Below are 72,089 nucleotides of genomic sequence, written 5' to 3'. Positions count from 1 at the left end.
TAGATACCCTTATTCTATAGTATAGTAACATTTTGTTTAAGGGTATTTTAAGTAATTAGTCAAAGGTAAACTAGAAATTTTTAATAGAAACAAAATCATTTATTAACATTAGTGGACAATAACATCACTGATATGGTGTGTGACATCACCCACAAGATGCATTAATTGTTTTTAACTACTAATAGAATGCCACAATTTTTTTATAAGAATATCCATTATACCTTTCTAAATGACCAAAAATGCTTCTACTTGAAAAATTGTGTACTACAATTCAAGGGTATTGTAGTGTCCAAAAATGTTGAATACTTTAAGGGTTTGCACCACCAAGTGGTGTAGCCTAACAAAACCCTATATATATATATATATATATATATATATATATATATATATATATATATATATATATATATATATATATATATATATATAGTGTCATTTGTTTATGTTAGTAGTTTTGGTTTGAAAAATACTTTAGTATATTTCAAAACAACAATATAGTTTTATAATTTTTTCTTAAATTGTTTTGTATAGAGAGAAAGATGTAGGTTTGAGTCATACCTTGAAGAGGTGAGAGTTTATTGAGTTGTATTTAAGAGCACGCATTCACATGCAATATACTCTTAGTAGAAAGGTGAGAGAGATGGTGCATATGTAGAGCACGCGAAACGTGTGCTGCGCATGCACGTGTGCGTGTGCGTGTGCGTGTGCGTGTGAGACAACATGGGCACAAGGGTGCTTGATGGCGCACTGTCATTCTTATGCACATCAAATACTATATTGAAGGGGGGGTAAATATCATTTAGAGATAGCGCTGAGTTCGAGCTTCCAATTTTTGAAATCATACCATTTTCTACCCCCATTTCATGCAAACAAACTCCAACAATTTGACCTAAATTTTAAAATATACACTCTTTTTATTCTAATGAACAATCACAAAAATGAAAATTTTGAAAACATAACTTTGGACAGTGTTTTTTAGCTCAATTAACATAAGCTATCCTTTTTGGTGAGATGCTTAGATCTAAGCCTTAGAAGGACCAATTTTCTTTCTAAAATTTTTAGATAACGTTATTATTGTTAGATTAAAAATATAAAAAAAATTGATTTTAAATTCATAAAGGCCTAGATTTTGAAATTCAGCAAATTGATGGTCTAGATTCATTGTTTGAGAAGACTCCTTTTGATCATATATAGGATAAAAACTTTTTTTTTTCTTAAGATTGATTATTGAGATGAAGAGAGTATGTGTGTAAAATTTTGGGTCATACAAATACCACAACCATAGTTTTCTAGAAGTATGATTTCATTATATTATAATGACATGTATTATAATGACATGGTGACATGATATCATTTATATATATATATATATATATATATATATATATGAAGATACTACAAAATGCCTATTAACGAAAATGAACAGTGATTTCAACTACCCTCATCCCTATCCAAACTTCATCCAATGATCATAGTTGTCCGATAGTGTTTCCATTTTCATATTGTTTTTCTAATTGAAATGATTTGAAATTTGGAATGCGTGTACTTTTTAGTGAGGCGCACCTAATAAAAATATGAAAAAAATAATTTGTAAAATATAAATTGATAAAAATACCCCCATAAAATTTTGGAGATATTTTGGTCAATTTATATTTTACGAATTATTTTTTTATATATTTTTATTAGGTACGCTTTACTAAGATGTACATAAGTTCCAAATTTCAACTAATTTGGATTTGTAGAAAAAAATTTAAAATTGAAATACTACCAGACAACAGTGACCATGCGATGAAGTTTGGATGGTGATTAGGGTAGGCAAAATCACTGTTCATTTTTCGCCTATGGGTATTGGGAAGATTTTTCTATATATAGGAACCCACTAGTTTATATGAACATATGAGCCTAATGGCCCATATTGAATTTGGGCCGATCTGACAATCACGAATGTGTGGTAGTGTTTGAATTTTATTTTTTATTTTAAATCCAAATCACTTAAAATCTTAGGCGTTTTTTCATCAAAAATAGGTGAATTTTTGAAAAATATCAAAAATATATTTGACATGAAATAAATTGACCAAAATACCCTCGAAAAATTTTGGGGGGTGTTTTGGTCATTTTATTTTCACAAATAATTTTTTTATATTTTTATTAGGTGCGCATTGATGAAAAAAACACACACCTAAAATTTCAAGCACTATCAGACATCGGTGATCGTCATATCGGCCCATATTCAATCTGGGCCATTGAGCTAATACGAGCTAGTGGGCTAACCGCAGTTTTTTCCATATATATATATATATATATATATATATATATATATATGGAAAAGTTTTTATACTTCCCCTACAACATAAAAGAACTATCCTCCCCCTATTATCTAGTCGTCCAATTTTGATCAAGAGAGTCACTCACCGTTTGATCTTAGATCCGACATCTCAAAGTAATTTATTTTTAGTTTTTTTTATACAAATTGTATGAATATGGAATTTAGTATGTGCCATCTTCTCATTAGGGCGCAACTATAAAAAATATTAAAAATAATTTTTTGATAAAATATAATGATCAAAATACCCCTTGAAACTTTCAAGGGTATTTTGGATATTTTATTTTATTGGAAATAATTTTTTTATATTTTTCGCTAGTACGATATAAATAGAGGATTGGACATCCAAAAATTGGTGTCAAAATAGTTTATAGAAAAAAAATTAAAAATTAAATAGTGTAGAGACGTTACATTGTGATTGGGGCAAACTTAACCTTCTATTCAGAATGGACGGTTGGATAGGGGGAAGTATATAAGTTATGTTGTAGGGGAAACATAGGAATCTTTTCCATATATATATATATATATATATATATATATATATATATGAAAAATGCTTCTGTGAACCAATGGGCTCACAAGAAAAAATGAGCTCAATGGCTCAGATTGAATCTCGGTCGATCTAACGATCACGGATGCCTGATAATGTTTGAATTTTAATTTTTTTTACAAATTAAATTCACTTGAAATTTTAGAATTGTATTGATAAAAAATAGGTGAATATTCGAAAAATATTAAAACAATATTTTACATGAAAACAAATGACCAAAATACCCCCGTAAATTTTTGGGGGTATTTGTTCATTTTTAATTTTGTAGATTATTTTTTTAAAATATTTTTATTAGGTGAGAATTGATGAGAAGAATATTCACCTAAAAGTTTAAGTGATTTAGATTTATAGAAAAAAAAATTAAAATTCAAATACTCTCGACTGTCAGATGGGCCTAGATTCAATCTAAGCAATTGGGCTTATTCTGTGAGCTAGTGGGCTCACCCTAGCATCTTGCATATGGAAAATGCTTTTGTGAACCAATGGGCTCACAAGAAAAAATGGGCCATGTATGAGCAATGATCCAATGCAACAGTTGTATCATAGTATAATGAAACAACACTTCTAGAAAACTATGTTTGTGGTATTTGTATGACCCCAAATTTTACACACACACTCTCTTCATATCAATAATCAATCATCGCAAAAAAAAAAAGTTCAATTTGAACCCTAGATATGGTCAAAATGACTCCCATCCAAAAACGAATCTGGACCATTCATTTTGTGAATTTCAATATCTTGGCCTTTATAAACTCAAAATCATTTTTTTCTCTCTTAACACTGTTCATCTAATGGTAATAAAGCTATCCAAAAAAATTAGAAATGAAAAAATCCTTCTAAGGCCTAAACCTAAGCATCTCACCAAAATGAAGGACCTATGTTAATTAGGCTAAAAAAATCCTTTCTAGGTTATGCTTTCATTTTTATTTTTTTTTTGTAATTGTTCATTAGAATGAAAAGAGTGTATATTTAAAAATTTTGATCAAACAAATAACCATAAGATGGTTTTTTAAGCTTGTTGTATCATATTACTATACAACGGTTGCATGAAATCATTGCCCTATGCATATACATACGTACATACATACGTACATACATACATATTTTTGGTATTATTTGAAGGTATGCTCTAATTTGATTGTTTAGAGCCTCGGCTCTATACAAACCCCACCCTATATATATATATATATATATATATATATATATATATATATATATATATATATATATATATGGAAAACACTACGCAACGCCTATAGGTGAAAATGAACAGTGATTTCGCCCACCCCCATCACCGTCTAAAGTTCATCGCGCGATCACCATTGTCTGATAGTGTTTTATTTTTTATTTTTTTTACAAATCGGAATGACTTGAAATTTGAAGTGTGTATTCATAAAAAATAGGGGAATCTTTGAAAAATATAAAAAAAAATATTTTACATAAAAAAATTGACAAAAATACCCCCAAAAAATTTTAGGGGTATTTTGGTCAATTTATTGAGGATAATTGTTTTTATATTTTTATTAGATGCGTCTCAATAATATGTACATACCCTCCAAATTTCAGGTCATTCCAATTTGTAGAAATAAAAATAAAAAATAAAATACTACCAAACAATTGTGACCACACGATAAAATTTGGACGGTGATGAGGGTCGACGAAATCATTATTGATTTTCACCTATAGGCGTTGGAAAGACTTTTCCATAGAAATATATATATATATATATATATATATATATATATATCTATGGGTGCAGTTTGTATAGAGCTTAGGCTCTAAACAATGAAATTAGAACCTGCCTTCAAATAGTATCAAGAAATGTGGTTTCAATATTGGAAATCTTTGTGACAGCCTTAAAATATATTTTTATATTTATTTATAAAGTTTAAAGCTTCAAAAATAGTGTAGATCGACATATTTATGAAAATTTAAAAATCTTGAAAATTGATGGTCCAAAAATACGTTACAAAATACACTATTTCCAAAACTTGAAATCCATTTTTTTCTTATGTCCATGCTTCTTGATGTCGAGATGATCAATTTGAAGATATTTGGGCATCAAGACAACCTCTTCTAATGAAATTTTTGAGGTAGGCTCAAATTTGATTGTTTAGAGCCTAGGCTCTATATATATATATATATATATATATATATTCTAAACTTCACAACCCTTCAAATAACAAACGTTCAAGATAGAGAGGGTTGTGAAGGGTGGATTTATTAATTTTGTTGTTTATTTTTAAAAAACGTTACTTTTGTGGGGTTTATAAATATTACTACAAGACAAAGGATATTTTTGTCATCTCCATAAAGGGTAAAATTAAAATTTTAACTAAAGGACAAATGCAATTTACAAATAAAGTTTCGGGATACTGGCTTCCAAAATGTCTTTGTACTTTTTTGAAAATTTCAATTTGCCCTTGCTTGATGGTAAAGTTACCTATTTAAATAATTTTTTAATAAAAAAATAATGATTGTTTTGACAAATACACCCATCACAACTCCTTCTAACCTTTTTAAATTTGAAATTTAGGTTTGGAAGGATTTCAAAAAGAGAAAATGACTTCCTAAAATACATGAATACTTTATATTCAAAAGTGAATTTTAAACCGATAGTGGCATTTTAGAGGCAAGTTTTTGTAGTATTAAATTCTAAGTTGACCATTAATGTAGCATATCCTAATCAAAACCCATTTAGATTACATCAAAGTAATTTTGTAACGAGATTTCACAGAAAAATATTAGGTTTGGTAATAGTCAAAATCACAATATCTATGTTTTCATTAAAAGATTAAGGGTCTTATCATAAAAAAAAAAAAAAGACTTTCTTGAGTGACCTCTATGTAAAAGTTAAAAAAAGCATAATAATAATCATTTTGAGGGTCACCCCTTTGAAGTTATGGGAATGGATCTCCAAGACGGAGATATAGCTCCAAGAGAGAGAAATATGACCTTCAAGAGAGAGGCAGTATTCCCATAGGATTTGGATTGGTAAGACTTCCACTTCTAGAGAGAGAAAAACTCTCAGTTTCTCTCAAGGTGCTCTTTCCGATAGTGGTGTAGCAGTGGGAAAGAGATTGATCGCCAGTGTTGATTGGCAGGGCAATTAATTTAGAAGGGAAGATCGATAATGGTCTTTTATCGATGTTTGAAGAGAGATATATCTCTTGTCACCTGAAACTGTAATTTTTATTGTGATAGTGGATTTCTAGTTGCCGAGGCTATAGATGTAGCCCTACGAGGTAAACCGTGTAAATCATGTATTGTTGTGGTGTGCTTTTTTATGTTTGATTTATTTCTTACATTCGATTTATAGTTGTTTTCATTTACTTCTCACTTAGCCAATCATGTATAGGATCTTGGATGGGATCCCAGTAATTGGGATTTCCAGTTCCTCAAACTAAGGGTTACTAAGAACCCTATAATTTGTATCAGAGCATAAGATATGTACGGAGCTAAGACTTGAATCAAGAAAAAAATAAATAAATAAGTTATATAGGTACATGCTTCGAGGTGGATAAATATGCAGGCAAAGTGTTTGTAAAAATTCAACAAAGGAGGCAAGTGAGAAGAAATCATGAAATCTATCCAATGCAGGTCAGCAAGATGAACTTGGTGATTTTTCCATCAAGGCGGAGATTGTTAGGTTTGGTGATAGTCAAAATCATCATATCTATGTTTCATTAAAAAATTAAGGGTATTATCGTATAAAGGAAAATGACTTCTTGAGAAGCAAGAAAGTGATCTCTATATAAAAGAGTTAAAGTAAGCATAATACTCATCTTTTTTAGGATCATCACTTTGGGGCTTATGGGAATGGATCTCCAAGATGGAGATATGCCTCCAAGAGAGAGAAACATGGCCTCCGAGAGAGAGGTGGTATTCCCATTGGTTTTGGGTTGGTAAGATGTTTACTTCTAAAGAAAAAAAACTCTCAGTTGCTCTCAAAGTGCTATTTTCGACAGCGATAAGTAGTGGGAAATACGTTGATCGCGGTATTGATTGGTGAGGAGAGCGGGTTCAAAAGGGAAGATCGGTGATAGTCTTTTACCAATGTTTAGAGATAGGTATATCTCTTGTAGCCCTACATAGTGAACCACGTAAATCGTGTATTGTTGTGATGTGTTTTTTTATTTTTACTTTATGTCTTACATTCGATTTATAATTATTTTCATCTATTTTGGATTTAGCCAATCATGTAGACGATCTTGGGTGAGATTCCGGTATTTGAGATTCTCAATTACGTAAGTTAAAATTTATCGAGAACCTTACAAAAAAGACAAAATATTTGGATTTGCATAGCATAGATCCACATAGTATCGTTATCTCTTAAATCGACACGCATGTCTATATTACATAGCTAGGATGTTGTTGATATTCACTCAGAAAATAGTTGATATTCATTCAAGAAATAAACAAATGCAATCAACCACTTGCCTTTCCTTTCCTCGAACTTTAATCTATCAAAAAAGGTAGGTTTAATGTTGAAAAACCTTTTGATTGATAACATCGAGATGTATGACCATGAAAAGTAAAAAGATTTTAAGTCTAACAAAGAGTGTATTTTATAATATATTATCTACACCGTCTATTTATAAGATTTTCATGGGTTTATAGATCTACATGATTTTAACTAATTTTAAAATTTAAAATTTTATAATTAAATATAAAAATAAACTTTAAGATAATTCTAAAAACATTTTACATCAAAAGCATATACCATGCACATTACCTCTACAACTTCGGATGCATCCATATGCGTATTGCACCCAATGCATAATTTACCTTGGCTCAATCTTTTCCTCTCCCCCGTATATGCACCACCTCTCTCTCTCTCTACACCATATGCAACCTCCTCTTTCTCTCTCTCCATCTATCAATCAAATCAATCTTTCTTATCAATGAGAATCGTATAAGAATTAAACTCTTTGGTGTTTGAGTTCTCAATTCACGCCACCACCACCCAACCCATCTGCATTCAAGGCCAAGCATGGTTGTGGGTCCCACATCACAATACAACCTTTCTTCCTAGCACACTCAACATGCCAAAAGATATGCTATTCTTTCGGGAAGTAATACCGTCTATTTATTCCCGCACTTGCACTCAAATCTAGAATTAGTTTTAGGATCCCCAATTTTAGGTATACAATTTCTTTAACACAAAGAAAAAGGACATCCAAGTTTTAGAGGGTGAAATTTAGGTATTAGAAAAATCATATTTTAAATTTTTTTTTTTTTTTTTTGACAATTACTATCCGGTGATTCTTAATTGGTTACGAAGATTTCATATTAAATAAAAGTCTTCCCTGATAAGTCAAATGACCGAGGGAGTAGAAATAAACTATTCTCCCAAGGGAGCATAGTATACATGCTCAATTATTATTCAAAACTCAGAAGTATAAAAATGCGGCTTGTGATGGGCACCCACAAAAATGGACTTTATGCGCTCCTTTGGTGACTTGGGACTCTCCAATTACGAGAAAAAGACACCCATTTCTTACTTTACTTTTATCGAACGACCCACTTGTAACAATGCACATAGAGGCCATAAGGGGGCCCCCTTTTTAGCTTTTATTATGTTGCTTCCTTATTTAATCCAAGGTCTATTATCAAGCCTTAATTTTTCATGGGGTAATTGATGAAAGTAATTCCTTATTAGGTTTGTTTGGTAACATGTATATGGAAATCTCTATGGAAACTGGAATATGTAAATTAGGAACATGGGAAATGTTCTTTCTTGTATAATAACTTGTTTGGATCCCTGTTGATTCCAATTTCTTTCTTTCTTTTTTTTTTATGAAAATGTACAAATACCCCCCTCATAATGCTGGCTAAGAAAATCTCTAGAAACTCTGATTCTGAGTCTGAAGGACCGCATTAACTTTAGTGAGCCATATTGAATCTAGACCGGTTAGAATTATCCTAATAGTATCCAAAACCTATCCTAATACCTCCAAACAGTCACTTTAGACATCCATGAGCCTTATGAACCTAGAAAACTGACCCAAACATTAATCTAACACTCGAAAAGCTATAATCGAGACCCCGAAGTCCTAGCTTTATTGACCCTTCAAAAGTAACTCAAATTTTACCTAATTTGGTTCCAAATTATAGAATAAGTCGCAAGCTTTCAAAGGCCCAAGAATCACATATATTAAGCTTACAGTTAGAAAGTTATGGCATGTGGAAAATTGTTCAAGGAAATGATGTTTCAGTCCACTGCACGACCCGACACATTTTGTGTGAGGGCTACACAACATGAGGATCGTCGGGCCGCAAGACAGGTTGCCTGTCTCACAGGCCGATGGACATAGAGCGGTTTGGGATCCTAAATCCTCTTTTGATTACGATTTCTAGGTCATTTTTAATTTAGTATATTCAAGAAAAAATCTAAATTAATTCTTAATCAAATTAGAACTAGGAGATTAAACTCTAGTCTAATCGTATAAATACCCCCTCAAATTCCTTAGAAAAATATCCAAAAATAATCCCAAAATCCTTAGGAAAATCCCTAAAAATATTAAAAAATTCTTAGAATATTCTAGAAATTAGAAAAAGATCCTAAAAATGAGGAAAAAAAACCTAGGAAATTAATCAAAAAATCCCTAGGAAAATAGAAAAAATCCTAAAAAACCTACAAAATTAGGAAAAATATCAAGAAAATTATGAAAAATCCCTAGAAAACCTCAGGCTAGAGACCCTAAATATAGATCCTCTCCAAATTTCTCTACAAATCAAAACCCTAGGAACAAGTTCTCCTTGATCCAAATCAAAACCTTAGAGCCATTCTTCAAGAAAGCAAGAGAAAGCATTTAAAGGTGTAAATTAACCGGCAGTGCTGATACAAGCCCCAACTTCAAATTTATTAATATTTATTTATTTATATTATTTTTTATTCTTATTTTATGGTTATTTTTTATTTCTTTTATTTAGTTAGAATTTAAGCTTTTTTAGGCCTAGTAAATGGATTCTGGAGCTGGCACTACTAGTAGGTTTAGCCAAAAAACACTTGAAATCCACTGAAAATGACCCTAGAATCCGATCTGGGGCCTTATGGATAGCATAACTAGAACAGAGTCACGCGACACGACTTGATTCAAGTCGCGCATAACCGTCATGAGTCGAACAGAGACACACAAGACAACTCGAACCGAGTCACGCTGTAGCAAAAATGTCGAAAAGTTTTTCGCAATCCCGTTTTGTACCTTGTTTCGCCTCCATGTGATTTCTAAGTTTTCTATTTCCGGTTTCCGATCTAAAATTCCATAAAAATTAAAAAATAATAATAAATAAAAAAATAAAAAAAGATATGACCTAGGGTTAGATTAGGCTTTCTTTGGCTTATCTAGGTTAGATTTAATTTTCAATCTTATCTACTTAGTTTAGAATTCTTGATTTCAAAATCCTTATCTTTTTGTTCTATTTCTATCTTTTACATTAGCTGTCCGCTTGATCACACCACTTGCGCACACCACTAGAGTGTTGATTTTACACACATTTACCACACACGTTCAAACGTATCCAACAAAGTTTTCAAAGTTTCTAAAACCCCCTATACCGACACTAAGTCGTGTGGGCACCTAGTTTTCAAATTTGTTGGCTAGCTTCTACATAGTCATAACTAAGTGCTTGGGTAGGTTAGTAGAGGAAGACAAATACTGATAAGAATATTTGTGTTCAAGAATGTATTAGTTCAAGAAAAGCTGAATGAGCCTGGGGTTATATAAAAAATGGATTTGAGAAAAGCATATGATACGGTAGATTGGGAGATGCTAAACAAAATTTTAAAGGTGCCCATTTCTGGGTTCTAATTAATGGCAAGCCGAGAGGTTTTTCAAAGCTACTAGGTGGTATAGACAAGGTGTTTTTTCCCATTATTCTTTACCTTTATAGCAGAAACATGCAGTTTAATGTTGAAGGTTGTGGAGGATGAAGGTATGCTTAATGGGTTTAAGGTGAATAGATGGCACACCATGGTGTACCATCTGTAATATGCAAATCACATCCTTATATTTTGTATTGCAAGAGAAAAGAATGTGCTGGTACTGAAACGGTTCCTCAAATGCTTTAAAATAGTAACAACCCTCAGAGTTAATGTTGAAAAGACAAGCTTAATTGGTGTGGCATGTGGGGATGAGGAGGTGCAGAGGTAAGAGGGTATGCTAGTTTGTGGAGTCGATGGGTTTCCTATGAAGTATATAGGATTACGACTTACTGATACAAGACTGACTAGATCTCTATAGGATTTGACAGTACAAAGAAAACAATATAAATTGGATATGTGGAAGTCAAAATTTTATAGCTGGGGGGAGGTTAACTTTGGTTCAATTTACCAAATACATTTTTTGTCATTATGTAAAATGTCAAATATGGCATTGAAGCAACTAGAAGGTTTAATGAGAAAGATCTTGTGAGGAAGTAATGAGGGGTTGTCTGGTGGCTTGGTGTAACGTGTAAAACCCTGTTAAAGATGGTGGGATGGTGGTGAAAAGGTTAAGGTGATCAACAACACACTTCTAATCAAATGGCAGTGGAGATCTGCAAATGAAGACACTCAGTTATGAAGGGTTTTTCTTAGTGAGAGAATGGTATAGATATAGATAATAGGTTGTAGCGAAAGAAGTAAGAATGTGGAAGGAATTGTAGCGTGTCGAGAGATTTTCACGAGAAACATGAGAATACTAGTGGGTGATGGAGGAAAAGGCTAGATTTGGCAGCAGAAGTGGATAGGAGATCAACCTCTTATAATTCAATTTCCCGAGTTATTTAGAAAAGTAACCTCTAAAAGCTTAAAGATTAAAGAGATGATGAATGGAAGTGATGAAAATACGATTCGGGATATTCAATGACAATGAGGTTAACATTTGGTAAAATCTTATGTTAGTGCCTTTAGGACTAACAATGAGGTGTGCATGTGTCGCTGTCCATGTGTGTCATGGCACACTCTATATATGCCTAGAAAGTAATAATGTACTAATATTGAAAAGAAAAATAAGAGAAAAAGCTATCCCTTATAGTTTTGCATATTTAGATTGGAAATCTTAAATTTCTAACTCTTTTGTAATTGAATAGCATATCTTTCTAAACCATTTTGTAATAAAAAATCTCTAATCTTTATCACCCTAAACATAGTAAAACTTAGTAGGCTAGCTACCACAATCTTTGTCATTTATTCGAATGAAAGCTACATATTATACCCTCAATTTTGATTTTTATTACATAGAAAAAAATATCAAATTATTTTAGAACAAAATTTTTAAATATTTTCCACTCATAAATAATGGTTTTAAAAATTATTTTCTATAATTCATAAATTATTTCATCATCATCATTTTAGCCTTTTTCCAATTAATTGAGGTCGATTACATGAATACTGGTTCTTCATTCTGCTCTATTAAAGGTCATATCCTCAGTGAGGTCATAAGTCCCCAACCACGTCCTTTTCGAACTACTCCCAACCATGTTCTTTTGGGCCTACCCCTTGCCCTTTTCAGTCTTTCCACTTGAACTAATTTTCACCTCCTAACAGGTATTGTAATTGGTAGGCCCACACATGGCCAACACATAAGTCTACTCTCTCTCATTTTATCACCTATTGGTGCCACATCTAAATTCTCTCGAATAGATACATTATGCATTCTATACTTTCTGGCCGTACCACTCATCCATCTCAACATACTCATCTCCGCTACACTAATTCTATGAGTATATTGTTTTATCTGCCGAACATTCCGCCCTATAGAGTAAAGCTAATTTCACCGTTGTCTTATATAACTAGCCCTTCAGCCTCATTGGTATGCAGCGATCATATAAAATTCTAGTTGCACATCTCCACTTCGTCACCCAACTCTAATTCTATGTACGACATCTTCCTCGATTTCTCTATTTTGCTAGTTTATCGACCCAAGATATCGAAAGAGCGATCTTTTTTGTACTTTTTGGCCTCTACTCCTATTATTAATAAATTTGTGCTCCATATACTCTGTCTTAGTTCGACTAATTTTAAAACCTTTGGATTCTAGCGTATCCCTTCAAAGTTTAACTTTGCGTTGATGGCGATTCGGATCTCATCGATCAAATTATCATCTGCGAACAACATGCACAACGGTACCTCATCTTGTAGGTGCTTAGTGAAGTCATCCGAAACTAAGACAAAAGGGTACGGGTTCAATGCTGACCCTTAATGTAGACATATTGTGACTGAAAACTCACTCGTCTCTCCACTAGTTGTTCGTACACCATTCATAAATTATTTACATTTGTGAAATTTGAGAAATATTTTTATTGAAGATAGGAAAATACAATATCAATATAAAATTATAAATTTAATGGGGTTTGCATTTTGATTTAAAATTTAGATTTTTGGATTTTGAATCATTTTAACTTATACAGGAAGAAGTTAATTTAGGATAACAATAATAATGCCCAAGTTAAATGCGATCTTTGTAATTGGAACAATTATTAAAAATTAAAATAATAATTTTATAATTCCACTTATGTGGTGATAATATAATTAATTATAAATAGTTAATAAGATTCATAGTGTAATATTTTATGAAAAAGTATAGAATAAGAACATTTATCTTTGATACAAGATGGTCACATTAATTTTGACTATTGCATGTTAAATTAGGTGGGTACAATTATTCCATTGATCAAGCTCAAACTTCAAAAAAAAAATTCTTGAACTTTGTGATACATCCAAACTATCAAATTTCTCAACAAATGGTTGTAAGGAATTGTGACCACCTTGTATCAAAAGTAAATGGTCTCAATGTATACAATCCCATATTTTATTGACAATAGTACTTTTAATTGTGAATCAACAACTGTGACCACAGTTCCCATTGTGTAGAATCCCATATTTTATCCCATTGTGTAGAATCCCATATTTTATTGACAAGACTACTTGTACTTGTGAATCAACAACTGTGACCACAGATCTCTCCCTCAACTTTCCCTACTTCTTCATAATATTTACGTGCACGCAACATGGGGATTGGTGATTCAGGTGATGGCGAGAGCGAGGAAGTTGGTGGCTTGATGCCTGCAGTTTCAGTATGGTATGACCTATTAGGTGGTCTACTCCTGGAAGCTCATTTCCCTATGGTAGGTTCATTCTCCTCTCTCTCGAATGATATTTTTGGTCTTAATGACTAGGGAAAAAAAGGATGGGTCTATCATTTGCTCCAAAGGTTAAAGTCTTGGGAGATAACAAGACTGTTTTCCTACTCGTGGTAAAGGAGATGCCAGTAAGGCTTTGGAAAATAGGTTTGTTAGAATTCGGGATAAGCTTTTATCCTTAGATCTATGGAATGCCTGTCAATGTAATCCATTGACCGTTATTGGCATCCATCTTTAAGATGGATGCTTTAAACTTTTTGGACCACATACGTAGAAATGCGATCCAGCCCTCATGAAACAATTTTCCTTTGTCTGACAGCTATATGCATAATTTCAACATTAAATAAAAAATTATATACAATGAGACCATTTGCTTTTGGTGCGAGGACGTCACAATTTCTTGCAACCATCTGATGTGAAATCTAATAGCTTGGATGTGTCACAAAGTTCGAAAAAAATTCCCAAAAAAACATTTGGACCGTTATTGGCATCCATCTTTAAAATGGATGCTTTAAACTTTTTGGACCACATATGTAGAAATGCGATTCAGCCCTCATGAAACAATTTTCCTTTGTCTGACAGCTATACGCATAATTTCAACATTAAATAAAGAATTATATACAATGAGACCATTTACTTTTGGTGCGAGGACGTTACAATTACTTGCAACCATCTGATGTGAAATCTAATAGCTTAGATGTGTCACAAAGTTCGAAAAAAATTCTTTTGAACTTTGAGCTTGATCAATGAAAAAAATACAGTGACCTAATTTTACATCCAATGATCAAGATTAAGTATGACCACCTTGTATCAAAAGTAAATAGTCTCATTATATACTTTCCCTTAAATAAATATATCTAAAACCCTTTTTTTTATTATTATTCGTATAATGTTGAAATTTTATCTTCATTGGACAGGCAACAACATGTCATCAACAAAAAATGTCGTGGATGGTTAAATAGACCTACTCATTCCATATTCTCAAAAAACTGTTCACCAAATAGATTACAAACATAAGAAAATGATCACACTTGTTTTCAGAAAGCCCTATTTCCTATGAAAGTATTTTCACTCAGAACCAAATGTAGACATCCCTTGTCCATAAGGGAGGTCCATGAGGGAGGTGAAGGGAGTGTAGGAAACCACGACTTGGGCATGGTTCCCGTTGCCTGAGCAACTGGGACTGGATAAGGCAAGTACCAACCAGGCTAAAAATCGTTAAAAAGCAATAAAAAAATTCTCAAAATATAAAAATATGTTTGAAATAAAATTATACAAATCACATCTAAAGGAGGTTAAAAAAGTAGTGAAAAAATAGATTTTCAAAAATCAATTTGTAACTGAGAATATTTTAAAAATAATTCAAAAAAAAGGAAAAAAAATGTTAAAAAGAGCATTCATGGCCAAAATACTTTCCCATCTTTATCAAGATGACAGAAAACATAATAATAATAATAATAAAACATTACAAATAAATTTTTTATTTTTAACAATTTTTTTATTTATTATTTTCTTTTTAAAATCCTAAGCGGGTTGACTCGGCACATGCCCGAGTGCATGCAGAGAGAAAGAGAGAGCACTCAAAAAAGCATGTTCTTTATTCATTTCAGCACTATACATAAGCCAGAGATCATTTACTAAAAAGCTTTTAGTTCACCTCAGCCCTAGACGGGAGAGGGGGAGAGGGACCACTCAATAAAACATGTTATTATTCACCTCAGCACTATACATGAGACGGATAATTTACTCAAAAACCTTAGTTCACCTCAGCCCTTTGTCATGATTGAATGGGAGAGAAGATTTACTTAAAAAACCTGTGGTTCACCTCAGCCCTATACATATGCAACTCATCATGAGCAGTTAATCTAAGCTCACTCTCACAGGACACAAAGAAAACATCACCCTTAACCAAATCTTCAGTCACAGCATCCAATTCTACCAGACCCTTTCCAGAGAGAACAATAAGAATCGCAGGGCCCAGGCTTGCTGGAAGAACCACTTGTGCACCCAAAGGAATAATGCATCGGTCCACTTCAAACTCGTCGAACGGTGGCGAGTATCTCATAGTGTACGGATCCAAAGGAATGCCGCTTAATATTTCAGGCAAACCCTGCATTGAGGAAAAGAAAAGGAGAACCATGTTAAATGCAACAAGACATGAGAAAGAAATAAAATCTCTTCAAACAATGACTCCACATACAAAATTCATATCAAATACTCTCTCTCTCTCATTCACACTTGACAATGTAGCTATGTATCACTTCTGGGTCGTGGAAGAGCTCCAATTGGGTATGTGAGAAACGTATAAGCACGGGTAGATGATAAAGGATTTTCGAGTTTGGCAAAACTGAATGTAGAACTCGCAAAAATAGAGTTTTCCCCAAACAATCTAAACACTTGAACCTTGAAACAATGTTCTCATCTTGGAGGGGTCATGTTACGAGCATGTCTCCCCTCTTTGCTTGTCGAAATATCCTCTCATCCAATGGTTTAAAAAAAGGATCGGTGACCCGGATTGGGCTTCCAAAAAACCGATCCAAATAGGCGAATCGACAATCCGGATCGAGAATCGGGTGAATCGGTTAGAATAAAGTTTAAAAAAAATTCGAAAAAATTATTAAAATTCATTATAAATATTGTTTTTTAGGAATTCAATAAGAAATGAGGGTACTCCATTAAGAATTTTCATGTTTTTGAATGAATATGCGAATATTGATATGTTCTTTCCCTGCATGAACCGCCATTCAGCATTTAATTTACATCACACAAAAGGATAAACATAAAATTATCATGGAATAAGTATATCAACATACATGGACTACAATAAAGCATAAAATTAGTAACATATGATCTAAAAATAAAATGATAGACGATGTTATTATTCTTCTTGGTCACGCTGGTGCCATTGATTGAATTCGTTTAACAATTCATTGATTCGATCTAAAAACGAATCATCGATATTAGCAGGCGTCTGACTATTCCCAAATCCCTGAGTGTTAGTGTTTTGTTGTGTTCCCAATCTAAAATCCCCGAAGATTGTCCATCTTTCATGCTCACCTGCACTGTCGTGCTCATCCCTACACTGTTGCTGTTGGGACTCGATATGTGAATAATATGGCTGGGATAGGGTGGCCTCAGAATCATCATCTCTCTCATTTTCTCTTTGAATAATATAGATTAAAAAAAAAAATAACAAATTTTCAAAAAAATCGACCATGGATTAAAAAAAAAAAATCACAAATTTTCAAAAAATTCTATCATGGATTACAAAAAAAAAATCGATCATGGATTAAAAAAAAAATCGATCATGAATTAAAAAAAAAAAATCACAAATTTTCAAAAAATTCTATCATGGATTACAAAAAAAAATTCAATCATGGATTAAAAAAAAAAAATCACAAATTTTCAAAAAATTCAATCATGGATTACAAAAAATTCGATCATGGATTACATAAAATTCGATCATGAATTACATAAAATTCGATCATGGATTACAAAAAAAAACAAAAAATTCAATCGTGGATTACAAAAAAACAAAAAAACAATTCGATCATGGATTACAAAAAATTCAATCATGGATTACAAAAAACTCTATCATGGGTTACAAAAAAAACAAAAAACAAAAAATCCGATCATGGATTACAAAAAAAAAAACAAACATTTCGATCATGGATTACAAAAAAAAAAAAAACATTTCGATCATGTATTACAAAACATTCGATCGTGGATAACAAAAAATTCTATCATGGGTTACAAAAATAAAAAAATAAATAAAAATTCGATCATGGATTACAAGAAAAAAAAACAAACATTTCGATCATGGATTACAAAAAATTCGATCATGGATTACAAAAAATTCTATCATGGGTTACAAAAAAAAAAAAAAACAAAAAATTTGATCATGGATTACAAAAAAAAAAAAAAAACCATTCGATCATGGATTACAAAAAAATCGATCAAGTAATACAAAAAAATCTATCATGGATTACCACAAAAAAAAAAAAAAAAAAAATCCGTACAGGACTCGCCGATTCACTGTACGGACTCGCGATTCCGTACAGTGAATCGGCGAGTCACTATACATAATCATCCGTTTCTCTCTAGAACCGGACGATTCCCGTTTTTTTCGCCGATTCGATCCGTCCATGACGATTCCCGAATCGAACCGGATGAGTCCGATTCGACTCGGCGTTTTTTTAGACGCTGCTCTCATCAATTATAGCACAAACTACTAAACATTCACCAGTTTGGGTTCAAGGTCGTAGCTCAACAGACTTGCGATTGTATGCTTAAGGAAACACAACACTACCCCTTGGTCTATTTGAATCTGTAGTTCAAAGATTCTAAGAAATCTCTCTCTGTCTATCCCTCCCTCCCTCCTTTCCTACCTCCCTCTCTCACAACTCTTCCAGGTTCTAAATAACTGAGGTGAAAGCACAAATCCCACACTTACTTTGTTCACAAAACCAAATGCTTTACCAGTTCAAGTATTTGCCAACTTCAATAAAGAGTAAATGTATTTTGTTCTCTATCCCAAAATCTTGAGGCATTTCATCTTCCCTTGAACCTCATGCAAGCACCCAAAGTCGGTTCTCATATATATGCAATATATACAACAATGTAGATTAAATATACCATGATGAGTGCCCCAGTAGGCCCTACTATTTTTAATCTCCATTGCCCATCATCAGGAACGGACAATTACTCTAGATTATGGTAAATATTTCCCAAATCAGTAAAGAAACAAAAAAAAAGCATAGAAAACGCACCCTTTTGTAAGTCAACATGGAACAGAGGGTTTGAACGTCACGATACTTTGGGGTGAGTCCCGCACGTACAACATTGTCAGAGGTGGCCATGCATTCAATGCACTCCCCATGAATGTAAGCATGGGGCTCATTGGCATCTAGATAGAGGGCTTCCCCAGGCTGAAGTTTCAGGTAGTTCAAGAAAAAGGCCGATATGACCCCGACATCCACAGGGTATTGCTTTTCTAGCCTCAGTACGAGATGTTCTTTTGTTGTTAGCTTCCTTTCCTGGTGCAATTTGGCCACAATGTGAGAGAACTTAGAGGAAAAATTGGGAGTTGTTAAGATTTTAATGTGATAGGTAGGGTGTAAATTGAAAATGAGAGAGAGAGATGCCATTATGAATAAAGTCTCTCTCTAACATTGCACGATGAAACTTTATCTCTCTCATACGCATGTCCCAACCAACTAGGCACACGGACACATAGGGAGGAGTTGCCTCAATGAATGAGCATATTGCTCTTTGATGGATAATAATCTCTCTCTCTCTCTCTCTCTCTCATGCAGACACCAGACGCACACCCCTGGAAGAGTCCTTGGCAAACTCCATTTAAAATCCACATCTGGGACACAACATGCTGACTGCTAATGATGAATCTTCCTCTTTAGCAATACTATCTCCTAATGTTTATCTCTCTCTCCCTCTCTATTTCTCTCTCTCTCTCTCTCTCTCTCTCTCTCTCTCTCTCACACTCACACACACACCTCACACACAAATGCACATAGACCAACATACCTTAACTTCCATCTCTAGACGACTCTTCATCTTTGATACCGCTTCTGAGACCACAACATTGTCTGCTGACATCAGTTTGGTGAAGATTGACTGCAAAGTAGCTTTCACAGTCTCCTCCCCATCCCCTTCTTCTATATTCAAAAGTTGGAGAGCAGCTTCATCACCTACCAGATCAAGGATCTCTGGGACACTACTGAGGACACCCTTCAGCTCCTGATAAAATCAAGCCAATTAAGTAAGCAAAACAAAAGCCACTCAAAATTATGACTAAATAAAAATATATATAAAACCTGCGCGTAAAAATTTGGCCATTTGTTCTATTAAGATAACCATGAATGTAATTGTTTTATTATTAAAAAAACCTTCAGCTTATCGACAGCAGTCTGGTCAACGGTTCTTCCATTATATCCCTTCAAGATTAGTTCACTTAGCAACATATTTCCTATCATTATCATGGCAGAATGCAGCTCTTTCATGCATTCCTCATGTTCCTTTGATTTACAAGGCTCTAAATCTAGAGAACCTCTCCACTCACACAAATTTTAGAGGTATACTCCCTCATAAAAGCTTGTTCAACCATATGTGGCCCAGCTAGGCTCAAAAACTCTTACATCCCACTCAAGAGGATTAGAGATATGGAGATCCTTCCAGAACTATGAGTTTTTGCCTACAGAGATGGTGAGAATGTCTCTCTCCCAACCCCCCCTGGTGTAGAGCTTTTTGCTTGCAGGGTAGAGAGGATAATCTAATGGAGGGTATGTGAGATAGGGCTTTGGTAATGGCTCTCAGTCTGAGCATGTGGACAAAAGTGGTCTGGGGTTTTGCTTGTCACTTTTTAATGGAGGGAATCCCATGTTATTACATTGGACCATGGGATGGGTTTTGAGAAGAGTTTCGGCTAGAGATAGGCAATCATGATGGAAGGGTTTCTGAGGGCTTGTTGGTATAGCTGTGGAAGTTGGTTGAATATCTTTTTTGATGGTTTCCTTGGATGAGGCATAAGAGTCTGCAAGTTATGGAATAGACATTGGGAAGAGGTGGCATAAGGGCATATGGCTATCCAGGGACTGATGGGCTGGGTCACTGTGGAGCTGCTTCATTATAAGACATTCACACTGCTCATAACCTGGCCCAAGAACCCTAGTTACATGAGCACCATTACCTCACTACCTACATTAGTTTCTTGATTTCAATAGGATGACAACGTTGTTTTTGTTATCAATACTCAAAAAACTGAAATGGTTTTTTATGCATATTGCTAACTGTAGAGAGTATATATTTTTTAATATGTAGTTCTAAGGACCCATGTGGGATTTTCTCTTTCTTCAGTATTTTTGTCGCATTCTTAAGGACTGGTTAGTACTATTGAAAATTTTGTAGAACAAAGTTGTTCTTTGTAACTTATTATGCGGATAGATACATAAAACACAAGCCCTAGGCCCATCTTTTGCCCTCCAATGTGCCACTTTTGCCCCTTCCCTTACACCCTCTCCTCTCTTTCCTTCCTCTTACTGCGAACATGTCCTCTCATTCTTCTCTCTTGCTTTCCCTTCTCTCCTAGAACTCCAAACCAAAACACTTTGCATGCTATTAAAACAAGGTTTGCACTAAACAATACTTCATCATCATCATCCGAGACTTATCCCAACTATTTGGGGTCAGCTACATGAGTCTTGTTATGCCATTTTGCTCTGTCAAAGACCATACCCTTAGTTTGACAATAACTCACCATATCTCTTCTCACTACTTCTATCCATGTCCTCTTGAGCCTTCCCTTTGCCTTTTAGAGCCTTCCACTAAACAGATCGCCCCTCCTAACTTATGTTATTCTACATCGCCACTGCGTATGGCCAGCCCACCCGAGTCTACTTTCCCTCATTACAGTAAATAATACTTGCACCCCTAATTTTCAAAAGTTTGGAAGGATCTTTAGGATTTGCAGCCCTTTTGCAGTGATCAAACACCTCCATGGATCCACCTTTTGCCCGAAATAATCAAGACTATATTTTAGATATTACATATTATACAAGCCTACAATATTATCTTCTGTACAGCTTTTGTTATAATATTTTTTGCTAGGAAGTTATCCACTAAATGGCAGATCAAAGGAATCCATCCTCAGCGGATCCAATGGTCATGCAAATTGCTACTATCAAGGTCCAACGCTCATGGAATATCCAAATGCCCTGATCCTTCAAACTCTAAGTATGAAGAGTGGATGTTATTGGATTCACTTTTTTTGGGATGGATTCTCACTTCTATAGATGATATTGTTTAACATGGATTTATTTCCTTGATTCGGCCCAAGAAATCTAGGAGACCATAAAAGGGCTATTTTCTCAAAAAGACAATATTGCTTGAGTGTACCAGCTTTATAGAGACATAAACTTGAGCCCTCAAGTTGAGCAATCTTTATCACAATATTATGTAGCAGTCAAAAGGCATGTGGAAGAATCTAAATTTTATAGGCCCTCAATGTGTTAGTGTTTGACTGCCATTTTGGAATGGCCAAAGCAAGTTCAGAAGAGGCATATTTTCAAACCCCTATCTGGCCTTAATGACGGTTACGAGATGGTTAGACTCATGTATTATCTGCTGAAAAATTACCGTCGCTGGATGTTGTCTATGCTCTTCTTCAAATAGAAAAAAAATGTACAGATTTAATGAGGGTTAATTTGAAGGTCCCTAATCCAGCATTTGTTGCTTATTTTCAAGTAGAACCTAATCAGGATATAGCCACTAGACCTAAATGTGAACACTGCAATCGATTGGCCCATACAAACGAAAGGTGATGGGCCTCCCACGGGTGGCTAGCACCGCCACCAACAACTCAAGCCAAAAGGTCGCAACCCACCACCTGACAGACTTATCTGATCGCATCTCAGATGAAAAGATCAATCACCTCATTGCACTCCTTCAGAGAAAGGAATCCACTAACCTCTACCAGTACAAGTGTATTTCAAGAGATAGGTAATCATCAGTCTCTCCTTGTGCATCTTCAAATTGAGTTACTAACCCTGGAACAACAAAGCATATCTCTGGTAAGCTCCCTTTATTTTCCCTCACTCAAGAAAACATTGCTGATTTCAAGACGGTTACTCTTGCCGATGGCTCTCTTAGACCTTCTGCGGGTGCATGATCCGTCAACCTCACTCCTACTCTTTAAGTCTTTCATGAGTCCTCCATGTTCCTTCTTTCCCGTGTAACTTGCTACCAGTAAGCAGCATTACTAAAAATTTAAATTGTACAGGAACTTCTTCTCCATCACCCTGTGGATCGGGACAACGATTTAGGCGGGGTACAAGGATAATGGTCCCTACATCTTTGGGAAGGCGCCAATGGATTTGTTATCAGATAATAAAGAGGAAAATTTTGGCCCACCGCTTGTTTAGGGCATCCCTCAAGTCCAGTCCTTAAGAATCACTTGCCTTTTGCTCCTTTTTCAGACCATGTTATTTCCTCATGTGAAGCCTATCAGCTTTAGAAACTTGTTGTTTGCCCTTCATTAGCAATAAAGTTCCCTGGTTCAGAATTGTTCTCTTATTCACTATAATACGTGGGGTCCTGCACCTGTGAAATCTATCACTAGTGCACAATATTTTGTTTCCTTCTTAGATTATCGTTCTCATACAATTTAGGTCTATTACATTAAACCAAAGCAAATGTTTTTAAAATTTTCAAGGTTTTTGATAAAATGTTCATTACTCCATTCAATGCCAAAGTCAAAATCTTTAGAAAATCCAAAATGATGGGAGTGTGTACGATAGCTCCCTAGTACAAAGTCTTGCCACCTGCGGGGGCTGTGCTGTCGACGACCTCCCACCAACTTATTTGGGTCTCGCTCTATGTCTTGGCCTACCAAGACTCAATCAGTGGAGCTCAATAATCGACAAGGTTGATAGTAGGCTAGCTGGTTAGAAAGGGAGATTCCTCTCTCCAGATGGTAGATTGACCCTCATCAAGGCCACGTTAGTAACCCTAACTTCCTCATGTCTCTCTTTTACATGCCTACCTCTGTTCAAGCTAGATTGGAAAATCTTATGAGAGACTGCTTATAGTCGGGTGTGGGCAGCCATAAATTCCATCTCATATCTTGGGCCAAGGAATGCACTCTCAAATCACAAGGGGTCTTGGCATCAGAAATCTTAAAGCCACAAACTTAGCACTGCTCGGCAAATGGTGGAGGCACTTTTCGACCCAGCCTAATCACGTTTGGAGGGAGGTCACATCCAGCAAATATTGTCGTGAAGACCATGCATGGCTACAATCGTGTAGAATTAGCGGATACTTATCAGGCTTTTGGAGGTCCCTTCTACACTATCGTGACCTTTTCTTAGACAAGGTGCACTTTCGCCCAAGAATGGGGGATAGAATCCTCTTTTGGTTAGACACTTGGGTAGGCGCCACCTTGCTGAAGGACCAGTTCCCCTATCTTTACAGAATTGTTGTTGAACCCCTCGCCACGGTAGCAGTTTTGCTAGTTCTGGGCCCTCTAGAACTTGGAACCCCAACTTCAGGAGGCCCCTCACCGATAACGAGATTCATGCTTTCTCGGCTTTGTCATCCACCCTAGCTCAGATTTTAATCCCTCCTTCTGGGGAGGACAAGATCATTTGGACTCCAGACGTTTCAGGGGCCTTCTCAGTAGCTTATTTTTATCGAGCCATCAAACCACCACCCAACTCCTCCACTGCTCCTCCCTCCATTGCAGCCAAAGCATTGTTCCCTGCTATGCCTCCCAAGATCTAATTCTTCAGCTGGGTCACCCTCCACAAACGACCCCGTACTCTTGACCATCGCCAGAGGACAGGACTCTCCCTACCCAATAGATGTGCCATGTGCTTGAAGGCCGAAGAGACAAATGCTCATCTCTTCATTCATTGTGAAGCAGCATCTGCAATGTGGTCACATGTACTCCACCTGTTTAATTGGCATTGGGTTACTCTTCAGTCCATTCCCCAACTTATTTCAACCTGCCTCTACACCCATTGGACTAGCACTGGTTACTTCCTATGGAGAGCATCGATTGCGGCCATTTTGTGGACAATATGGCTCAAAAGGAACAGCCAAATTTTCAAGGGGGAGATGGCCCCTATTCCTACCTTGTTAGACAAATATCCACCCTAGTTTCCTTTAGAACCAAGAACCACAATATTTTCAGAATTTTTTGTTTTGCCAACCTCTTCGACAACTGGCATAACCTCTTGAACCTTAGGGCCCAAAGGATATCTCGCTCTTCTTTGTGGAGGCTGCTTGAAGAAGGGCAAATTAAGCTCAATTTAGATGGTTGCTCCCTTGGCAACCCAGGCCCCTCCAGCATTGGAGGCATCTTTAGAAATTCTGAAGGTTCTATCCTCTTTTCATTCTCTTTACTCATTAGTACATCAGATTCTACCACAGCAGTGGCCTTGGCCTTGCTAGAAGGGCTTCAAAGCTTCGACCCTAGTTGGAACATGGACTTGGTTGCTGAAGGTGACTCTATATACATCATTACTTGGGCTGGCGATGCTGCTCGCTGCCCTTGGAGACTTCATCACATCTTTGAGGAAATATCTCTCATCACAAGTACCTTAAGAGTTACCTGGAGACACACTTTAGGGAAGCTAATGATGCTGCCGACACTCTAGCTATGGAAGGAGCAAGCCTCAACAGTCATTGGGCACAGTAGACAATTTAAGCTTGCACCCCCTCTTTTCTTTTTTGATGTAGTGCATTTTTTTGGGCCCCTAGTGGTTTTTTCTACAGGGCACCGGCGAATCGGGCTTTGTATATACTCTATTTGTACACGCTCTTCTCTGCACTCCTTTTATCTTATTAATATAATAGTCAACTTACTCAAAAAAAGGGTACTCCAGCAAGCATACTAGTGTAATTTCATCTTTCTTCTGCACAGGTTGTTTACAAAGGGGGCAACCTACACATGCGAATGATGTACAGGTTTGCTATAACATCAATTGTCCTTTGGATCCCATAACAAATTCATAGATTTCTCATAGGCTGTGGTTCAAGGATTGTTAAAGAGGTGGCCATGGACATTGGAAGAAAGACACTCTGACCACGCCGGTGGTCATAATGGGGATCAAGATAGTTTTGGCATGACACACGGTATTCTAGCATAGGCAAAATCTATTTCACTACATGGTAAGTGTATCCACAAAGAAGGGTCTATGCCAATGGAGTGCATTTCCCTTTAGTTTTTAAGTGGCATCTCTCAATCCCTTCAAGAGAGTAATGCAATGAGAGAACTATTAAACACTTTTTAATCTGGTGATATTATGTGAGGAAGTAGGCTTATCCTTTCGAGGCCTTTCAGTGAGTCCTACAATGGATAGAGATCTTCTATATGTGAGAGATTTGGATGCAATGGGGAGGGGACATGACAAATATGCCCTTTTATAATGTTTCAGGAGGTCTAGAAGGAAAAACAATTAAAAATTGCAAATGGGATAGTTAATGGTGGTTGGATTGATTCAAGCAAGAGGAAAGATCCTCTGAGAAATTACTGCTTTTCTTCATTGCAAGAGCCACAAAGGAAGAGACATAACTAGAAGGTAACTAAGATGAGATACAGAATCCAAGTCAATGGTCAGAAATGATATTAAAAGCTGCATTTCAATGACATCTTGATAATTAGCAGGAAGTGGTGGGGAGATGAATGGATCCACCAAGTAGAATGCTACACATACCCAACCAAGGTTTGAGGGCAGAGTTGAGGCTGCCTCTGGCTGGGAACACAACTTGAATTAGCCATTGTGCCTATGAAATCATCTATTCCATAAAACCAGTTTGGAAAAACATTGAGCCAAATCATGGTTGACAACAAGTCTATTGCTTCATGATTACATTAAAACCTTCTATATCTAAGGAGGAAATATTCAAAGGGATGATCACAAGGATGGCATAAGGAATTCATTCCCTAGGGAAAAGAATAGGGCAACCAATTTAAAGGAAATTACAACAAGAGAATACTCAGAGCTAGTAGAAGTTCTCTGAGCACAAGAACATGTTTGCATTCTTAGGACGAATGCCAGATAAGTGATGTCATGAGCATTGATCACCATGTTGTCAATCGTTAGCTTATATAGACCCATCAGCAAATAAAATATAACCACAATTAAAATAACACGATTCAAACTTTGAGATTACAAGCATGCAGTGAAAAACAAAACAAAAAAAATCCAAAATAAAAAAACGTTCAGCTTACAACCCCTACCTATTCTGAGATCTGGAACATGTCTGACACCCGGGATTGTGCATATGACTCCATTAAACATCTTGATTCTCACATCTCCAACTCCCACTATTTTACATGAGTAATTATTTCCCATGTAAACAATACCTCCATCACATGGTTGGTATCTATAAAACCAATCCCTATGTGGAGTCATGTGAAATGATGCACCTAAATTAAGTAATCAATACTACAAAACTTCCTCCCTATCCACAAACAAAACTTCTCCATATTCAAAAAACTCAATTTCTTCTACTATATTTCCTTGAGAACCACTTGAACTAGGCTTATCAATTTCTTCTCCTAGATTTCCTTGAGAAGCCTAGTCCAAGTGGTTCTTAAGAAAATTTAGGGGTTTCTTGGTTCCCTTTTAGTGCCTTACAATTTTTCTTCCCATGGCCTAATTTTCAACAACTCCAACACTTCACTTTCTTATGCCCTCTTGATTTGGATCTTCACTAATCTCTTCCTGTAGTTATCTTCGTTGATCTTCCATGTGCTACAAACACATTCTTCGAGGAATCCTGACTAGACTTTCGCCTAGACTCCGCTGTCAGAAGTGTTGAAACAACTTAATCAAATTCAACAGATTCCTCACTACTAAGATTTATGATCAATCCATCTCACGATTCCGGCATAAAACAAAGTAATATAGTTGCTTCATCTTCTTCACCAATTTTTACATCTAGTGACATCAACTTGCTAATGAAGGCACTACATTCATTTAAGCGTTATTGCAAAGATGCACCATCACTCATCTTGCTATTGTAGAGTTTCTGACGAAGAAAAATTTTATTATAAAAAGACTTAACTTTCATAAATATTTTTCAGCCTGTCCCATAAATCTTTTGTGGTAGTTTCTAAGGAGACATTGAATAAAACGGACTCATCAAGCGCCAAAAAAATATCTGCCCTTGCCAATTCATCCTTCTCATCAAATTTCTCATCATCTATCTTTTCAGGTTTATTTTCTTTGCTTTTTAAGCCATTACACAACTATCTGTCAACAACATTGCATGCATCTTTAATTTCCAGGTTGAAAAATCTAAACCGTCAAATTTTGAAATTTCATATCTGGTTGAACTTCCTCCAGCCATCTTCAAAGATTTGCGATCTGCCAAAAACCTTGTGCCCATGAAGGATCTTAAACCCTAAGACTTTGATACCAATTGTAGAGGATAAAAACCAAGGTTTGAGAAAAATAAGGGAAAGAAAAATAATGCAAAAAATTAAAAGAAGAGAGATAGAGATTTACGTGGTTCGGAAAATTGCCTACGTCCACAGGATAACAAAGTTCTCTTTCACTAATCAAAAAAACACAATGCAAGGATGGGAAATACAAGAGATCATAAGCTCTCTCTCTCAAGCCCTAAAACAAGGTCTTTTTCTTTCTAGAACACCCACCCAAGGACTAAAGAGAACTAATCCTTTTCTATCAATTCTTCTTACCCTCGGAATTACGGATAAGGAGCTAAGACAGGAATAGATAGTTAATTACCCGCAGGAAAACTAAGACACATTTGATTTTACTCATGATCATGAAAAGGAAAAGCAAAAGACATTACAAAATGATTAGTATAAGTAGTGATCCCCATGGTCAAATGTGACAAGAGCTCCCCCCGAGGATCCAAAATACCCTTAAGCATCAATCTTTTAAACTTTAATCCTATAGGCCAATACCAAGTATATGAACCTTCATTTGATCTTGAGAGTTGATTTTATAGCACCTAAGAGTTATAACTAGAAGAGCTAAGCACTCAGCATGCGCTAAAAGTGATTGTCATGGAGAATTAGTTTCTTATACCATGCCCAAATCTTGAGGAAGTGGGGCACCACATAACTGTTTTCGTCGTGGATGGTACCAGTTAGCATTTAAGATGCCTGCCCTGACAGCCTTCCCTCAGAGCCTACAATAAGGTGTTATATCTAAGAGACGTTCCTATTCAGTTTTGGTTGTAGGGAACCCTTATTTTGAGAAGATTGGGACCCATTTACATTTAAGTTGGTATCACAACTTAATTCATCATCATCCTCCAAGCTTTATCCAAACTACTTGGTATCAGTTAAACGAATCATGTTCCACCATTCTACTCTATCAAGGGTCAAATCTTCAGTAAAACAATAAGCTAATATAGCTTTACACACTACTTTTATCCATGTCCTTTTGGGTCTTCCCCTTCTCTTTTTAGAGTCTTCCACTCGAACCAAATCACACCTCCTAACCGGTGTTGTATTATGTCTACGATGCACATAGCTAGCACACCTAGGTCTATTTTTCCTCATCTTATCACCTATTACAGTCACACCTAAGTTCCCCTCAAATGTATTCACTTCGAATTCTATCCTTTCTTGTCATGCCATTCATCCATTTCAACATCTTCATCTCAACTACACTCATCTTGTGGGTATGTTGTTCTTGACTGCCTAACATTTTATCCTGCAAAGCATGGTTGGTCTTACAATTGTCCTATAAAACTACCCTTTTAATTCCATTGGTATGTAGGGATCACATAAAAACCCGGATGCACATCTCCATTTCGCACTTTAATTCTATGAGCAACATCTTCCTCATCGCTCCTTTCTCCCAAATTATCAACTCAAGATATCGCAAATAATCACTTTTAGGTATTTCTTGGTCATCAATCTTAACTACTTCCTCATTTACACTCCTATTATTACTAAACTTGTATTTCATAATTCTTCTTTAGTGCGGCTAATTATAAAACATTTAAATTCAAGAGCATCCTCCAAAGTTCTAACTTTGCGTTGGCATCTCCTATAGTCTCATCAATCAAAACTATGTCATCCACAAGCAACATACACCAGAGTACATTATCTGGTAGATGCCTAGTTAACTCATTCATAACCAAGACAAAGAGATATGGGCTCACCGATGACATGATGTAGGCCTATTGTCAATGAAGATTCACTTGTCTCTCCACTAGTTGTCCTCACATTAGTTAGTGTTCCCTCATACATATCTTTCATCATCTTAATATAGAATCTGGAGACTCCTTTCTTTTCTAACACCGACCAAATTAAATATCCAGATATTCTGTCGATTGCTTTCTCTAAATCCATAAAGATCAAGTAGAGGTCTTTTCCCTTCTCCCTTAACTTCTCAATCAGTTGCCTTAGTATGAAAAGGGAACTCAATCGTTAAACTCCCTGGCATCCAACCAAACTGATTTTCTAATACATGCCTTAGTCGTTGCTAAATCACTCTCCCACAGTTTCATAGTATGGCTCACAAGTTTGATCCCTTAATATTTCGTACAATTTTGTATGTTTCCTTTGTTCTTGTCAATAGGTACCATAGTACTTTGTCTCCATCCACTTGACATTTTGTTTGTTCTAAACCCCTTGTTGAACAACTTGGTCAGCCAGCATATGCCAATCTCCCCCCATGCATTTCTAAACCTCTATTAAGATAGCATCTGGTCTTAAAGTGTTTCCTATCTTCATCTTTCTCAAAGCTCTTTTAATTCAAATATCCTAATCTTGCGAATATATCTATGACCTCCGTCCTCATCTATGTCAAAGGTTCCTCCTAGAGCCACATTCCCACAGTGTTCGTCATTTAACAATTTTAAAATAAATTACCTTTCGTTGACATCATTGTCTTCACCAAGACCCTTTGATCCTCACTCTTAATCCGCAATGTACCCTTTCATGTCCTCTACTATCTTTTCTGACATGACCATTTAAGTCCCCTCCTAAAAAATCCTCTCTCCATTTAATATTTCTTGGACCAGTCCATCAATGTCATTTCAAGATTGTCTCTTAATTCTATCCTCTAGTACTACCTGTGGCTCATGAGCACTAATTACATTAATTATCTTCTCCTCTAACACAAGTGTAATTAAGAGGAGAATGTCTCCTACCCTCTTAATATTAACTACTATATCCCATAAATCTTTATATATTATAATGCCTACGTCATTTCTATTAATATCGTTTCTTATATAACAAAGTTTATATCTATCACTTTCTTTAGCTTCCTCCCCTTTCCACGTAGTTTCCTGTGGGCTAGTTAATATACAGCTCTCATCTGTCTCATTGTATCGACTAACTCTATGCTCTTATCTGTTAGAGTTCATACATTCCATGTGGCTAGACGAATCGTATTCTTTTGGATTAGTTTCTTTGTCTGCACTTGTCCAGAATGATATGGGAACCTTTGCCTACTTATCACTACCACAGGCACCATTCCGGCATGTCTCTTCCAAGACACGCCCTAGCTAACCTTTGCTCATTTCCTACTACACCCAAGTGCCATACAACGTGTCAGGTAACAGATCTTAATTAAGATCAAATTAAAAGAGTTGACAATGGGGTGTATGGTATATGAAGGCAACAAGCCAATGACTTCCATTGAAGGGATGGAAGTAACCGTGCCTTAGCTCCCTTGTCGAAGGAACAATAATGGCCAAGTCTTTGCTACTTTGTGAAGGATTAGTCATTTTCACTATCCTAGCTACTTTGTCAGGGAAGTCACTTTGACAAACTATTTTGACTTTTAGCAGTCACGTAACTTTGCAATTGTGAGTATGGGGTAGCCCAATAACCCACTCAATATACTACAATCTACTGCTAGAAATTTAAGTAAGCATTAATTCATATTGCACATTTGGCGATAACTAGCTCAGAACCTGTGTAATACATATGCCTTCAGGCAAGAACTAGCTCTAAGGAGAGATTTCATGCATATAGGTGGTTGAAAATTTAGATCTTTTCATATACATATGTTATATAGAAAACTAGTAGATTAATCAACAATAAGCATATGTTAAAACCTTTCTTAAATTTCATAAGTTATTATTTCTTAAGAACATAAGTTCATAATTAGAAAATAAAAAATAAAGAATATCATAATCCTTAATTTTTATTTTAAAATAAGAATAAAATTTAAAAATCAAAAGTTCGGAATTTATCTTAGTCTATATGTGAAAGGAATCTTCATTTATTAGGATTCTATTTTGTTCGGATAAATAGTTTTCAAATCCTTATTTTGAATTAACATAATTTACTTCTAAATCATAAAAATTCACAACTAAAAATCTAAAAAAAGAAAGAAAAAGGTAGGTATCACATTTATTGCTTTGAGAAAACAGAAAACTAAGAAAATCCAGTAATTGGAAGTTAACCTTATCATGTATGTGCCAGAAAACTAAGGTTAGGAAAAAAAAAATTCAGCTTTATCCTGTGTGCATGGAAACCGTATTCATTAGGACACCATGTGCAAGGACTGAGGAATGATTCTAGCTTTTACGAAGAGAGAGAGAAACCTTAAGGGTTTATATAATTATACAAAATGGACGGTCCTAACTGCCAAGGACTGACACATATAAGGAAAATTAGCACATGCAGTATAGATTATATGGGGATAAAAACTTTCTTTTCAACATATTAAGTATATTAGTTTAGCTTTTCACTAAGCTCATATCCTATATTGACTTCACTCCTGCAATTTCGGCACAAGGGCACAATCTTGCCAGCTTTTTTAGGTGAACTTCACACTTAAACTCAACTTCGAATATGTAGGGAATTTCACATAATTTTCCTCAACTAAACAACTGGATTAGTGAAGAGTAAATCTAAGTTCCATACTCCCACAATATAATCTCAATCAATAAGCAAAACCATCTACCTCGCAATGGATTATATAGTCCCCTTGAGAGCTCATGACAATGGTAGCAATAGGTCCACATGAAAAATTTTGAAACACAAGAAAATGATTTATTTCAAGTAAAACCCAATTTCTCTCCAGCAATAACCAAAGCTTGTGAAATTCTATCATATTAAATCTTAGGTACAACCAAAACAAGAATGTCTGCTTCTCCCATATTTTAACAAAAATCAACTTTTTCTTAAGGTTTAACCAGAACACAGCAATATAATTCAAACTCTTCTAAAATGGAAACTAACACAGAAAACTTTCTGATGCCCCTGACAGACTCTGTGGGTCTGTACGGATGACTCAGTCTCAGGACCTTGCTGAGTCCCAAGTCCAAGCCTTGTTTTATAACATTTCTAACGAATTTAGGTTCCTAAACTCTAAGATCTATCTCAAGTACCAAAATAAAAAATTTGACAAATAAATAAATGTGAGGACACCACAACATCAATTTTACCATGTTGTTCCCAAAGAAGCAAGTTTCTCTCCTCGGATTCACAACATACATAAATTACAAACATCTATAAATGAGTACAATTATATGCAAGAAAAAGTGTTCCAAAGGTTGAGAGAAAATCCATTTCAAAAGAAAGGCTTCCAGCTCTAATAGTAACATATAGATTCATTAGTTTCTATTCCTAAACTTAATAAACATGGTCAAAGATCCATGTGTTTACATGGATATGAGATCACGAGAGCAAACCAACAGAAGCAACCAATATACATATCCTTCAGGAAGGATATCAAGCCAAAAATATCAAAGTCACATTGATAGATATGGTAGGAATAACTCCAGTATATAGAGATCAACTACAAGAAAGCATAAAGCATGAAACAGATTTGAATGTGGACATTAGATGACTAAGAATACATTGCCTCTACTAAATGGAAGGAAAACTCCTTAAATCAAAAATTGGCAACAACAAAAACAAAAAAGAAGCCTGACATTGCATTTCCTAATTAATACATTCTTAGAAAAAATGAGGAGAACTAAGATTGCCAACAAGAGCGAGGAAAGATTGCAGCACAAGATGAACTCTGAAACATTGAAATATCCAGCTTATTTGCTAGAGAAAAGGCTAACCAGAACAAGACTTCAATCCAAAACTCAAGCTCAAAAAAACAATATTACAAGGTTTAAGCAATATTAAAACATGAAGTTTGGCAATTCTAGAGAAAAATTTACAGAAGTAGTCAGATTTGAATAGGCAACAGTGCAAGTTTGAGTTCAAATTCTATGCTCATGTATCTTTTTTTTTGCTTGGAATTTATATACACAATTGAATAACTCCATTATTAATGAGGAAATCATATACCAATTAAAAAATTAAACCAGAGGGAGAAATCTTCGCATCCAAGAAATTAGGGTCGACCATCAGAAGTACATATAATCACCTCAACACTGATGAATCCACACAAGGCCTCAAACTCCGTAAGAGCCAAAGCCATCTCAGGCTTATGGTTAGAGTCTTTGTACATATCAGGACGTGAATTATGCAAAGCTTGAGCCAATTCCTTGTCTGGATGAGCTTGTATTGATAGAGCCTTGGCAATTGAAAGGACCTGGAAAAATGGAGCTAACGAGTTATTATTAAAAACAACCCGAATACATGAATAAACAAACCAACAATAATAAAAGCAACAGAAACTAATCATCAAGAAAGGAAAGGAAAGAGACTGAATTTACAATGAAAAGCAGAGTAGATCACCATGCGACAGCAGAGAGAGAGACTCGCATATAGAGAAAGTGCAGAAAATCCAAAGTATCAAAGAAATACAGTGATTAAACACCGAACCTTGAGATAAGGTTCTGAATAATTCAACATGTCTATTAAAGAAAATCTCATAGGGGAAGGAAAAAAAAAATCTAAGCTTCCATTAAAAAACATGAAATCCGCAGAAAACAATTAGGAGAACAAAAAATAAACAAAATAAAAAATTCTGAACTGCCCTATAAAGACCAGTAAAAAACGCATAAATTTCCAAGTATGCAGAGAGCATAAATACGTCGAAATTTTCTTAAGATATTTAATCTACACAGCATAAAAGAGAATCATGAATGACACTAAAATAAAAAGAAACAAACCGAAAATCTCAATCAAAGAAGAACAGAATAGAGAGAGAGAGAGAGAAAGAGGTACCCAAAAGGAAAACCAAACGAAAAAGAGAAACAGAGACAATCAAATTTGCGTGAAAGGAAAACCGACTCAGAAATTAAACTAAAATCAGATATCCAAACTATCACAGAAAACTCAATTCTTACCACTGAAAATCAAAACACAAGTTTTCTCTAGTGAAAAACACATAGCAAAGAAACCCAAAATCGATAAATCAAATTCGAAACAAATTCTGAAAACAGAAAGAAAGGGAAATATCAAAACAATAAGAAAAACACCTTACCTTAAACAGAAAAGGCAATTCCTTTCCCCATCTCTGTAAAACCCTTTCACCGATGGCTTCCGGGTTCTCCCAAAGCCAATCTTTGAGAAGCAACGCCTCTGAACCTGAGTCATCATCCACTATAAAAGACGGTCCCGAACCATGAGTACCCATCCAAAGCTCAGCATAAGGCTTGTTTTCGGTTGGGATCTTTGAATTCAAGCAAAAAAGCTTGCCCACTTCGCTATCTTCACCAACTTTTCCCCAATCATAGCTCTGAACTGAACATCTCAATCTCAGGAGCTTCCTTTTAGGGCTTGAACTCTTCATCTTTTGGGTCTTTCAAGCCTCGAACAATGTCTTTTTTTTCGATGGAGAATTGGAGTCTGAAGAGAATGGGTTTTCACGTCATGAAAGTCCTGGTTTTTAAGGACTTCGACCATGCAAAAGGAGGGAGACAGAATGACCGAATTGTCCTTGATGTGGAACGGATTTAATCAGGTGAGAGGTTGGAGGGAAAGCGAGAGCGAGAGAGAGAGATTTGGATATGAGTGAATGACGTAAATACCCTTTTATTTGAAAAACTTTATGTATATTGTATAGTGTACTCCCGCTAGAGCAGACTATAAACCTAGTCCTGGGGCGAAAGAAAAATTCTAGAGAGCTTCTTTTCATCCAAAACTTTGGGATCTATCAATTAAGTAAGGGCGAGGTTTGTATAAGGTTGCCTCCTTATACTGTACAAGTCAGGTGCACCTATAAAATTTATTTAGAGGCGTCGTTTTGGCTTCGAAAATCTTATGGTGGCTTAAAAATCTCTTTTTATCTTTAGTTAGAAAATTTAAAATTTTAAAAATAATACAGATTGAGCAGATCAATAAACACTTGAAAATAGACGGTCTAGATAACGTTTTACAAGATGTACTATTTTTTTAATTTGAAATTTTTTTTTTCTTCATGCCCATTCATCTCAAGGTTGAGATGATAAGTTGGAAGGTTCTCCTATGTGGGAACATTCTCCCCTGTAGGATTTTTTAGATGCACCTTTCCTCAACAGTATAAGGTTGCAACCTTATACAAACTTTTCCCATTAAGTAATTCAAAAATAAGTTAGATTTTTTAGTTTTTAAACATGGAAAATGTAATAGGACTGTCAGCCCTATTTAAATAAGTACAGTCTGGCATTAAAACTTAGAGTAAATTGTAGTCTCGGAGTTAGAAAACTTTCAAGTCGATCATCTTGACATCGACCTTGTGCGAAAAAATTAAGATTTCAAGTAATAAAAATAGTATATATCATAACATATTATCTTGACTGTTTATTTTACCCTAAAAATAAGTATTTCAAGATAAGTATGTCAAATGTGTATTATTTTTTAAACTTCAAATTTCATAATCGGTGTTAGAAATTGATTTTAGAGCCATCATGAAGAATTTCAACGCCCAAAATGAATTTCAAGTGAGGCTTTACTTTATCTTATAAAGCTCTGGCCTTATAACAACTGCATCTTTTAAACATTTAGACATGATTGTGCCAAAATTCTTGGTCTTTTTATATAAAGCCCACATGTCTTTCTCTATGTTCAGTAGACTAACTTTAGGGGTCACAAGTTATTAAAAAGAAAACAAAAATGACTCGATTTAAGAGGTTACATCCTCAAACGTCTTGGATCCTTAAAAATACTCCTCCAATGTAGCATATGGTCCCGCAGGAACATATAATCTTTTAACGTGCATATATGATCCTGTGCTTGAAATGTAAGCAAGAAAAAGCCAATGGAAGAGCCGAAGATGCTTGAAGTGGTGACCAAATTTGTCACCTTTTTCTCCTACTCAAACGGGACGAGGCCAAGATCACGTGCACCTTTATAATAATGGAAAAAGTTTATATAAAGTGTCAACTTTTTTCTTTATAAGTAAGGTCCAGTTAAAAGATAATTAGAGAGGTTGTTTTTATGCAGGAAATCCCTCAAATTGATCATTTTGATTGAGATTTATAGACATAAAAAAATAAGAGTTTTAGTCTTAAAAATAATTCATCTTATAACACATTATATAGAACATTTATTTTTTAAATTTTTAAATGTTTTTAAATTTGCTTGATCATAATTATTTTTAAAATTTTAAAATTTATAATTAGAGGTACCAATAGATTTTTTATATCATTACAATGCTTTGTAAGCACACATTACTTTAACAATGTGAAACTGTTACCTTATAAAAACCTGACTCATATATAATACATCAGAGCGAGAGAGAGAAGGACCATAAAAAACCCCATCAATAGCCAGTCAAAGCCTTGTCATGTTTTGCAATGTTATCAAAGTAAGGTCAAAATAAAAGAGGAAAATCACATGACCAAAAAAGTTTGAATATTGAGAGGAAGAGAAGGGAGAGAGAGAAAGCGTATTAGTGATTCTAGAGAGAGGGGGAAGGGCCATGACCCAATGTAGTCACCCTTTTAAAGATGGGGAAAGGTTTCTATACTTCCTCTGAAGATCTATGATTTCCCTACCATCCGGTCATTTAATTTTGATCAAGAAGCCACTCACTGTTTGTTCTTAGATCTGGCATCTTAAAGTATGTTATTTTTAGTTTGTTTTATACAAATTGTATGAATATGAAATTTGGTATGTGTCATTTTTTCATTGGGTTACACCTATAAAAAATATTAAAAATAATTTTTTGATAAAATATAATGACCAAAATACCCTTTGAAACTTTCAAGGATATTTTGGTTATTTTATTTTATTGAAATTATGTCTTTTTATATTTTTTGATAGTGCGAGTTTAATAGAGGATTAGATGTACAAAATTTGGTGTCAAAGTAATTTATAAAAATAAAAAACTTAAAAATAAAATAGTATAGAGAAGTGACATTGTAATGGGGGCAATCTTAGCCCTCCATTCAGAATGGAGGGTTGGATAAGAGGAAATATATAAGTTTTATGTTGTAGGGGAAGCATAGAAAGCTTGCCCTTAAGTAAGAGCTCGCATATTTTCCAGCACTTTCACATCTAAAGTGCATATTTTAGGTAGGCTGATGCGGCTACATTCTCAATTTGCTCCCCAATACATGTTTATTATAAGTATATGTGGTATCATCATTATCATGATCATCATCATTATCATTATAATATTTTTTTAACTATTTAAGATCAGCTACACGCATCACGATCCATCATTCTACTATATTCTTTTCAAAACTTTATCACATTTGAAGTGCATATTTAGCTAGGTTGATAAAGCTTCATTCTACTATATTCTTTTCAAAACTTTATCACATTTGAAGTGCATATTTAGCTAGGTTGATATACTATATTCTATTCAAAACTTTATCACATTTGAAGTGCATATTTAGCTAGGTTGATAAAGCTTCATTCTACTATATTCTTTTCAAAACTTTATCACATTTGAAGTGCATATTTAGCTAGGTTGATAACGCTACATCCTAAAATCATAACGTTATTTCAATTATTTAGGGTATGAATTCTCATAAGCTATATGAATCACGATCCACCATTCTACTATATTCTTTTAAAGACTATTTTTTTTGGGGATGATGAGCCCCTACCCATTTTCTAAATCGTTGTAGTTGTTTTTGAAGGCACTAGGTGAGAATAAAAACCTAAACTTTAGTTGGGACACACGTAGTGCTACCACTACGACCCAATCCCATTCTCTTCTTTTCAAGACTTTATCACATATAAAGTTCATATTTAGTTAGGTTGATAAAGCTACATCCTAAAATTGCACCTATCTATATCATTATCATCATAACGTTATTTCAATTATTTAGGGGCTATATGAATTCTGGTTCGCCAGTTCTCCTAGCCATCCCAAGTACGAGAGTGGAGTGATTGGCTGTACTGTAGCAATAGTCTATATGTCATTTAGAATAAAAGAAGAGGTATTTTCAAATGGGTGTAGTTTGTATAAAGCCTAGGCTCTAAACAATCAAATTAGAGCCTACTTTCAAATAGTGTCAAGAAATATCATTTCAATGCTGAAAATTTTTGAGATAGCATTAAAATATATTTTTATCTTCAATTACAAAATATAAAGCTTAAAAAATAGTATAGATTGAGTTGATCTATAAAAATTTGAAAATCTTGAAAATTAACAGTAAAAAAATACATTATAAGATACACTATTTTCAAAACTTGAAATCTATTTTTTACTTGTATCCATATTAAGATGATCAATTTGAAGATATTTAAGCAACAAAACAACGTCATATGAAAATTTTGAGATAGGTTCGAATTTGATTGTTTAGAGCCTCCTCTCGATGTAAACTTTTTTCTTTTCAAACATAAAGATGACTTTCCCTACGATAAGTCAAATCTTGGCGGCCGTTTATAACAAGATCGAGGGGTATAACAGTAATCTAAGGAATCTAGGTCCTTGCAAGGGCATAATTCGAGATATTTAAGAACAGCGAGATGTATAACAGTAATTTAAGAAATCTAGGTTCTGTCACACGCGGAGGTCGGTCATTGTTGGTGTACGACACGTCAGAAAAGTCGATCGATAACTCTCTAATGGATGACGACCCTTTTTCTTATTTGAAAGGACACCTCCTCCCTAAAATATAGGAAAAAGTTCATGTAAGGGCGAAGCCCCTAAACAATCAAATTAAGACCCCAAAAATTCGTAGAAGATGTTGTTTAGAATATGAAAATTTCTCAAATCGATTGTCAGGATCTCAAGTATAGACATGACAAAAATAAACTTTAAATCTTGAAAAATAGTACATCTTTTCATACTTTTTTGGACCCATTAATTTTCAAATTTTCTAGTGTTCATATATATGTTTGGACCATCACAAAGATTTAAAGTATGCAAACGAGTGTTTGAAAACTCGTCGAGTCGAGCCGGACTTGCTCGGTTCGACTCGAGAATCGTCTGCAACTAAGCCGGTTCCACGAATAAATCGGGAATCGCCCCTGTCCAAAGAGAACCGGGCGATTCCCAGCAGTGAATCGTGAGTCAGACCGAGTCACAGCCAAGAACACAGGCTCCACAGCGTTCTTCACGGGATTTCATTTTTTGTTGTCATTTTGTTATTGTTTTTCACCTTTTCAGCCTTTTAAATGAATCTTGGAGGCTTTAATTCAAATTTCACATCCATTTCAGTCAATAAAACGAATTAAAAAGCACCGTTTTTTATCAAAAAAATTTGGAAGAGTGAGTTTTAGGGTTTCCACCATTTCACTGATTTCAAGCGAAAGAAGGCATCATTTTTTGTAAAATTTTAGGGTGATTGATCGTAAAGGTGTTGTTCAGAAGTTCTTGTTCATAATTTATGATTTTTTTGGAGGAATACATATCAATTTTGAATTTGAAAGCACGGGTGCACGAAGAACAATTAAGAACTGTATTTTTTTTTTTTTTTTTTTCTGCCATGCGATTAAATTCAGTCAATATTTTACAAATCATGTATTAAATTTATAGGTTTTTGATTCGTTATAGTGCTGTTTATCATCACATGTATTCAATTTTATTATATTTATTCAATTTCAATTGGATTTTTTAGAAAAAAAGATTGATGTATGTGAAAAAAAAATAGACTGAATTTTTTTTTTTTTTTCCTCCATTCTCTCAATTTCAATAAATATTTTACAAATAATGTGTTAAATTTATAGGGTTTTAATTCGTTATAGTGTTGTTTATCATTACATGTATTCAATTTTATCTGATTTATTCAATTTGAGATTGATTTTTGAGATTGAATGACTGATGTCTGTGAAGAATTGCGGTTTTTTTTTTTTTCCTTAATTCAATCGATTTTATTTAATATTTTGATAATAATGTATTAATATTATAGGGCTTTGATTCCGTATAGTATTGTTTATCAAAATATGTATTCAATTTGATGTAATTTTTTCGATTTGAGGATGATTTTTTAGTTGGAATGACTGATGTTAGGTGGGTCTGTGAAGAATTGCGTTTTTATTTTATTATTATTCATGATTAATTTTTTTGAAAAATTGTGATTTTCTAAAAGATTGTGACAAGTTTTTTATTATCATGAGGAATTAAACAATATTTTTAATTTTTATTGTTAAATTTCTAGCTCAAAAAAATGCATGTTGATAGATTATTTATGCAAAAAAATACATGTTATTATATTTTTAAGGCAAAACTGTATTTTTTAATTTGTTGTTAACGCAAAAAAATACATTTACAAATACATGTTGTTATACTGTATTATATTTTTAATGCAGTTTTGCATTAAAAATGTATTTTTAATTTTTAAAATTTTTAATGCAAAAAATACATGTTGTTTAACTGTATTATCGTGAGGAATTAAAGTGAATATCATTGTAAAAAAACCGTGGCATGTTACTATATTTTTAATGCAAAACTGTATTTTTTAATTTGTTGTTAATGCCAAAAAATACATTAACAAATATATGTTGTTAAACTGTCTTATATTTTTAATGTAGTTTTGCATTAAAAATGTATTTTTAATTTTTAAAATTTTTAATAAAAAAATGTATGGTGTTAAACTGTATTATCAGGAGGAATTAAAGTGAATATCATTGTAAAAAAATCGTGGCATGTTATTATGTTTTTAATGCAAAACTGTATTTTTAAATTTGATGTTAATGCAAAAAAATACATTAATAAATACATGTTGTTAAACTGCATTATATTTTTAATGCAGTTTTTCATTAAAAATGTATTTTTTATTTTTAAAATTCTTAATGCAAAAAATACATGTTGTTAAACTGTATTATCATGAGGAATTAAAGTGAATATCATTGTAAAAGAATCGTGGCATGTTATTATATTTTTAATGCAAAACTGTATTTTTTAATTTGTTGTTAATGCAAAAAAATACATTAACAAATACATGTTGTTAAACTGTATTCTATTTTTAATGTAATTTTGCATTAAAAATGTATTTTAAATTTTGAAAATTTTTAATGCAAAAAAAAAATGTTGTTAAACTGTATTATCATGAGGAATTAAAGTGAATATCATTGTAAAAAAATCGTGGCATATATGATAATTATATTATCTTGCAATTTTCAATTTTATTATTTAATTTTTAATGCAAAAAATGTATGTTCTTGATAATTAAGTTGTAGCCATCTTTGGAGCTTGCATTTGTTATTATATTATCTTACATATTTGTAATTGAGATATACGACTATTTGTGATCATTTCAACCGAGTTGGGATTGTGCCGACTATATCATTGTAAATTTTATTTGTGGCATTGTGAATGACTATATCATTGTAAATGTTTTTTGTGTCAAATATACGTGTAGTGGCATTATGAATAACTATATTAATGTAATTTTTTTCTTGATTCTAAGTGTGACTTATACAGATTTTTTTTATCTATAATGTTGCATAAATATTTTTTTTTTCTCAGTAGGAACTAAGTCATGTTTGTCGAAATGAAGATTTGTGACAAGTCCATATGTATTGGCATTGTGAATTATTATACCATTGTAAATATATTTTTTATTGATACTATATCAATGTAAATTTATTGTTCTATATGCAGTGGCTGATATAGGCTATTTTTATCTATAATGTTGCATAAATAAATTATTTTTTCCAGTAGGAATTAAAATATTTTTGTCAATAGAGGTATTTTGTATTAACAACAAACATAACTTCATAAACTACCCTTACATATCATCACTACATAAGTGATTATTTTTCATGTTGAACTGTGAAGTTAATTTTTAACTTTTTACATATTAAAGTTGAACCATGGCAAGATCTGCGAAAGAAAGACAAAATTATTTGTAATTACTGCCAAAGAGTGATAAGTAGTGGAGTACATAGGTTCAAGCAACACTTGGCAAGAGTTAAGGGAGATGTTTCTGCGTGCAATAGTATCTCTAATAATGTAAGAAAGCGGATGGCGACATTTTTCAAGGCTACCAAAGGTAAAAAAAATTACAAAGCAGAGGATGGATGAGGAGATAGCTAATTTATATAAGCCATCAAGCAGGAATGATCCAAAAAAGTAATATAATAATGACTTAGAAATGGCCACAAGAATGAGTTTACATGAAACATACTAGAGGAAATGCGGGTTTAGAATGCCTGGTGGTTATGACATGGGCATGCATGGTGAGCCTAGCTCAGACATGCATGGCGAGCTCAGCTCGAGCATGTATGGCAAGCCCAGCTCAAATATGTATGGAGGGGTTGGTGGCAATATGTATCAAGAGGAATCAGACGTTGAAGAAATTATTTCTAACTTATCTAGGAGTGCCAGTATTGCAAGTCATGGTCGTAAAGACTCATTTCTCTCAAAGCCTAAGTCAGAATAATTGACCCTCAAAGGCATGGTGAAAGGTACGAGAAACATGTTGGGCTGAAATATAGGAAAATGGTTCTACGATAAAGGGATCCCCTTTGATGCAACCAATAGCCCATATTTTCCACTTATGGTCAACACATTCCAGAGAGCCGGCCCCTGGGTAAAACCCCCGACGGCATATGAGCTCAGTGGGCCAATATTGGATGAAGAGATGGAGGAAGTTAGAAAGTGAATTGAAAAATATAAATAGAGTTGGCCAAGAACATACATTACTCTCACGAGTGATGGTTGGTTGAATAAAGTTAGCAAAAAGGAGTTTGTAAACTTCTTGGCCTATTCCCCAAAAGGTACAGTTTTTTTGTCTAGCAAAGACGTATCAGGGACGAGGAAGGATGCAAACTTCTACGTATGACTATATGATCAGATAATGCAGGAGGTGGGAGATAAGCACGTAGTCCAGTTTATTACGGACAATATGCGTGCATGTATTTCTGCGGGCAGCAAGTTGATGGATAAGAGGAAGCATCTAGTATGGACCCCGTGTGCTACACACAGCATCGATCTTATGTTAGAGGAGATCGGTGAGACCAAAATTGTGAAGAAGACTCTACAGGAAGCGAGGTTAGTGTCAAGATTTATATGTAACCATTCTAAAATTTTATTTTTGCTCAGAAAATAGTCTAAGAAAAAAGAAATAATCAGGCCTGCCATAACCCACTTTGCGACAGATTACTTGGTTGTGGACTCTATTCGGGAATCTAAAGGTGCAATAAAAATATTGTTTACCAGTGAAGAGTGGTTAAATGACCGCATCTATAAGTCCAGTACCGGGCTCAAAGTCGACGGCATAGTCTCAAATAAGAAGTTCTGGTCTCGATGTTTCAGTATCGTAGAGGCCACTGCCCCTTTGGTCACGATGTTAAGAATGGTGGATGCTGACAAGAAAGCTACCATGAGATTCCTTTATGAAGGTATCGAGAGGGCCAAATCAGATATTGGGGAGAAGTGTAGTTTTACTAATAAAATGATCGAGATTATAGAAAGAAAGTGGAACACCAAATTTGGACGTCCAATTCATTATGCAAGTAAATATATATTTATATCATTAGGATGTTTCATTCTAAATTATTTTTTTATGAAATTTTAAATGACATTTCTCTATCTATATATTTATAGGTTACTACTTAAACCCAAAATTTTTCTATTTGACACCTGAACATCCCCATAAGATTATGGAAGGGGTCAGATACATTATTGTCATGTTGGAGAGAAGCCATCGAAACCAGGTAGCAGCAATACAAGATGTATTATTTAATATTTGGGTAAGAACTTGATTGAGTTGTTATATTTGTGAGGAATAATGAACTAAAACGAAATATTTTGTTTTAGCTTGCTATGTATAGGGATGCTATAGGATCCTTCGGAACTAGACTCACCAGGAATTCTCGAACTAAGATAGATCCAGGTTATCCCCTAACTAATATTTTGTTCATTCATATATTTAATCTTATGAATTGTTCTTGCCCTTACAATGCTTTTTACATTTTAATCCAGCTGAATGGTAGGAGATATATGGTAGTGATGCACCTCACCTAAAGACTATAGCAATCAAGGTACTCTCCCAGACATGTTCTACTACTGGCTGTGAGCAAAACTGGAGTATGTTCCAATGATTGCACAATATTAGGAGGAATCGACTCACTTCAGAGAAGCTTCATAAATTAGCCTATGTTCATTACAACTTAAACCTCCAAGAGCAACAAATAAGAAAGAAGCTTGAAGACTATAGGTCGATAGACTTGGACACAATATTTGTCACAGACGCAACAAAACAATGGGTAGTAGAAGAAGAGGAGTTAGTATTGCACAAGAGAGAGTTTCTTGAAGCTATCGATGAGGAAGATATTGAAGAAAGTGATGAGCAGCATAAAAGAGGAAGCAGCCCGCCAACATATCCACAATTCGTCGAAGATATCGGTGATATTTCACCTAATAAAGGAGAGTGGGAAGGGGGTCTAAGGGAAAATGAGAAAGATGATGATTCTGAGGTAACCTAATCCCAGCCAAATTATTCACATATCAAGTCCCAACAACAAGAAGGTAGGGATAAGCACGATAGTGTAGGTGAGCATGAAGGATGAACAAGCTTCGGGGATTTTGGATTAGGGCCACAACAAAATACTAATACTTAGGGATTTGGGTATAGTCAGGTGCCCACTAATTTGGATGATTCGTTTTTAGATCGAGTTAATGAATTGTCACGCGAATTCAATCAATGGCACCAGCGTGACTAAGATGAAGAACGACGTTACATGTCATTTTATTTTTAGATCGTATATTATGAATTGTATGCTTTATTGTAGTCCATATATGATGATATACTTCATCCATGATAATTATATGTTTATCCTTTTGTGTGATGTAAATTAAATGGTAAATAGTAGTTCATGCAGGGAAAAAACATATCAATATTCGTATATTCATGCAAAGAAATGAAAATTCTTAATGGAGTACCATCATTTCTTATTGAATTCCTAAAAAACAACATTTATAATGAATTTTAATAATTTTTTCGGATTTTTTCTAATGTTTAATCCGACCAATTCAGCCGATGCTTAATCTGGATAGCCGATTCATCGATCCGGATGGGTTTTTGATATGCTCGATCCGGGTCACCGATCCGCTTTTTAAACCACTAATTCAAACAATGCCTGTCAATGCTATTTGAAGGTATACCATACTTTAATTGTTTAAGGCCTCGCCTTATACAAACCATACCCTAAAAGATATATACAAAATTACTTTTTATTCAAAAAGACACATCAATTTTTGGGGAAAGAATATGGAGTTATATACAAAGAAAATTTTCGAATATTGGAACACTTTTTTTTTTTTACCAAATTGTAACACGTTTTCATCTATTGGATTTCATAATCAATGACTAAAAATGATTATGACCTCCTTGTACCAAAAATTAATGTCATCATAGTATACAATCTCAAAGTGTATACTAAAAAAAGTTAAAAAGATAGTTTGCTTTTACTACCACAAGGTCAACAATCAACCCTTGAAATAAAAGTTATTGGAAATGTACATTTGATCATGCTCAAAGTTTGATACAATATTATTTACATCTGATAGCTTGGGATGTTTGTGACCTATTCTACAAATATAGCAACAGTACTATCGTGTACAACACAATGAATTAGACTATGGAAATTTGGTGGTTGAGGATATGTCATTGTTTCGACAGAAAGTTTAAAATAAAATTTCTTGATTATTGTGACACACTTTCATCAATTGGATTTCACATCTAAGGAGTAAAAATAATTGTGACCCCATTGTACAAAAATAAATGGCCTTGTAATATACAATCCCATATTATTTACTCATAATAAATTGGGGTGTTTTTGACCTTTTGTGTAGGAATGCAACGGTCCCATCCAGTGGTTTAAAAAATGGATCGGTGGCCCGGATTGGGCACCCCAAAAACCCATTCGGATCAGTGGATCAGCGATTCGGATCGGGAATCGGCCGAATCGGCCGGATTATGCTGTACAAAAAAAAAAAAAATTTATTAAAATTTATTATAAATGTTGTTTTTTAAGAATCCAATAAGAAATCGAGGTACTATATTATTAATTTTCACTTTTTTCATCAATATGTAAATATTGAGATATTTTTTCTCTGTATGAACTTGTTTTAACCATTAAATTACATCATACAAATAAAAATCATAGAACTATCATGGATGAAGTATATAATCATACATGGATTACAATAAAGAATGATTTTTTTATAAAAACATTTTAGTTTTTTTGACAAAAAACTTTTATTTTTTTTACAAGAAATGTTTGTCGTATTACCATTTTTTTTGTTTTTAGCAAGAACCTTTTTTTTGAAAAAAATTACTTGTTGTATTATTTTTTTTTATGAACTTTTTTTTTTGACAATAACTTTTTATTACTTTTTATTTTTTTGACAAAAACGTTTTATTTTTTTGACAAAAAAAAAGAAATTTGACAAGAAAAACAATTGATAAGAACCTTTCATTTTTTTTAATAAGAAAATTTTTATTTTATTGATAAGAAAAAAATTTGACAAAAAGCAAAATTGATAAAAAAAACCTTTCATTTTTTTTTATAAGAAAAAAATTTGACAAAAAGAAAAATTGATAAAAAAACCTTTCATTTTTTTCTTATGACAAAAATACTTGTTGTATTATTATTTTTTTATAAGAACTTTTTTTTTTGACAATAACTTTTTATTACTTTTTTTTTTTGACAAAAAAAATAAATTTGACAAGAAAAATAATTGATAAGAACCTTTCATTTTTTTTTTTATAAGAAAATTTTTATTTTATTGATAAGAAAAAATTTGACAAAATACGAAATTGATAAAAAAAACATTTCATTTTTTTTATAATAAAAAAATTTGACAAAAAATGAAATTGATAAAAAAACCTTTCATTTTTTTTAAAAGAAAAAAGTTTGACCTCACAAAAATAAAATTGACAAGAAAAATATTTGTAAGAAAAAAATTTGACCTCAAAAAAATAAAATTGATAAGAAAAATAGTTGATAAAAGAACCTCCTTTCGTCCCAAAGAGAATGGAACTTACGCCCTTCACATAACCAGTAAGCCACATGTTACTTAGTAATATTAAAAGCGCAAACAAAATATATAATATGTTAATGTTTCAAGTTAATACCTTCACATTATCCCATATCGAAAAGGTAGAAGGAAGTTGTAGTGAATAAATAACTCTTTGTAGTTAACAAGGATAATGCGTGCGAAGTGAGAAGAGTCACGTGATGAGGTGTGCGGACCTTAAGGTTATGTATTTTTTAAAATTTACAAAAATGCCCATTGAAGAAAATTTACAAAAATGCCCATTGAAGAATCGGTGCCCCTTGAAGAATCGGCTGGCCATGATGTCATGAATCGAAGAATTGAGAGAAAATTTACAAAAATGCCCATTGAAGAAAATTTACAAAAATACCCATCAAAGAATCGGCAGGCCATGACGAAGAATTGGGAGAATCATGATGTCACATGGCGATTTACATGCCGATTCTTATCTAGAACAGGCAGAATCATGACGTCACATGACGATTTACAGCATGAAATCGACGGTTCTTCTCTAGAACCCGAGTCCGGTCGACTCGCCGACTTTTGAATCACTGGTCTCATCGTATAAAGTTCAACTTCTAATTAGATTATACCAAGGGATAGAATGTCCTCCATGTACACAATTATTAGTGAGGTTTATTTTGTAAGGGCCAACTTGGATGGACCATTATGGGGGTTTTTGTACAGTTCAACTTCTAATTAGATTATACCAAGGGATAGAATGTCCTCCATGTACACAATTATTAGTGAGGTTTATTTTGTAAGGGCCAACTTGGATGGACCATTATGGGGGTTTTGTACAAAGAGATAGATATGCACAACTTAGGTCTAATTTGTAAAAATCATCTGGATGTACAAATTTCAACGGAATCACCGATCAGAATCGTGAATCGATCCAAAGTGACTTGGTTCCTTTTCAGAAGCAAGAATCTATCCGGTTCTCTTAGACGCACTCAATTTTATGAAAGAATCAAACGAGTCTGTTAGGGAACTTTTTCTAGAATTTTTTTTTAGTTTTGGCCCAATTCTCACACTGAATCATCTAATTTAGCAATCTAAATCTGTGATTCTGCAATTCTGATTGAATTTTCAAACCCAACCGATCTAGATTTTAAAATATTGTCTAATGTAATTTTTTTCTACCTTAAGATTCACCTTTATTTTTACTATACTGAAACGACACCAGAAAGTTTGAGGGTTTTGAGGCCATACGTTCAATCTTTTATTTTGACTCTTATTGTGAATTAGACGAGGCAAACCACTCCAATGCTTTGAACTAACTAATGTCCATATCCAAGCTTTATTTTGTTTGATGTACTTAGGCTCAATCGTGAAAAACAGTCGTCTAAGTAGCTCCACACAAGCCGTTGCGTTTATAGGCAATTATCAAAAAGGAAAAGTTTATATAGAACCTAAGCTCCAAACAATCAAATTGGAGCCTACTTCAAAACATTCACTAGAAGAGGTTGTTTTGATGCCCGAATATCAACAAATTGATCATCTCGGCATCAAGACGTATGGACATGAGAAAAAAATGAATTTCAAGTTTTAAAAATAGTGCATCTTGTAACGCATTTTTCGACTGTCAATTTTTATGATTTTCAAGTTGTCATAGATTTGATCGATCTACACTATTTTTGAAGCTTTAATTTTATAACTAAATATGAAAATATAATTTAAGGCTATTACAAAACTTTCTCGCATTGAAACATATTTCTTGATACTATTTGAAGGTGGGCTCAAAATAGGCTCTTTAGGTTTCGCAAGAGGCTAGCCTTGGTACAAGTTCAGCCTAAGTTGCTGTAGGGATGGCTTGAACCAGGCCAAATCGGCCTTGTCCCACGCTCGACCTTAGCCCATTGCTAACTAGGGGTGGGCCGATCACGGCCTTGACTCGAGCCATAATGGCTCAGGCTAGTCCTGAGGTCCTATTTTATGGCCCGACCGTAGTTTTTCATGTTGGGCTAACTGGGTCGGGCAAGGCTGCCCAACCCATTACCAGCCCTATTTTACTTAAGGCCGGTAAAGAATGGGCCCACCCCTAGCCCAAGCCCTGCTTGGGTTGAAAGGCCTTAGCCTATTCCTGATCTGGTCTTGATGGGCATGTGCTTGAAGCTTGCCATGCTCCTATCATAGGGCCAATATTCTCACAGTATTTTGTGGCCCATGCTCTAGTTTTTCAAGGCCAAGCCGGCCAGTCCATTACCAACCCTATCTTTTATGGCCATAATCAAGTAGAACATATCCAAGTTTTAAATAATAGTGGTAAAAGAGGATCCACCCTCCTCCTCTAAGGCTAAAATGGTGCTAATTGGTATCATTTGTCCAAAATAATGGGATTGTGTTCCTTATGTTCTGGATAGTGGTGTGCTAAGTTGGCATCCTGCTCAATTGGGAGACACATTAGAAGTTGCAATAAGAAGGGTAATTTTTTTTAAAATTAGTTTTTTTGAATATTCAAAAATTTGAAACCTAGATAAAGGCATTGCTAGCTAGCTATCAATATATCCAGATTAAATATTATCATAATATGTGTTTTTTCCTATATGTTTGGTGGTTTATTTATATTTTTTAATATCTTAGGTTTATAATTTTTTACTACTGGCCAACAAACTTAGTCGCATATTTGATTTTTACCTCGCTTTTACTTTCTATCTTTCCCCGCCAAAGCACAATTCCAATGGGTTACAGGTGGGGAGAGAGACAGAGACCATAAGATGGAATTGAAAGCATATTGGTATTTTATGTACGAAAATAGTTCAAAAAATAAATTAAGTTAATTATTGCGCTCAAATAAACCGAGCACAAAATAAATCAAATCCATTGAGAACATACAAAACTGACAACCTCACTAATGAAGTCATAAACACTATAAACCAAAATAACAAAAAGAGACATGGTTCCACATGTGAACTGAAATGTATAAATCTATATAATCAAACATAGTACCCTCAATAATCCAAGAAACTATTATATCCAAAAACCTATTGTATAAAGCCAATGTCATAATGCCACCAGGGATTATGGCGATCAAGTTATATAATAACATCCTCCAAGAAACCAAATGCAAAAGAAAATAATGCTCGTCACCAAATCCAATGAGAAGTACGATCAGACCCAAATAATAATTGTTTGTCAAATAATGCTCTTTTTGGAAATAACACCTATTATAGAGAAAAAAGGTAAACCCTAAAGGTAATCACGGTGTCCTACTTCCGTGAAAGTCAACCATGTGAAGATACTAGTTTCCAATTTTCAAGGATCTATAACCCTCAAAATCGGAAACTTACTCGTTATCACTACTGGGGAATCAAATCCTAAAACCCTAGGAAACCTAATAACCTCAATGAGAGTTGATTTATTGGGATTTACTACGTCTCAAACAAATCTCCGCTTTGACTTAAATATGCTCCATTTAGCTTTCTTATACACTAAGGGTGCTCATCTTGGCAATGCATTAATCAAGTTCAATCTATAATTGAACTGACTTTATAAACGTATTTTTAATATTCTTCGTGGTGTCAATCTTCAGTTATAAGATACCACCTTAGCTATCGTCTCATAGATAAAATTGTACATAACATCAATATGCGTCATCTCACATTATAGACCTGGTAGTTCACCAACTATATTGCACTTTGACTATCATAATATATAATAGTGTCATCTTGTTGTAAGTTCAAATTAGTTACAATTTTAAGTTCAAATTACTTACAATTCTTTTAATCCAAATGATTTATCTCACTGCTCCAATAAGAAACACGTATTCTGCTTTGGTCGTATACAAGGCAATCGTGGTCTGTAACATTGACATACAAGGCAATCGTGGTCTGTAACATTGACATACAAGGCAATCGTGGTCTGTAACATTGACATATATATATATGAATTTGACCGCATCTGACCAAAGCGATAACACCAATTTATAAAATTAATGATTTTTTTTTAAAAAAATAATAAATAAAAATAACAAGTACTTCTATATAGATATTTCTTTGCTTGGGCTGAAGAGGCTGAAGCATGGCCGAATTTGCACGAAGCAGATCTAAATGAAGCGGTCCAAAGCAGCAAGAATTTGACCGAAGTGGCAACATCGAGCTTCTCTTTGCCTCTGTCTAGGCCTAAAATCCAAAAGCTTCGGGCTCTTTGGTAGGAGCAAAGCGAATTTGATAACATTGGTTTGGCTCTACAAGGCTTAGACAATAGAACATCCATCATTTCAAGGGGGTTTTGGGTCAAATACTAGACCCCCTATCATCTAGGCAACATTTCTTTGTGATTTTATCTTGTTCTTCAGTGGATCTTCATCCAATCTTGATCTCGAAATCTATCTTAAACTTGGTTTTCTATCTCTTAGGGTTTTAGGATAACTTTCTAGGTGTTTAGGAAGTATAGGATATTTCTTAGGGTTTCTAAAAGGTCTGAACCGTGGTTCAAGGGATCAAGGACTATAGGAATGGCAAAGTAGGATTTATTAAGATTGTCTGGTGCCTATGGGCATATAGGAATTCCCTACGGATTTGGGTATTTTAGGACTTAAATAAAAACAAGAGAAAAATAGCCAATTTCAAGATGGGTCTCTACTTAACCAACATTGATTTTTGTCCTTGCCCTTTGGGTACCTAATCATAATTCAAAATGGGCCTATGAGGAAGTTTTGTAGGGCATTTTGATCCTTTAATATGGATAAGTTCATATGCTATTCTATCTAGAAGTCTATTAAGTACTAAACACCCGGATATGAATGATTCCCTAGAAGATAATTTGAAAGTTTGAATTCATTCGGACTTTAATGTGCCATCAAGCAATTTGTATGAGTGGCTTTTACAAGTCTATTAAAAACTTACAATAATACAGTGTGCTACCATGTTCAGAAATACAACACAGTGTGCTACTGTGCTAGCATAGGCTCATCTTCAGGGTCTTTGTCAATGATGCACGGCAGAGATGATGGTTTCTCCACTGTCCTATCAAAAAGTCGGACTGTTGAGACAAGCTAATCATATACATGTACTGTATTGTAGCGAGTGTACTATGCTTTCCCTAAAAGCAATGCTCATGCATGAAATGGCATTAGTGGGACTTTGGTCATGCAACATTTTACTACTTAGTGCTTTGGAAGCTGTACTGTGTTACATGTTACATGTAGCATGCTAGTAAAATCAAGCTTTGGAACCTGTACTGTGTTAGATGTTACATGTAGCGTGCTAATGGTGTAATGCATGCAATCTTCACAAAAAGTACGTGCAATCTACAAAAATCCATACTACTAATGGATGGAGGAGATTAAATGTTGTATATAGTAACAAATTACTACCATACATTGCGCCTTTTGGAGGCATTTTCTTCACTTTGCCAGCATGCAGCTTTGAAAATGCGTTTAAGACCACGCGTCGGGCAAAGTAATGGATTCGAGGAAAAAGGAAAAGGAGAAAAGAGGCATCATAATGTGCTCGAAGCACATTTTGGTCATTTTGACTCAACGGAAAAATCCGGTCGACCTGAATGATAGAAGGTGAAGATGAATAGACTTATCCACTGTCGGTCTCTGATTCGGGCAATTGAGATTGGCAGACCTGTACTATGTGTATATATATATACTATACTTATAATGCATGTAGTATGCTTTCACTTAAGACAATATTTAATGAATGAAATTGAGAGGGTTTGTGCTTATGAAATTGTACTATGTTATGATACAAAATTGAGAAGAGAATACTTAACATGTTCCATGTACTTTGGTAATGGTGTACTACTACATGCAATCTCCACAATCAGTACTCAATAGAGGATGTTCGAGATTATATGTGGTACAGCAAAAGCATGCTAATATACAGTCCCTAGTGCCACAAAGAAGCTTTTTGTAAACTGGGCACAATAATGACTCAAAGGGCATTTCCATCATTTTGATACAACAGTGATGGCCCTTAGGGTTGGGGCTTTTATGGCTTTTGATTCCTCACTCAAAAAGTTCTGCCCGATGAACTCTACACAATATTGCCTTGAAGAAACAATGGGGTTCCCATAATTTTTAAAATTAATTTTTATTTCGTAAAATTATATGATTTTTCCACAAATGTTAATTACTTGCTATGCATGTCATGAGTGCTAAAGGGCATATTAACAAACCCCCCCCCCCCCCCCCCCCCCCCCCCCCCCCAACAAAAAAACAAAAGAAAAAGAAAAATTTGTCTATGTTAACTATCCAAAAGAGCACTAATGACTACTAGTAGCACAATTCTTATTGTTAGGTGTTGCATTGGTTATTATTATTAACAGCTTTATGAGGCAATGCTTGAGCCTTTTAGAGGCTAGTCTTCAAGATCCAACAAGATGACTCAAATTCCTTGATTACTAAGTTATCTCACCTCCATGACATTTTGAAACCCCTTCCTTAAGAAACCATGCATTCTCTCTAGGACCCAATTCCCTTCATTCTCACACAATCACATTAGAATCCTCCAAATGAAACTTACCTAACAAAAGCACCAATAAGATGCCCTTGAAACACATGCAATGAAGTGCATTAGGGACTAATAGCTGTAATACATATCTACAATGCTATTCATTGAGAGAAATTATTGGAAACTGGGGAATTAAATGCCTCAAACTTTCATGGGCCTGCTGATTTTACAGTATTGAGTAGGCCCATATTTACATTCACATGGTTGCAACTGAGTTTCCTGATTTTCACACGTATGTAGTGAACAGTCTCTGCCTAAATTAATGTTCCATGCACTCACCACCATAGGAAGAAAGAAAGAATATTCCTATATATGCACAGTAAGGCATATATGGACATCTTCCTAGAATTGGACAAGGGGCTAGGCCTAGGGTTAGGGCTCCCAGTTTGAAAGCAAGTTGGGGTTGAATGGGAGTTGCCCAGATGATGATGATGATGACACCATGGTTGTATTTAGATAGTCCATGCCATCATCCATGCACATGCGGGGATCATATAAGCTATCAACATATGGAGCTGAAGAGAAGTAAGGAGCCTTGGAATTGCTATGGTCAGCCTCTTCATGTGTGGATGATGATGATGGCATGGCACTTTCATCCATGTTGATGAATTCGCGGAGCTTCGGCATCTGCGTCGGGTCCAAAATGGCCATTGCATGGGAATCATGGGCATGGGAAGAACTAGCCATGAATCGATCATGCGTGTAGTCTGATGTGGGTGTTGTTGAAATAGGGTTTTGATTCTTTAAGCTTTCATGGTCATAGCTTTGATAATTAGCAAGCCATGGATCTATGTTTTGCCTTGATGGCCCTTGTGACATGACCCAATCATGGGAATTGTAAATTCCCATGCCATCTCCATGGCCACCATTTGTTGGTGCAGTTGTTCCATTGGGAGTACAACTAGCATTAGGCATATATAGCTGATCCTGGGTGCACATCAGGTTAGGGTTTGAGCTCAAAAATGGAGTAATATCTTGGTTATAATAAGCTATGACTTTGGAGTCACTAGGAAAAGCTGGCTCTACAACCTGTGACACCAGCTTCTTCTTAATGCATGAGTTCCAAAAGTTCTTCACTTCATTGTCTGTTCTTCCTGGAAGATGCTTGGCTATCTGAGCCCACCTGTTAGAACCCATAAAAAGATAAAACTAAAAAAGGAACCAATAAAAGGAAAAATAGAAACAATGGTGGAAATAGTAATCCAGCACAATAACAGCAATACCAATATTTATTGTTATTTTTATTTCATTACTAAAAACCAATATCAGTACTTATAACAACAATGCTATTAGTACTGACTAGCACAGTAATATTGATAATTTATCATTATTACTGGAAAATTTTAATACTTGTGTCACTGAAATAATCACAATAATAATAAGATTCTTCCCACTATTACAAAGTTTACGACACAATATTGCTAAATTGCAATGACAACGCTACTGGTACAAGTAATAATATTATAACAAAGAACAACAAATGGTGAAGGGACCTGTTTCCAAGCATTCTGTGGAGGTCAATGATGAGAGACTCTTCTTCAGGAGAAAAGTTGCCTCTCTTTAAATCAGGTCTCAAGTAATTAATCCACCTTAACCTGCAGCTTTTACCACATCTCTGAAGGCCTGACTCAAAAGAAGGAGAGCAGATGAGTTAATGGCAGAGAGGCAAGAATAGGCCTATGCAAAATAAAAGTCAGAGAGAGAGAGAGAATGAGATTCTCTTAGGAGTATAGTACCAGCCTGTCTGGGTACGGAGCTCCAGCATCCATGGCCATAGGTTGCAATGTGATTGATGAGTTTCTCATCTTCTTCAGGGGACCATAGGCCCCTCCTGACCTTTTGTTTGTTGCAGCAGGAATGGTGGCCCATGCCCTTCTTTTCACCACTGCAAGGCCTCCTTGAGAGGCCACCAATGTATAAAATAGTGCACCAAGTTAGAGATTCAAGTAAGAGTTATGTGGACTTGGTAAACCATTAAAAAAACCTATAGATAGAGAGAGATACATATAAAGAGAGGAGGACTTCTGAAGAAAAAAGAAACTCTAGAGAGATATAGAGATGGTAATAAAAACAAGAAGCTCTCCAGAGACAGAGTGATTCTAATGAGTTATAGGGGGGACTGAAGTGAGAGAAACTGAGACTTCAGATATGGCAGAACCTTTCTCTAGAGAGAGAGAGAGAGGCGGGACTCTGATCTATAAAGCTGAGAGTTCAGAAGGGGTACTTGGTGAATTTAATGCGGTTTTAGGAGAGGGTGGCATGATGACCCAATAAAAGGTGACAAAAAGGAAAAAGCTGCGGATCTCTGAGCCCATTTAGAGGTTTCAAATTTGAGCACATATACTATGGTCCTGCGGGATTATACTGTAAAAATCCCATCCTCAAATCATTTATTTTTTAGCCTAAAATTTTGGGAACAACATAAGAATTACTAGATGATTATTTTCATAAGAAACAAATTTTGAAGAGTTCTGTGATACTTAGAACAACATAAGAATTATTAAGATTAGTCTAGAGGCTGTAGAGATTACAACCCATAATTTGAGATCTAAATTATATTCATGGCGTGTGTTTTTCACAAGGGAGTAAATGGATACTATACTCCCATGGGAGTAGGAAATCTTTTAGGTTTAAATTTCATTGCCACCTCTTTTTCTTTTTCTTTTTCTCTTTTTTTTTGTCTTTTTTTGTAAGAGAAGAAAAGGACAAAATGAAGGTGGGATTTCGTTCATTCATTCAAGGCCCACTTATAATTAGAAGAGGAAAGTTTAGAAAAAGGGGACATTTTTGCAGTAAAATCGTGAATTTTAAGGATTGTATGAGAAATTGAGGCTTAACAGAACTTTGAAGCAACCCCAAAAAATTGTTCTGTTAAAAAAGACTGTTACAATTTGCATGCTTCACACTAATGGCCTAGATGTGAACCCTCAACCCCTCTCTCTCTCTAAGACTCAAACACAGGCACAGGCTCTCCTTATCTGTGTCTCTCTCCCTCTTCTCTCACACATACACTTACACAAACACATACCTTCTTCATCTCTTCTTTCTTTAAGATTGAGCATTATCCAAACTGATAAAAACCAAAAAAGCTGCATTCTATTGAGAATTTTCCAAAAATAATAGAAATAAATGTGGTCTATTTTTCATGTGTCAAATTTTTGCCCCCAAAGTCCTTCTTGATTATCAAAACAGAAATTATGGGACAAACCCACTATAGAAAATTTTAAATTGACTGGTGCCTGGAGTATTCCCTCCTGATTCTCTAACTAGTCAACATTTTTTGCCCAAATTAGATTTCTAAAGATAACATTAATGTTTAAAATTAGAACTTATTGTAAAGCTTCTCCTAAGTTGCGTACTTTTCCTCAATCTAAACCATTTCTATGTTCTGCATTCCATATAATTATACTAATCTTACTTTAACAATCATAAATTTCTAATTTTGAAGGAGAGGCCTTTCCAAGTCCATTCAACGGTTCACATATCAAAGTTGGGTCCTCAATATTTGATAAATTAAACAAAGAACCCACCATAATTTGGAAATGGCAATAATATTTTTATGGAGGGTGACCAAATCGTATAAGATAGAAAATGAGTATGATGCCTCATATAGATATAAAATAAATAAATAAGGGGTTATATACTATGAGGCTATTTATCATTGTTACAAGGAAGACACAATCACTCGTGGTCATTAGATATCAAATTGGATGGATTCGGTGTATGTTAAAAACTTCGAGATTTTTTTTTTTTTAACTCCGAGTCTAATGAATAACATAATTACAACCATCCAATTTAAAATCTAACACACAAAAGTGCTATTTGTACTTAAAGTAAATGGTCTCCTCCTATACTTTTCCAATAAATAATAGCTCTACCTAATTAATATCGCCAAAAACGTCAATCATTGTTATTGTTGGGTTCCATTTGATGGTTGAGGTTCCTCAAAGCATGTCCTCCTGTGTGGAATGTGAAGCATCCATTAAAACTAGTATATGTAGGCAATTTTGAGAACATTAGGTTGCTTGTGCAATTTCCCAATAAAATCAAACCCTTTTGGCATCCAAATCTAGTTAGAATTTACATAATAATGGAAGATAAAAACTTTCAAAAAATGATTATGTTAAATATAAACAAAGACAAGCCCCAAAAAAAACAAAAATTATAGTTGAATTCCTAACTTATGCCTCATATAGAAGATTCTCGATGTGCTTCTTGGAAATTTGAAACAAATACAAAAAATATCCAAAAATTGTATTTCTCAGCACGGGGGAAATTGCAGAGATAAATTTTCAAGAAACTAAAGGTAATCTCTTTGAAAGATTAAAAAAATTCAGTCAAATAAAGGAAAAGTATTAAAAATTACCTGCCTAAAGGAATTTTACATGTGGAAAAATATGTTGTGGTGCATTACAGTTTACTGTTAAGCTACAGTGGCGGATTTGAATCGTGCCTCTACTCAATATTGGCTTTGAAGCAGGATCATTGTCTTGACCATCCATTGTTGACAACAGACGATTGAGATGACCTGCACTTTACTGTTTGGAAACTACACACACCACTACATACAAAACCTTTACCTATAAAGATATGGAATTTAATAATTAATAAAATGGGTGTATTATGGTCATTAATACAATGTAGAAAGGGACTTCCGCGTGCCAGAATACGGGACATTGTAAGGCATGCACAACGAGGGAAATGCATAGCAATAATAATTATCAAGACTGGATTGGACTAGCCGTTAGGCCCTTGACAACGCTTGGTCCTCTTTTGTCCAAAGCAAAAAGTTAGATATATTAAAAAATCAGTTAAGGACAATTTTAACTGGTTTTGACTGGTTGGACATGCCAAAACAAGTTTGGGCAATCTTGTTTAGTTTTATATAATATTTTATTTTTTAAAAATTTTATTTATTTATTTATTCATGAAATCCTATTTGATGATCTATCAAGCTGATTTTAATTGGACCAGACCCCTCAGTGGAATGCTAATACACTACTCTCAACCTCTCTCATTCTATTGTAAAACTTAGAGAAGAATGGATAGGAGAAGTGGTTAAAGTCTCAAGGAAGCATTTCTTACGTCCTTAGGATGATGACTTCTCAACTAATATTCGCTATGCAACTAAGAAAAATTATATGAAAAATGTAAATTAGGCCAGAAATTCACAAAACCTAATGTTCTAAGAGAAAGAATCACATAAATTTAAATGCCATTTATGCATAGATATGCACATATCATGTGATATCGAATTGTACTCTCTCTCTCTCTCATCAAGAAAATCTTCATCAAGTTATTGAAAGAAATAACAATCTTGATTGTATGTGTGGCACATATGCCATCTATTAATTGGTTAATTTGTGTTTGAGCATTATTTTTGCATGGGGCCACGTTGTACCAACTTGCTGAGGTGGAAGGGGAATAATGATGATTTCTAGTGGGGTTAAGCTTATAATAGAAGGCATTTAGGTTACATAATATTTGTTGAAATTTTAAGATATATTCATACCATAAACTGGTAATTACGATACCACCCCATTTTAGAAAATGACCAAAAACTGAATCCAATCCACCATTACTATTGATGTAATCCATAGAAAACCACATGTAAAGGAGGATCAAATCAATTAATCAATCAATCAAAAGTTGCTAAGAATATGATTATAGTGTCTCAGTACTGTATATGCTATGCAACTAATAAAATATGAATGAGAGAGGCGCCAATGTTTAAAGGATGAAGTTTTTATAGGGCCTAGGCTTTATTAAAACAAAATAAAACCTCACCTCAAATGCTCATCTGGAAAGTACTTTCGGCAACGGAATTCTCCATGATGGCTCTAAAGTGAATTTTCAGTACCGACAATAAAATTCGAAACTAAAAAAATGGTATATTTCTTCCGGATCTATGAATACTTATTTTTAAGGCAAAATGGACGATCCAGATAATTTGTTACAATATACACTATTTTTAGAGCTTGAAATCTTTTTTTTTTCACAAACATAATGTTCAAGTCAAGATGATTGATATAAAGGTTTTCTAATGCTTGAATTGCAATTTTCAATGGGTTATGAGGTGATGCTTTATTTATTTTGATAGAGTTGTAGCTCTGTCAAACCATTTTCTATGCTGAAAACAAGGTCGGGCCTAGGACTTGACAGGTCCCGAGTCCGAGTCACCCACACAAATTTGCCTGGGCTTGTGAGAGACTTAGCCGAGTCTATACAAGTTATAATACCAAAATGCATGAACATGCCGAGTTTGTCAGGTTCCTGCTCCGACTAGGCACCTTGCCGATTCTGAATAACTCGTGCGACTCTTAGAACTTCGAGAGAGAGAGAGAGAAAGAGAAAGAGAGATCAACAATTATACCAATTAAAACATGCATGCATTTATTAATTGATTTCCACACTTTCCATTAAGAAACTGAATGCTATTTATATAAGCATGGAACTTTTTACTGGCTTCTCATCCTTATACGAGGAAATTATGGGGAAGAAAATAAGGAAATTATGAGGGAGAAACTCAATGCCCATTGTCCTCCATCCTGATCACATCTACCAAGTTATAGCTCAAAAAAATCTCACTTTTTCAAAGGACCATGACTATTGTTTGAATTTATATAAAACAAATCTGAGATTGTACAAAAAACGAGATATCTTGGGCCTCTTCGAATCTTTTTATTCACGCGAATATTTTATTTTCTAAACGTACCCAAGGTAAAAAAAATGAAGTCATGGTGTTTGTGGATGCATTGTTATATGGTGTAGTCCCAAGCACCATGTTGGGAAATTTAAGGAAATTTTAATTGATTTTGTAAGGATAGAAGGGTACTTTTAGTAAATTTCTCAACCAAAGGGGGAAGCTCTAAAGAACCTAAATTCATTATTGTGGGATTTCCCCACCTCAGGTAGTTTGAGTGGAACCCACTAAATATCTTCATTTCAAAGCCACATGTTCCTAAGTCCTCTTATCTTTAGTTTGGTGGAGGTTTCCTTTAAGAGTAACTTTTGCCATTTACTCAAAAAGAGAAGTGGTTTTGTGACCATAATATTTATTGAGGGAGTATGTTGTGCCCCTGTGGGATAAAATTGTACATTTCCTCCCTTGGGCAAAAGACCCACTTATTTTTTGCTCTGAAATTTTGGAATCTACGTCTATATCACTAGATGAGTAATTTGGACAAAAAAAAAAAAGATCCTAAGTTTGGATAGGGATTGTCTATAACGAGATCATGTATTTTTTGTACACGGAGGTCACAATCATTCTCGTTCATTAGATATCAAATTGGATGCTTGGGGTGAGTCACAAAATCTAAGAATTTTTTTTTGGAACTTTGTGTCTATTCAATGACACTCTTACAACCACCCATATTGAAATTTAGGGTACAAGAATGATTGTGACCTCTATATACAAAAGATAAATGATTTCTTTGTAGACAATCTCATTTATATGTCTCTAGAAACTATCAAAAAAATTTATAGACTCTGTCCGATCCATAGGTGTAAAATTTTTTCAAGCACTTCTAAAATTCGTTTGGTTGCTAGATTGAGTATGCCCTCTCAAAGTCCTAAACATGCTTCAAGCACCTGACGGTGCAGATGTACATTCTGCTCCCACAGGAGCACGGAATCTTTTCAGGTACTTTTCTTTTGTTTATTTCTTTTGAATATTTTTAGGGCTTTAGAAAAGCTTAATTAGGTGGAACTTTTCCCTTTTCTTGAAGTTAGTTATATTTGAGGTTACCCTCGAGTTAAATGTGGACAAATGAATCGGGCAAAGCGATTCGCATCTTCTACACAAAAATATAACTATCACCTAATAATGGAAGTCAACGTATAGTGGAATTCAACGCCAAACATGTTTCCTTCGATTGATATTTAAGTAAGGAAAAGGTTTATACGAGGTTGCAACTTTAAAATGCACAAGAATTAAAGATGCACCTCAAAAATCTATCGGAAGAAGTTGTTTTAGTGTTGAAAACCATTCTACTTAATTATCTTGACATCAAGATGTATGAATATGAAAAAACAAAAAGATTTTGAGTCCCAGAAATAGTACATCTTGCAACTCATTATCTAGACCGTACATTTTCAAGATTTTCATATGTTTATAGATCTACTTGATTTTAACCATTTTTAGAGTTTAAAATTTTATAATTAGATATGAAAATAAATTTTGCGATAATCCTAAGAATTTTTTACACCAAAATTACATGTTATGATAAAATTTGGAGGTGCGTCTTAATTGGATTATTTAAGGTTGCAACGTTATAGAAACCACACCCTTTAAGTAAAGGGATTGTATATAGTGAGACCGTTTATCTTTGGTGCAAGGAGGTCACAATTACTTACAAGCATCCAATGTGAAAAGTAAAACGACAAGGACCCAAAAAAGAGATAATTGAATTTCATCTATGGTCTCTAATGAGCCTATAAAATCCAACAGGACAAAGATTTCCGAAAGAACTACTATCAAAATTGAGCTTCAGACAATCAACCGATAAGGGGAACTATGACACCAACCTACTCAGAATTGTAAATGATAGTAGGATTCATACTAATCTATTCCTTGAAAATGAACTTGCAATCTTTGTGATTCAAAGTCCATTCAACCACTATCACTAGGATATTTGACTTGATAGTAGACAACTCAAAACATAACTCTTCAAAGTTCCTCTTTCATTTTGCCTCGAACTACTCTACATTAATTGGTGTCAGAGCCAAGGATCCATGGTTTATTCTTTATTGTTTTGCTAAATTTAGGCTAGGGTTTGTTGATTTCAGCGAAGAAATTGTTGATTTCAAGCCATTTTTGCTAATTTTATCCTGGAGCATGCTAATTCAGCGTTGGGTTTACTGATTTTCTGCCTAGGTTTTGTGATTCTATTGACCATATGGTGGCAAGGGAACATGGAAGGAGAGCTCTCTAGATCTACCTCGTGATATTAGGGATGAAGCAATTAAAGATCTCAGTGAGCAAGTTCAACAGCTTGCACGGAAACTTGCGGACATCACTCATGGGCAAGACGGTGATTTTCCGACCAGTACAACCCTTTTCATTGTTGTGCTCCATGTGGAGTCGAGTGAAGAGAAAAGTGATAGAAAACCTAGAAATGCAGGACATCACTCTAACGTTTTCAATTTAAAGATGGACATTCATGATTTTGACAAGCATAATTTAACTCACAACCATGGAGAGGTAATCTTGCTGCCTGTGGGAATCTTTATTTTCATCAAGTCATTTCCAAAATAGTTGGAAAAGGCTCTGATGATGGTTATGTTTCCAAATCAGCAGGTTGTAAATTAGGATTTACCACCATATTCGATACATGTTGAGATGAACTATAAGATATTTTAGAAGATCCAATCTTAAATAAGGTTCAAGATAGAGATCTAAAGGATATTAAAGAGATGGAGCATTCAAGAGAGTTAGGGCATTTTAAATAGAGCAGTGCAAAGGAATCATGGGTGACTCAAAAATTACAAATTGTGCCCCTGAGTTCAAAGAGTAATGAAATAAATGTCGATAAAACCTCTAAGGCCTAGAGAAATTGAGTAAAGTATCCTACACAATTTTTCATGCGGGTTCAAGAATAGTTGAATTTGATGAATTTGTATTAGTCCCTCAATATACATATTTGGGTCCCTTTCTTGATGATTTCTTCTTACCACAAATAATCTTTGAGCCAGCAGATAAGAAGAAGGTTGAAGAAGGTGATTTTAATGGTCAAGGCATCTTAACTTGTTTTAAAACTTGAGGGCAACTTTTCTTCAACCAAGGGACTCCGATGCATAATAAAATTATTGTAAAAAAAATTTGTTAATTTCAAAGGATGCATATTATTTGACAATAGGATAACTTATGTTTTTCAAGTAGTTTCCATTTTATTCCTAAAATTTAGTTTCCCTCTTTTCTTTTCATTATCTTCGTTTCTGATAAGGGGCATGGGTGCAATATCTACAACGTTACTAAAAAAAAGTGTTCACAAATTTACAAGATCTATATTATTTTTTGAACTTCAAATTTCATAGTCAATGTTGAAAATTGATTTAGAGCCAGCATGACGATTTCCAATGCTCAAAGTGTTTTTCCGATGAGGATTGGAGGTGAAGCTTTACTTTGATTTGATAAAGCCTGGGCCCTATAAAAATTGCATCCATTATACTTTCTTCAAAATATTAAAGGTACTTCGGTAAAAAGAATGGGCTTTCTTAAGAACAAGAAATAAACCCTAGTGGTCTCTATATGAGCGAGTAAATGAAGACATAATACTCATGGGAAGGGATCTCCAAGAAGATATAGGTCTTCAAAAGAGATAGAAACATGGATTCTAAAAAGAAGCAATTCTCATAGAATTTTGGGCTAATAGTTTTCACTTATAAACAAAGACAGTTGCATGCTTGTTCTCAATATTCTCTTACCATTGGCAATATAATAGGAGAAAAGATGAGTTTGATCAACGATATTGCTCAGTTAGAAAATCCTATTTAGAAAGGTCGAGTGGTAAGGGCTTTTGATAATATCTAGAGAGGGGTATCTCTTGTAACCCAAAAATATAACCTTTATGTTGATAGTAGATTCCCACTTGCCAAGGCCGTAACCTTTAGGGGTGAACCATAAAAACTATACATCATTGTGGCGTGCTTTTTGTATTTCTTTTATTTTTTACACTTAATTTGTATTTGTATTCATCTATTTCACACTAAGCCAACAATATACATGATCTTGGGCGAAATCGAAGTGTTTGGGATTCCTAGTGCAAGCGAGGGGTTCCTGATGACCATACAATAGCCATTAAGTTATGAAATGGAAAAAGAACGATCCGGTTCTCTTATATTATGCCCATGTTTTAAAAACATGCCTCTTTATTTTATGGTTAGATATTTGCTTACGGTCAAACCATTTTTTTTGGGGTGAGATTTGTGTAAGATACCCACCATATACTATGTTAGTAAGGCACACCTTTAAATTATGCAAGAAGATGTAGTTCTGGGGTTAGAAATCTTATAATGGCTTGAAAATCTATGTTCAAATCTAATTATGAAATTTAAATTTCCACAAATTATGCAGATCAAGCAGATCTATATACAGTTGAAAGCCTTGAAAGTAGGCAGCCCAAATAGCATATTACAAAATGTATTATTTTTAGGACTAGAAATCTTTTTTTTTTTATATCCATATATCTCAAGTTCGAGATGATCAATTGGAAAATTTTCCAACTTCATAACATTCTATTTTACTAGGGATTTTTGAAGTGCAAATTAATTTTATAGTATAAGGTTGTAACCTCATATAAACTTTTTTCCTTTTGCAAAAGAAATAAAAAGTACATCCCTAGGGACAAAAGCTATCCTACTTACAAGTAGTGGGTTTTGTGTAGGGATGGCAATGGGCTGGTCGGCTTGGCCCGGCCCAGTTAGGCCAGCCTTAACAAGCTAGGGCCTGAGCCATAAAATGTGGCCCGAGGGAGGAGCAGCCACGACTCGAGGGTATGTCCAGGCCGGGGCTTGGCTAGGCTGGGGCCAGGGGCAGGGCCAGCCCAAACCTGTCCTCTTTCCCTTCTTTTTTTTTACTCTTTTGCTTTGGTTTTTTTTTTTTTTTTATTGGGCCCAACTTTGTTTGGCCCGGACATGTCCAAGGCCCCTTTGGCCTTGTCAAGACTGCACTGGGCTAGGCCCGACCCTATAGAAACTAGGGTGGGCTTGTGTCATGGTCGGCCTGGCCCAAGCCCGGCCCATTGCCTGCCCTAGTTCTGTGTGTCCACCAGTACATGATTGACCAAAAACATTATGGTTTCAAACTCCAAGGGTGAAAACATAGGCTTTTTTTCCGAAGCAGAAGTTTAGCGTCAAGTTTTACCAAATGGGAATTTTAAAGTTTAGGGTTTATGAAGTGCCACTCAGTGTCAAGAAAATCACCGATTGGACTTGGAACTACCCAAGATGGCTTGGAGTAGGTCAACAAGCAATCTAGATCTAGAGAAACTTGGAAACACCCAAGTCAGTGAGTCGGCGATCTAGTTCTACAGAACACCAAAATCCGCTATTTCTCCGTATTATTTATTTTTATTTTTTATTCTTCTAATGTATTCATACACTAACCAACTCAAAATTGCTCGAGTCTAACTAAGTGAATCGGAATCTGTCACTTGGTGATTCAACTTGGCAATTCGGGGCCCATTTTGTATTTTAAACACTCGCATTGATGTTTGATGTGCGAATCAAGGATCCAGTTTTTATAAAAGCTTTATGAAAACAAAATAAAGCTCACTTGGAATCCTTATCTAGAAAGTATTTGGACATTGGAAACCTCTATGATGCTTACAAAATCAATTTTTAGCACCGATTATAAAATTTAAAGCTAAAAAAATAGTACATATCTTTCCATGAACACTTATTTTTAGGGTGAAATGAATAATCTAGATAATATGTTATAACATACACTATTTTTGAGGTTGAAATCCTTTTTTTTTTTTCATAAAGTGGTCAAGGCCGAAATGATTGATTTGAAAGTTTTTTTGACGTTAGAACTGCAATTTTTGATGAGTTTGAAGTAAGGCTTTAGTTATTTTGATAAGGTTGTATCCCTCTCAAAATACTTTCCCTTAATCAATTGTGCCAAAAGATTTCATGCTCCCAAGAGAGCATATTGCGTATTTACTCCCTTAGCTAAAACCCAATTTAAGAGTAAGTTTAGGAACCCAAAATTTTGGGGATATTATCTCTCCAACCCACACTCACCTCAACACTCTCTATGCATTTGGAAAAATAATGGTAATAATAATTTAAGATTGAAGAGATACCGTCTAAGTTTGAGAGTGAGCTCTATTGGAAAACTTAAAATTCAAAATCTCTTTTGAAACTGATCAGCTAGTAATTCTTAAGTTGTCCCGAAGATTTTATATTAAAAAAATCCTCCCAAATAGCTCCTCTGTCCGAGGGAGTGGATGGACAGTATGCTCCCGCGAAAGCATACTATGCTGGTCACTATTATGCGAAGTACAACACGTGCATCACGCTAGCCATACTTCAACGATTGGACAATGGTATCGAATCTGATCTTTACTGCTGGGCAATCAATTGGCATGAAGCCTCACACATTAAATGTTTAAGTTGTGTAGTCCCCCTATGTGCCCCATTTATGGACATGGACATAAGCAACTCCTATACATGGAAAAACAGGGGAAGAAGCCCAAAAGTTAGGCCAACCAGCTTTATAAGGATGGCAGTGGCTAAACTGCTTGATAGATACATCTAGTTTTTTTTTTTGTTTTTTTTTTAGAAACTCATAGATCTATGGCTTTTAATTGGGAATTTTGGATAGCATACCACAACATGATGATCTACAGTCTTTTCTTCACAAGAGTCAAGCAACTGTCACAGTCATCGGTTCCCGACAATCTTTCATCAGCAGGGACACTGTGTCGCGAAGAATTCGCTACAACATTGAGGTGGATGTATCAGGACATAGTGGTTTCAAAGAGATGGGCAATTTGAATCCTTGTAGGATTGGGATATTTGAGCAATATAGAGATTCTGATTATAATGGAGTTATTAGTTTAAAAACAAAAATGGAGTCTAATGTTTTCCTTAGAGAAGGAGAGTGGAAGAATGTTGGATGATCTTAAGTTTATTTATTTTGGGCTAGTGAAGGAATGAAGCTCTAATTCATGGGTTCTCTCCATTTTTATATGTGATTTTTTGATGAACTTTGCCATGACTAAGCAGTAAGCATGGATGTCACTAAATGCATTAATCAAAGACAATGGCTGTTGATTTTACGAAGGGGAAATGTTTTGGAGCAGTTGTTGCTCCATGTAATCACTGCCCAAACCTGTGTCATCAGGATCGAATTGGTGAGTAGTCTGGTCCAGTTAAAATCAATTTGACCATTAATTGAATTAGTTGGATTGTATTTTTAAAAAATAAAGAAGAAAATATGACTAATAGTTTGAAAACCCAAAATACATTATAAAAAAGATATGCAACTTTATTTAACATGTCTGACCGGTCAAAACTTGTCAGTTAGATTAGCCAAAAATATTAGTATTAATGAATTTTGACCATACATGATTTATTCTCTAAACTTCCGTATGCACACCTCCATCATCCTCCAAGTCTAATGGATCTATAAACATTTGAAATGGACAATTTTAAAAAAAAAAAGTTGAAAATGGACAATTCTTTCTTCTTCTTTTTTTCTTTTTTTTTTAATCTATGATTGTTGATGTGCTACCGCATGCAACCAGAGTCACGCCAAAACCTTAACCATTGCAAATTTGCCGCATAACGCTATTTAGATAAATAGTTTTAGTTTGAGTACGCTACTCTATACTATTCCCCTAAAACTTACTCAACATTTATTGGACACTTTTTATCATTGCATTTTGATACAAAAATTTCTAAAGCAAGGTTGTTTCAAAGCTCTTTTTTGTCTCCTTAATAAGGGTACAGTCAATATTTTAGAAGATGACAATGATATTTTATTAGTTGTTAAAAAGTAATGAACGCTTCTTATAGGTGACGTTAATATTTTAATTTTATAACTTAAAGCCCTTAAAGAAATAACAAAAAAGTCATGAATGAAAGTTAAATGCATTAAAAACTCAAGACTTAAAAATGTGAATGATTCTAAACAATTTATCTATTCTAATATTATTATTAGAAAAGAAATCCTAAGAATATTAGCAAAGGAAAATAGAATGGACATAATTTTAAAAAAATTCTAAAATTTGCAAAGGAAAATAGCATGGACATAATTTTAAAAAATTTCTAAAATTTGCAAATGAAAATAGAATGGACATAATTTTAAAAAATTTCTAAAATTTGTAACTAGAAAATAAAATTACTCATAAACTATTTCTAAAGCATAAAACTTTGTACCAAAATTATAAATTCTTCAACTTTTAAAACTAAACAAAACTAATTTCTTTTTGTGGTCAAGACAATATAATTATTTTCAAGTATTTGAAAAGTTGTACAAATCTAAAATCAGCCATTCATAGAGCACTAAATTTAAAATTTTGAATTTGAGAAGATAAAAAATGGTAAACATGTATGAAATACTTATATTGTTCTTACTAAAAATATAAAATCCTGCAACAAATAATTTTAAGAAGTATGAAAGCATGCAAATGATTTTTTAGATAATTTAAATTTTGTAATTACAAAAAAATGAACTAAGATAGCTCCGTAAAATTAAAATTATTAATATTTTATTAAAAAATAACTTTGCCATTTTGAAGTAAATAGAACATAATTTATTTTAATACTTTAAAATTTCAAAATAGAAAACTTAATTTTAATACTTTACAATTTTCAAAATACAAAACTTCCAGTATTTGAAAAAATAGGAAAATAGTTGTAAAATATTTTTAAGTGTAAAGATAGTAGAAAATATAAATTTATTTAATTAATAAAAAGAATAAAAGGTGATTTCTTAGTACATATTTTTGCACAAACCTCTGCACAATCTTAATGAAGTATTCTAAATTTTGTTATGATAGTTTTTCTTTTTGGTGAATCAGCGTGTTTTATTGAATAAAAATATATGAAAACATTTACAATCATTTTAAACCCATTGTGCGGGGAACATAAACACCATCATATAATAATAAGGATCTAACTCAACTGGGGTTTGTCATGGATACTGCCCTCTTTGCTAGGTAGTCAGCAGCCGTATTGGCATCTCTGTATATATGAAGAATATGCCACTGACGATTTGCAAAGAAGGAAAAACATGCCTACAATTAGCTGAGACTGGACGCAACTTCCACAGGGCATACCTCTTTGTTCTAAGGATTCCATGAGCAATTTGGAGTGTTTTTTATGATGAGGGGTTTCAAATTGAGTTCTTTTGCAAGAGAGACAAAACATGAAATTCAACAACATTGTTGGAATTGAGACAAAGGGGAACTGTAAAGGTTGAAAATATCTTGGTCTAAGATCTATTCTTGTTTAGTTTCATAATTATCTTTGTAATTTCTCTTTGTCTCAATTCCAACAATGTTGCTTAATTCCATGTTTTGAACCCGGGCGTCTCTCTTGCAAAAGAACTCAATTTAAAACCCCTCATAATAAAAAGCAACTCCGACTTGCTTGTGGAAACCTTAAAACAAAGATATAAGCTTCCATGGAAGTTGTGGTCTCAGCTAACTACAGGCAAGTCTCTCCTCCTTTGCAAATCTCTAGTGGCAAATTTTTTAGATATGCAGGGAGGCCAATATGGTTGCCGATTATCTAGCAAAGAGGGCAGTGTTCATGATAAAAGCAACAGTGTGGCTTGATCACCCTCAGATGAGCTAGATCCTTATTATTATATGATGTTGCTCATGTTCCCCTCACAATGGGTGTAAAATGATTGTAAATTCATCTATTTTTATTTAATAAAACAGGTAGAGACCCGTCATCCCCACTGATTCACCCAAAAAAAATCATAACAAAATTAAAATACTTCATAAGGATTGTGCAAAGTCCGTACATAGTAGGAAATCATCTTTTATTCTTTTTATTAATTAAACAAATTTATTGGTCTCAATTCCTTTCTTGGTTACAGACACATCGTCCCTCGCCAAGAGATATGTCCAGTGTTGAAAATATCGAACAACCTATGGCAAGGATTTGGAGATGTTAGGTTGTGTAATGTTGCTAACACAGGACACCCCGTCCCTCGGCAAGAGATTTGTCTAGCATTGAAAATATCAGACAACCTAGAGGCAAAGACTTGGAGATGGCTGATATCACTGACGTCAAACACACCGTGGGTTTAGGCCTGTCTGACAATGTCAATATTGAACATACCAAGGAATATGGGTGTTCGATGTTTCTGATATTGGACATGTGTAGAAAATAAAATTAAAAAACAAACGAAATTTTCACTTGTTTGATGTTGGAGATGTCGAGGAGAAAACACGAAGGGCAGGCATGGGGGTGTAGTCTGCGTAATTTGCGAAAAATGTGGAGCATACTATAATAAAAGGAGGAAAAATTATACGTAAATTTTTGACAAAGTTAACAATAATTTCATTAAGTATAGAGGAGCAAGGCTCCAGAATTACAAGACAACGAAATAAGGAAATATAATTTTCTACTTCCAAAGATGACCATTTTAAACTAACAATACATAGACATGGCTCCAGAGTTACAAGACGATGAAATAAGGAAATATAATTTTCTACTTCCAAAGATGACCCCTTTTAAACTAACAATACATAGACATCCCTCACCCCTAAAGGTCCGTACATCACCAACTACTTGGACCCCAACTATACCACTCAAGGTAACTTCCTCAGACAACGAGCTCTCGAGCCTCCTCCACTCGACCCAAACATCACACCAAAACCTCCAAAAACCTCCATTCCATAAACAATAACGTCTCCAGCCAGGGTTAGGACAACCTGTCATCTTGCACTTGTTACGCGGCCTAGAAAAAGTCCATAAAGGCATAGCGGCATCCAAGTGGGGATTGATGGCCAACTAGAGACTATAAAGAAGGGTGTAAAAAAGTTGGAGGGAGGTGGGAGAGAGAAAAAGACAAAGAGAAAGACTAGTGAAAAAAAGGCAAAGAGAAAGTATAGAGGACAACCAAAAAAGCAGCAATGGAGGAGGCAACTTAATAAACCATCCAAGTTCCTGTATTAGACTGCACACAAGGACATCAAAGCTTCCAGATGAAGATTTGACATCCATGACAGAGCTCGTACAACCCCACTAAGAGCCCACTCCCCATCTTGGGCGTTAACCCAATGTTGAAAAATAAAGTGAGCTTCTAAACACACAAGAAAAATGTAGTTGGCACGAGAAGTCCTGCAACATGGTATCTGATACCCAAAAGAGGGTAAATCCTATCTTATACATTAACCTTTCTT

The 72,089-nt window shown here is 34.5% G+C and overlaps 2 protein-coding genes across 2 annotated transcripts; both read right to left on the bottom strand.

The window, feature by feature from the left end:
* Window positions 1–15,574: 15,574 nt before the first annotated feature.
* On the bottom strand, window positions 15,575–35,228 carry DIN9 (Mannose-6-phosphate isomerase, type I). The gene is made up of 5 exons (XM_006842254.4): window positions 34,853–35,228; window positions 33,848–34,015; window positions 19,545–19,757; window positions 18,770–19,036; window positions 15,575–16,110 (listed from the first exon to the last, which is right to left on the bottom strand). Exons 1-5 carry the CDS (start codon window positions 35,159–35,161, stop codon window positions 15,802–15,804), a joined length of 1,266 nt encoding a protein of 421 aa, XP_006842317.1. The 5' UTR covers window positions 35,162–35,228; the 3' UTR covers window positions 15,575–15,801.
* Window positions 35,229–54,212: 18,984 nt separating this feature from the next.
* LOC18432145 (transcription factor MYB3) lies at window positions 54,213–56,501 on the bottom strand. The gene is made up of 3 exons (XM_006842255.3): window positions 55,956–56,501; window positions 55,713–55,842; window positions 54,213–55,342 (listed from the first exon to the last, which is right to left on the bottom strand). Exons 1-3 carry the CDS (start codon window positions 56,086–56,088, stop codon window positions 54,592–54,594), a joined length of 1,014 nt encoding a protein of 337 aa, XP_006842318.1. The 5' UTR covers window positions 56,089–56,501; the 3' UTR covers window positions 54,213–54,591.
* Between the last annotated feature and the right edge of the window lie 15,588 nt (window positions 56,502–72,089).

The sequence above is a fragment of the Amborella trichopoda genome, chromosome 13 (genome assembly GCF_054954075.1).
Source record: "Amborella trichopoda isolate Santa Cruz 75 chromosome 13, AtrichopodaSantaCruz75HAP2 v2.0, whole genome shotgun sequence".
NCBI lineage: Eukaryota > Viridiplantae > Streptophyta > Magnoliopsida > Amborellales > Amborellaceae > Amborella > Amborella trichopoda.
Note: the sequence above shows the minus strand (reverse complement) of the source record. Positions and strands in the feature narration are given on the sequence as shown.

What these genes read in the sequence shown, in the direction of transcription:
- DIN9 (XM_006842254.4), bottom strand. Translation starts at nt 35,161, where the DNA reads ATGAAGAGTTCAAGCCCTAAAAGGAAGCTCCTGAGATTGAGATGTTCA. An exon ending in AATTGCCTTTTCTGTTTAAG is followed by an intron (nt 34,016 to 34,852) that starts GTAAGGTGTTTT and finishes CCATTTTTCCAG; the next exon opens with GTCCTTTCAATTGCCAAGGC. An exon ending in GTCTAGAGATGGAAGTTAAG is followed by an intron (nt 19,037 to 19,544) that starts GTATGTTGGTCT and finishes AAATTGCACCAG; the next exon opens with GAAAGGAAGCTAACAACAAA.
- LOC18432145 (XM_006842255.3), bottom strand. Translation starts at nt 56,088, where the DNA reads ATGGGCCACCATTCCTGCTGCAACAAACAAAAGGTCAGGAGGGGCCTA. An exon ending in CTCCGTACCCAGACAGGCTG is followed by an intron (nt 55,843 to 55,955) that starts GTACTATACTCC and finishes CTTTTGAGTCAG; the next exon opens with GCCTTCAGAGATGTGGTAAA. An exon ending in CACAGAATGCTTGGAAACAG is followed by an intron (nt 55,343 to 55,712) that starts GTCCCTTCACCA and finishes GGGTTCTAACAG; the next exon opens with GTGGGCTCAGATAGCCAAGC.